Source organism: Puma concolor, chromosome E1 (assembly GCF_028749965.1).
Source record: "Puma concolor isolate L17-30 chromosome E1, mPumCon1.1.hap2, whole genome shotgun sequence".
Classification (NCBI taxonomy): Eukaryota; Metazoa; Chordata; class Mammalia; order Carnivora; family Felidae; genus Puma; species Puma concolor.
Window position 1 is genome coordinate 52,342,618 of NC_141680.1, and position 71,494 is coordinate 52,414,111.

The 71,494-nt window shown below is 47.8% G+C and overlaps 1 protein-coding gene across 2 annotated transcripts; it reads right to left on the minus strand.

The window, feature by feature from the left end:
• Positions 1–23,742: 23,742 nt before the first annotated feature.
• Positions 23,743–47,497, minus strand: LOC147574497 (uncharacterized). 2 transcript variants are annotated; one of them, XM_086687852.1, is made up of 5 exons: positions 47,268–47,497; positions 38,530–38,699; positions 28,990–29,117; positions 26,160–26,306; positions 23,743–23,991 (listed from the first exon to the last, which is right to left on the minus strand). In XM_086687852.1, the coding sequence occupies exons 1-5, from the start codon at positions 47,333–47,335 to the stop codon at positions 23,761–23,763; spliced, it is 744 nt and encodes a 247-aa protein (XP_086543978.1). In that variant the 5' UTR covers positions 47,336–47,497; the 3' UTR covers positions 23,743–23,760. The 2 variants fall into 2 exon arrangements, with proteins under 2 accessions (XP_086543978.1, XP_086543977.1); XM_086687851.1 differs by having other exon boundaries at positions 26,160–26,333.
• Between the last annotated feature and the right edge of the window lie 23,997 nt (positions 47,498–71,494).

The window sequence follows — 71,494 nt, forward strand, 5'->3', positions numbered from 1 at the left end:
CAGTTTCACTCAGGCCCTCTCATTCCTAGCCGAACGTCATGTCTGTTAGACAAGGCGGGGTCCGTTTAGGGGTCTCCCATCCATAAATAGCTGCAGCTACTATTTCGGCAGAACTTGGTGTGTGATCAAGGCTTGGCAAGGTTTTTCATTCCATCGTGACTGTCGGGCACAGGGTAGGCTTATGAGCCCCACCCTCAGGTAGCTTACAGAACAGCAGCAGAACTATAGGGTTGTTGAACAAATAGTTATAGGGTTGTTTCATTCATTTTATCCTTAATCCTACTTAGAAAATGTACAGAGTATTTTGAAATACACCAGAGAGAAAGGAAACATGAAAAGGTTCCTACTCTTGGACTAAACATTCTACTTGAAGGTATTTCTAATTTTGGGGGGGAGGGGTGCCCGGGGGGGCTCAGTCTGTTGAACTTCCGACTTTGGCCCAGGTCATGGTCTCACAGGTTGTGGGTTCGAGCCCCGCATCGGGCTCTGGACTGACAGCTCAGAGCCTGGAGCCTGCTTCGGATTCTGTATCTCCCTCTCTCTCTGCCCCTGCCCACTCGCACTCTGTCTGTCGCTCTCTCTCTCAAATATAAACATTAAAAAAAAAATGTTTCTAATTTTTTCGCCATTACAAACAGTTCTGCAGTGAACCTTTTTCTCCCCTTCTTCTTCCTACACGCATATTGGTAGTACTATTTCTGGTATTTTTGGAGGATAGAGTCTTAGAAATGGAATTTTGGATTCCAGGTATAGGAGTATTAATTAACTAATTAATAATTAATATCTATGGGTTTACAACCACATCAGCAGTGTATGAGAGCATGTTTGGTCTTGCTTTCTTACTAACGGTGGATATTGTCAACATTTTGGTAAATATTTGCTGTAATAATTTTGATCTCTGTACAGAGTTTAAATGAGGTGTAGCATACTTTCGTGTTTGCTCATAAGTTGTGTTTCTTTTCCTATAGTCTTGCTCTTACCCTCTAACTGCTTTTGTTTGTTTGCTTTCTGTTGAGATGTTGGCCCATTGCTTATTGATTTGCAGCAATTCTGCGTTCTGGATACTCTTTCTTCATCTATTGTATTTGCCGGAAATGTTTTCTTCAGGCTGTTATCAGTTTGTTTACATTTTTTTTTTTTTTACTTTTTTTTTTTAATGTTTTATTTATTTTTGAGAGAGAGAGAGACAGAGACAGAGTGCGAGTGGGGGAAGGGCAGAGAGAGAGAGGGAGACACAGAATCCGAAGCAGGCTCCAGGATCCGAGCTGTCAGCACAGAGCCCCAGGTGGGGCTCGAACCCACAAACTGTGAGAGCATGACCTGAGCCAAAGTCGATGCTTAACCGACCGAGCCACCCAGGCGCCCCTCAGTTTGTTTACTTTTAACGTTGTTTTGGTGCCGAATGAACGTTCATTTCCACCTTCTCTGCTTTATGTCTTGCTAAGGCAGATTTCCTTAGCCTTAAATCAATAAGAATATCTATCTTTTTTCCTACTGCTTTTGGAGTTTTGTGGTTTATCTTTAGGTATTTCATCCATCTGGAATTTGTTTTTGTGTATGGCATGAGGGAGGGATCGAACTTGTTTTTTCAAAATGGGAAGCCTCAACACAATTATTGAGTATTTTTTCTTTTTCCCCCCACTTTAAACATGCTACATCATATACAATATGCTCACGTATTCATGCTTCTGTTTCTGGGCTGAAAATGATTCTAATATAAAACTGTCCCCCAACCAATATTACTCAGGCAGATGCACAGTTTCCCAATATCAGAACCCAACTACTTTTCTTGCAAGGGGCAGTTCTGTCTCAGCTCTGACCATTCTTTTACCACTCAGATCTTCAGCATTTGTGGCTGATTTTCTTTCTTCCATTGCACGCCGTTCTGCGTTACTCCCGAAACATCTTCCCAGGCGAACAGACATGGTTTCCCCCAGTGAACGGTGGCAAGTCTGGTAGTTCTTTCTCTTGCATATTCCCCAAGACTATTCGGTTTTGTATGGAGCCCTGAACTTGGCCAATTCCAACAGACTTTGCCCTCGGATTATCCTTTAGCCCTTGTTCCTGTCTGCTTCCAGGAGAAATCACAGTATCCTGGATTGTTAAGAGTGGAAAGGAGTCATCTAGGTTATCGGAAGCACATACGGGTTCCTAGGTCCCACCCCTAAAACTTCTGATTTTTTTGGTTTGAGGGTTAGCCCTAGAATCTGCACATTTTTTCCATTATTTGTTTATTTTTTTTAATTCTCAAATTGTTTTTTTTTTTTTTTAATTTTTTTTTTTCAACGTTTATTTATTTTTGGGACAGAGAGAGACAGAGCATGAACGGGCGAGGGGCAGAGAGAGAGGGAGACACAGAATCGGAAACAGGCTCCAGGCTCTGAGCCATCAGCCCAGAGCCCGACGCGGGGCTCGAACTCCTGGGCCGCGAGATCGTGACCTGGCTGAAGTCGGACGCTTAACCGACTGCGCCACCCAGGCGCCCCTCTCAAATTGTTTTTATCATGTTTTTCAAATCCTTCATGGACAAGGTAGTCATTGTGGACTAGGTTTTGGCTCTTGCTGTAGGCTAGTCTCTCATTTGTAAATGGGACGGCAAGTGACAACCAGAGCTGTGAGGACACAAGCTTTGGTGTGGCAAGTGATCCTTTAGGGCCACTGTTTTGACTTTCATAACAAGAGACGCTACAAATACACTCTTGAGTCCTAGTCTCCCAAAGGCTCCTGGGACATTTACGTCAATGAAACAAGCTGGGCGTGTCCTAACCAAATGGAGCCCGCAAACCCAAGAAAAGAAAGAAAGGGAAATCCACAGGCACCAGATTGTTAAACTTCTCTCTTGAGTGTCTCGCATCCTTTCAGAATAAATGGGGATTACGCACGATCCCCCCACAGTCTCTCTCCTCTTGGGGCACCATCTGAAGCAAGATTCCAATGCTAACGTCAGTCAGTTGCCGTGGAAGCTGACCCAGAATGAACTGCTGCTTCCTTTTTCGCTATCTCTTCTGGAAATTATTAAGAGATAGATGCCAGAGGCCAAAATTTGACAAAGTGCCACGGGTTTGTTTGCTCTGGTTCTTTAGAGATGCAAATGTACAAAAGGAATTACCAACAGGATGGATGGAATCGTAATATTTTATCCTGTTATCTCTAGATCACTGAATCTTGCTTTAAAAAAAAAAAAATGGGTGCTCTGTCTTCCAGATCTTTCACTTCTGATAATTCAAGTCCAGACTCAGCAAATTAGTTCATTTATAGAGGAGTCTATCTCTCCATGCCGATGTATAGACCGTCCCTGACTTACGATGGTTCAACTTAATGATTTTTTGGCTTCACAATGGAGTAAAAGACATACACGTGCCGTAGAAACTGTCCTTCAGAGTCTGAATTTTGATCTTTTCCCAGGCTAATGATAGGTGGTCCAAAAGTGATCTCAGGTTTTTCCCTTTGGCTCTTTTATAGAGAGGTGCCGAGGATGAGTTGAATTGCGTCCTCCTCAGCCATGGAATTCAAATGTTGCAGTCCTAACTTCCTGAACCTCAGAACGTGACCTTATTCTGAAATAATAGGGTCATTGCAGGTGTAATTACTTAGGATGAGATCACACTGGAGGGGGGCCCACACACACGGAGGCCGTGTGAAGAGGAAAACAGACATCAGGGTGGTGTCCATAAGCAAAGAATGTACAAAAATTGTCAGCTGGCCACCAGAAGCTAGCAGAGAGGTAGGGAACGGATTCCCCCTCTCTGCTGGCTTTCAGAAGGAAGCAACCATGCAAACGCCTTGATCTTAATTGTTTGGCCTCCAGAACTGGGGAAGAACACATTTCTGGCGCTCTAAGCCATTTCTGGTGCTTAGTACTTTGTTCGGCAACCCCAGGAAACGAATACAGGGCTGACTCTTCCTTCTTGGAAAGAAGTTGAATTTTCAGGTGTGATTCCAGAGGAATCGGCTTTGAGGCCAGGCCATTTGGAGACAAGTGACAGAGACTGATTTACAATTTGATTTAATTAAAAGCAATCTTTTACTCAACACTTGCTCTGTCAAGTGCTGGGCCGGATCAAAGGGGCTCTAAAGGTTAAGACACAGTTCGCCTCTGCAAGGAACAATTCATCTAAGAAGGGATAGGAAAACATAAGAAAAGCAGACCTATCTACGTAAAATAGTCCTGTAATATTGGACTATAGTCCAAATGCTACTGATTGAAGCAAAAAGCCGATCAAATTATGTTGTGAAGATTAGGAAAATTTTGTTTTGTTTTTTACAAGAGGTAGTATTTGATCTAAGCCTTAAACATAGGTAAGGTCTTGACAGTTAGAAATTGTTGGGAGAAGGGGAGAAAGTAGTGGGAGAAAATTTCAAAGTTGTTTGATTTTATGTGAACCTGAATTGTAGGGATTCCAAAATAGGATGCATGGAGATATGAACAAAGTCCCATCTACTGCACAAGATTTGGAATTATTCTTATTTCCCAAATTACAAGAACAATTTGTTGTATAATTTCTAAACAGGGCTGAATGGATAGTACACAGTGTTCAAATTATTACTAAACGTCAATGCCTCTTAAAACCAATGATTCGTTTTTCCATGTTGCTACTGTTATTATTTCAAAAAAACCAATGTGTTTACGGGGATTGGAAATTCTATGAACAATTGTGGCTATTATTATGCTGTTCTTTTAACATTTACAATGATTAATAATTTAAAATCTTTATATGTTACGTAACCATATTATCTAAAGGTTCATTTTGTGTTGGTGCTAAGCCCGATACAGAAAAATGTGGCTTAAAAAAAAAAAATCAATGACTTTGCAGGAATGTTAGATGTGGTAAAATGCTCCGAAAGGTGACCGTGCAGTGGTTATAAAGGTAATTTAGAAGAATTCTTTCTGCAAAACATTAGAGCTAATGTTGAGAATAAACAAAACAAGTGGGTACACCTTGGGTTCACAGAAAACTCTATAATTGGACAAAATAATGGGGGGAAATGGGAAAAAATGATGGCTACCCGTCTGAAAGAACCATTTTGCTGGTAGCTTTAAGTATTCAGAGGACATACGCTCCGAACTTTGTATATGTTCCCACAGGATAATCACTCCTAAGATATGTGAATTGAGGAAACACGTTCCTTGCACGAAATGGGACTGCCTCTAACTGAGAACGTCTACCACGGGTGGGAGGCAGTAAAGGCGAGAAAGCTGAATGAGCTAGAGAAAAGGTGAGGGGTCTAGCTTGGTGGGAGCACGGAGGAGCAGGAACTCGGCTGGGAAAGGGTTTCGGGAGCACCCATGGACTGTCTCCATTGGAAATTCTATGAACAATTGTGGCTATTGCAGGTAAAGCAGGTGATATGGCGACCACCCAAGGTTTGGGGCACAGTTGTCCTGTGTCTGAGAAGGCTGATGCTCATCCAAGCTGAACATTAAGTAAACGCCTCACAGGAGGCATCCTGTAGAACGTTATCAGTTCCCGCACAGGGCAGACATCGCATGAGATATGTGCAGGTCCTGAGACCCAACACATGTGTGCTCATCACATTCCTCTCCCGCCAAGATACAGTAGAAATGGTTTGCCACTCCACAGAAATAGAGGTGACAGGCACTTGCTCCCAATATTCGTCGTCTCAGAATTCTAGAAAAGCGGGGAAATCTTCCCCGCAATACATTTGGCCCATATAAATGGTGACTCCCCCCCCCCCTCTTTTTTTTAGGATAGGTGGCGGGGAGAATCATACAGCCATTTCCTGAATCAAAGATCAACTTGTGAGATTAGTTTTTACTGGTGGCATAGGGGTAATTGCTTCAGTAAAACATCTGTTCCATAATTAGAAAACGAAGATTTCTTCGCCCCAACTGAGTGTAATTACTTTTGGCTACCAGAGGGAAAGTTTTAAGATCATCATCAAAATTCAGTGAGGATTGTTTTTTTTTGGGGGGGTGGGGGCGGTTAATTTTTCTTTTCTATTTTTTTTTTTCTAAAGTAGCTGGGAGTCTGTAAGGAGGTCTGTATTTATTAGAGTTTTATAGGCTGTAATAGAATAAGGCAGAACTCCCAAATCCATGTGGGCTTAAAAATATAGTTATGCAGACCCCAGTTATGCAGAAATACAGTCAATTCAAAGGAATTTCCATTTTGAAAAGAAGTGAGGGCACATCGGAGTTAGGGGCTTTTCCCAGCAAGTCCGTAAATAGCTGAAATTCTAGGGCATCATTCACCCCTTGAGTTTCAGATCTGCTTTAGTAAAAAATGGCTATTTTGGATATATCAGGTTTGCTCTGATTTGCTGTTGAGGACCACGTACTGTGGATGTAGGCTTGCTATGATTCCATCCCCCAGACCGTGTTACCGCCACATTCAATGGTCAGTTCTCTCTCTCTCTCTCCTTCTCCGTATGTCACTTCCGCCATGCTCATCACCACACAACTCGGCGTCCTGGACTCTTTGATCTTCCTACGGTTCTCCTACATCGCACCCAGTCCCTGATCTGTCTTCCTTCAGTCTCACGAGCTTCTCAGGCTCAACCTTACCCGATTTTCCGCAGTGTCCTAAATTCATCTTCTTCAGAGTTTTCACTTCCACCTTGCAAGTTTCCAAAAGTAGATTCCCTCCTGGAGCTAGTGTAACAAGTTTAAGGACATTTGTTCCTCTCCCTTTACCCTTCCAGACTCCTTATCCTTTGCAGGCCACTCTTTCTCTGACCTTGAATACTGGTCTTGCCTGTAGTTCTGCCCTACAACTCACTACATATTCCTTCCCAGGGGACCCCCTCCTTTTCCTTACATTACCATCTATTTGTGTTCATTTGTCGTCCATGTACCATAGTCTCTGAGCTCCTGATCCATGTAGCCAACGAAGCAAATATCTCATCTTAGAGGCTGTATTCATTTCCAAGGGCTTCCGTAACAAATTCCTACAGGCTGGTTGGCTAAAACCAATGGAAATTGCTAGATAACATAACGACGTTAGAATTACTTTTATTGGTAAAAGTAATAGCTTGTCAACGAGCACGAGGCTTGTTCTGAATGAGCTCTCATTGGGGAAAGGGAAGCATTCGGGTTTTGTGTATGGCCTGACATGATTTGGAGACACCTCTTACCGTGAGTGGGGTATGAAAAGCTTGCAGGGTAGTGGCCTCTTCCAGTGGGCATCTGAAGCTGGGTCAGAGAATAACCTCGTCTTCAGTCCCTGACTTTGGAATGTTTCTGGTTGCCTGAACCCAACTGAGAGTAACTGAATGCTGCTTCTGGAACGTTGTGGTAATTGTCTTGGCCAATGCTTTCTAATAAGGGTGGTGTTCATAGCTCCCAAAAGACCGAGAGCTGGGTCTTAGTTGGAGTCTATAGAACTGACTGCATATACTGTTTTGTATTTGCTTGCCAATAAGTGTTGAATAAACGTCCACGGACTGGAAGAATTTGGTCTGACATTTTCTTCCCTTGTAACCTAGCAGGAAGGTTGTTAGAGAATCTTCCCCACTCTAAACTTCAGCAGCTATCATTACCTACAAAAGGAACTTACCTGCTGAATAAGGCCCTTAGGCCAGCTCACAACATAAGTGTTTGTGAAAATAATAGACCACTCCATTCATCAACTTACGAATTCAAACAGACTTCAAACGGACAAGTATAAAGGGCTTTACTTGGACAATTTGGAGTTGTTGCACTAAAGGCAAATGTCTTTTAAGCGCCAGGAAGTATCTAGTGGAAGGTGGAGGAGGAGGAATTCAAAGATTAGCTGATGGCCACATTAAAAGCCAAGAGGGCAAGGACGTGGACGCCCACTCTGGGGAGATGGCTGTGGCTGAGGCTTGGAAGCTGGCGTCCTCTTGAATCCAGGGCAATGAGGAAAAAGGACTGGTCAGGAAAAACATGTCCCATGGCAATTATCTTTGCCCATAAGGATTTGTGACTTATTTGCTTCTCTTAAATCAAGGCCAGACAAGGGCCAGATGTGAGCGAGTTCATGACAGCCGTGACCTACCAAATAGTAGGACAGTGGGGTTAAGGACAGACTCATCCGGCCTGAGGAAACTACAGTTAAGGTTCAAGTTCTGCCTTGTCATTGTCTTCCTCTCCACATTTCCTTTGGTTTGAGACACGAGGTCAGCGTCTTGGGGGCCAAAAGGCAAGCAGCAAACGACTCCCAAGAGGAGGTTTGATTTCAGGGTGAACATCATCTCAACCAACCAAATAGTTCACTGTGTATTTTAAGCTCTGGACAGGACAGTGGTAAGAGCGAAAAGCGGATCCGTGAAGGAATATGCCCTCCACTTTCCTTCCCAACTTTCATTTTCAAAGGTTGCTAAACCGATTTCACGTGGGCTTCCCTTCACTCCAAGGCAAACTCCCTTTGGTTTTCTAAAATTGTTTTAATGTTTATTTATTTTTGAGAAGGAGAGAGAGAGAGTATGAGTCAGGGAGGGACAGAGAGAGAGGGAGACATAGAAACCAAAACAGGCTTCAGGCTCTGAGCTTTCAGCACAGAGCCTGACGTGGGGCTTGAACTCACGAGCCATGAGATCACGACCTGAGCCGAAGTCGGACGCTTCATCGATTGAGTCACCCAGGCACCCTGAAACTCCTTTATTTCTTATTCAGTTATCACAGCACACTGATCTGTTGCTTGGCATCTAGATAGATGGTGCTTGCAACCTCAGTGGGGGCACTAAGAAAGAAAGATCGGCTAGTCGAGAAGGGAAGGGGCCAGTGGCAATACGATTTTGATAAACTGAAAGGAACAGCTGGAAAACCTTCCTGAAGGCTGTGGCTCTTCCTTTTCCAGATGTTAACTTGTCTACCTTCCAAAGAAGCCCAGAGAGAATGATCCAGGTTGGAGGCAAACCAGCGAGGTGATGGAGTAGCCATGATACACGTGTGAGCCCTTCTCTGTTTCAGCTTCTGTGCCAAGGGTTGACGTCTTTATACATTGCACCATGGCTCTGGAAATCTGGAGCACATTTCCAGGCAAAGCTTCCAGGCCATGCAGGTATTTCCAGAGTCTGGAGGCCTCAGACTACCTTTTGAAAATTAATAAATTCTCTATTTCTTCATTTATTTTATTGAGGTGTAGTTGACATATAACGGGGATTTCAAGCGTACAACGTAATGTTCGATGTTTGTGTACATCGTGAAGGGATCACCACAATGTCTAGTTAACATCCATCACAGTTCCAAATTTTTTTTCTTGCGATGATGTCTTTAAAAATCTACTCTTAGCAGCTTTCAAAGATGCAGTACAGTATTATTAACTATAGCCACTCTGCTCCACATGGGATCCCCATGACTTATTTTATAACTGGAAGTTTGTACCTTTTTGCCTTCTTCTTCCATTTCTTTCTCTCCTCATCCCTTGCCTCTGGCAACCACCAATCTGTTCTCTGAAACTTCGAGCTTGGGTTTTTTGTTTTGGGGGGAGGGTTGCTGGTTTTTCAAAAATTCCACATGCAAGTGAGATCATACGGTACTTGTCTTTCTTTATGTGACATTTCCCTTAGCATTATGCCCTGAAGGTTCATTCGTGTTGTTGCAAATGGCAATATTTTGTTCTTTTTTTTTTTTTTTTTTGTGGCCGAATGGTTTTCTGTTGTGTATATATACCACATCTTTATCCATTCATCCATTGATGGGCACTCAGGTTGTTTCCATAGTTTGGCTATTGTGAATCACGCTGCAATGAACAGGGAGGTGTGAGATATCTTTCTGAATTAGTGTTTTCATTTCCTTAGATAAATACCCAGAAGAAAAAATTGGTGGGTTATACGGCAGTTCTCATATTTTTTTTATTGAAGTATAATTAACATCCAGTGTTATATTAATTTCAGGTGTACAATATAATGGTTCAATATTTTTGTACATTATTCAGTGCTCACCACAATAAGTATACTCTTAATCCCCTTTATCTCACTCACTGTTAGTTCTATTTTTAATTTTTTGAACAACCACCATACCCTTTCCCCAGTGGCTGTATCATTTTACGTTCCTGCCAAAAAGGCGCAGAGTTTCCAGTTTCTTTTTCTTTTCTTTTTTTTTTTTTTTTAAGTTCATGTATTTATTTTGAGAGAGAGAGAGACAGAGAGAGTGTGAGCGGGCTGTCAGCACAGAGCCTGATGCCGGGCTCGAACTCACCAACTGTGAGATCGTGACCCGAGCTGAAACCAAGAGTTGGACGCTTAACTGACTGAGCCACCCAGGTGCCCCAGCGTTTCCCGTTTCTTTACATCCTTGTCAACCTTTGCTATTTTCTGGGTTGGATTTTTGGTTTTCGATAGCAGCGGTACCCACGGTGTGAGGTGGAGAGTGTCTACACTTTCATGTAACTTTTGTTCTCAACTGGACAGCCTTCTGATGATATTTTTACCCACGCGAGAATGAATCAGAATATTTCTTCAATCCGCCTTTTAGCGCTTGGCTATGATGCTACTGTTCTATTGTGACGTGAAAAAGAGACAGGCAGATCCGAGCCGAAAGACACAGTCAGGTGCCTGTAGCAGGAGAAAATGGGCAAGAAGCAAGCAGGGCACATCCTCAGAGGGGCAAGGGAAGTTCAGGGCAAGTGTGGACGAGGCCCTGCTGAGCTGGTGAACGCTTCATGGTAGACTGGTCAAATTACATCCCTCGGACTCAGATAGATCCTCATTAAAGGCCTGCGCCTCAGAGACGTTCTGGCCGACCGAGGCGCATCATTACGGAGACCGGGCATGATAACAGTAATTTTAAATGAAGTTAAAAGAGCGGTCTAAATTAAAACAGGTACTCATGTTTCAACTTCTCTCAAGAAGAGTCTCTATGGGACGAAGAAAATTCACTGAAGGCCTAATGAGCAAAGCGATCTTTCGAAGGGGAACTTTACCAGCCCTGACGAGCAAGGCTTAGAGACGTGTGTAGCTCATCCCGTGGCCCTACGGGTCCGGTTGTTTTCTTCGAAGTCACTTGAGCACAGAACGATCTGCAGCGGCAGCTTGGTCCACCCTGGGACTCCATCATGTTCTGTGAGGGCTTTTCATCAAATGCTACCTGTTATTTAGTTAATAAATAAATTAACATTTATTTATTTTTTTGAGAGACAGCGTGAGCAGGGAAAGGACAGAGAGGGAGGGAATCACAGATTCCGAAGCAGGCTCCAGGCTCCGAGCCGTCAGCACAGAGCCTGACGCGCGGCTCGAGCCCACGAACCGTGAGATCATGGCCTGAGCCGAAGTCGGACGCTCAACTGACGGAGCCACCCAGGCGCCCCTGCTTCGCCGCTGTCTTGCACACACTCTGTAGCCATCAGGGTGCCAGTGGGCTCCTTGGGAGAAAGGGAGGGGTCGTTTTCTTGCCGCACTTTATTTATTTATATATATATATATTTTTTAGCGTTTATTTATTTTGAGAGAGACAGAGATAGCGCGAGTGGAGGAGGGGCAGAGAGAGAGGGAGACAGAGAATCCCAAGCAGGCTCCGCACTGTCAGCACGGAGCCCGACGTGGGGCTCGAGCTCACCAAACCTGTGAGATCATGACCGGAGCTGAAACCAAGAGTCAGACGCTTAACCAACGGAGCCACCCAGGCGCCCCTCTTGCTGCATTTTATAACACCCAACAGAGGAAACGCCCCGCAGAGGTGTGGGAGTTTGGCTGACTCGTGGTAAAAAATAAACACAGTTTCCTGTTTGCCTTTTATTTTCATTCCTAAGTGGTGAGAGGTTGCTGGCGCTTCCTGCCAGGACTCGCATTTGACGCAGGCAAAGGAGGTGTCATTTGGGGACCAACAAATATCCATACGTGCAAGCTTCCCAAAATCTTCACCTCTCACTCATTGGTGTTGTTCCTTAAAGGGTCCCCGAGTGTCTTAAATTGGCCTAAATCATTACGTTACTTGGAGGGTTGAAAGACTGACACCTCGAAGCCTTATAATTTTCTCGTGCGTCTGCTCAGTTTGAAGCAACGCCAAGTCCAGAGAATATTCAGCTGTCCGTCCATCCGTCTCCATCCACCCATCCGCCCACCCTCCGTCCCTTCTTTAGTTGCCTCTGTACTCCCAACTAATTTTATACAATCTAAGATGGATCTCCTATGGTCTTGTGGCATTTAGTAACTCCAGGTGTAGACACGACCTTTCCCAGGGAGACTGGAGGGAGTGGAGGGAGAACATCCAATACTTGAAGAATTACCTGAAAAAATTTTCATCAGCGTGTAGCCCAAAAGGCCAGGAACCCAACAGGTGTACAATATATTCGTGTTCAAACTGAATGAGAGCCGGGAACTGATCTGCCCCACCCGGCGGGGAAAGCCTTCTGAACCAAGCCCTCCTCGGGTTTCCCTGCAAGATGGCGGCAGGATGGCTCTTCGCAGACTGATGGGTGGAACTGCCTCAGTTACTCAAAACACACGGTGCTTCTTCAGGGCAATGCCTGCCAGGTGCAGGGGAGTCTGCTGACAGTCACTTTTCGTTCCTGGGGCTGGCAAACCTCCTGTCTGCCCTCTGTCACAGGCACGTTCGCCTCTGAGTCACCTTGTGCGTTCATTAGCAGTGTGGCCAGTCCCTGGTTCCAGCTGTCGTGCTAGTGCAGACCCGCACTCGATGTTCAAAGCCTGGGTACCATGTTTCATTTCCCTTCCTGCACTCCTTTGCCAGACACAGTTCACATTTGTGCCTCAGAAAAATCTTTCTTTTAAGACTTTTTAATTTTTTTAAAGTTTATTTATTTTGAGAGAGAGACAGAGAGACAGAGAACGCTAGCTGGGGATGGGCAGAGAGAGAGAGGGAGAGAGAGAATCCCAAGCCACTCCACGTTGTCAGTGCGGAGCCCGACGCGGGGCTCGGTCTCGTGGACCGGAGATCACGACCTGAGCCGAAATCAAGAGTCGGATGCTTAACCGACTGAGCCATCCGGGCGGCCCTCAGAAAAATAGGAGAAGAAAGAAAAGAAAAATCTTTCTGATGAATCAGTGGCTCTAGGGGTATTATAAGTGTAGTGCAGAGATGGTGAGTGTAAAACCAAGATAGTGGAGGGGGGCTGGAGACGAGGGACGTAATTAGTTTGAAAGATGCTTAGAAGGTTGGAATAGTAGGTGGGCGACACACACACACACACACACACGCGCGCGCACACACACGCACACACACAGATGTTAAGATTGACCCTGAGACTACCAGTTCCAACAGCTTGGCAACCTTATTAACTGATCTGGGGAATGTGGGAAGGAATAAAGACGTTGGAGGGAGTGTGATGCTTTGGGCAGGGACACGCTGAACGAGAAACACCCAGGCAATTCTGGAACCCAGGGGGAGAGGCGGGGAGGTACAAAGGGTGTCGTTTCAGGGCTATAGAACTCTCTGCACTTGACACACAGACCCACAAATGGAAGGTAAAGTGAGAAGCTTTATCTTCTTGAGCATTAGATCGGCTTGGGGTCGGGTCTCTCACGGTGACTTACTAACAGCCTGACTAACCCCCAGCTCCTGGCCTGCTGGCACGTCTGAAGGATGAAGGATATTAACATCAACCGGTAGTGTTGATATATGGACCTACTGTGCGGTGGTGATGTGCGGAGGCCCGGGAGACCCTGTGCCAACAGTAATCACCATGGTGCAGGGTTCTAAAAAGACCATACTAAGCACTCAAGTGGGCTCTCAGCAGATTGAGTTATTCCCAAAACTCTCAATTAAAAAAAAAAAAAATCCGGAAGATCATTCTGGCTCCGGAGCTAGGCGCAGGGTTTCATCATTGCTTCCCAAAGCCCCATTTCCTCACCTTCGTTATTCCTTGCGGAAGGCTGCAGATTCCCAAGGACACCGGGGCCTGAGATTCAGCTTGCGTGTTCCCTTTCCTGGTACTCCAGAAAAAAAAAAAATGTTGGAAAAAAACCCCAAAGCCTGCTGTCCACACAGCAGCCCTCAGCGATGACTGCAATTGTTCAATTACATGGCTATTCACGAAGTGAAGATTATAGGCTTCCGGAGCTGAAGGCTCTGTGGCTCAACCAGATAAAACTAAATAAAAAAGAAACATGCAAACGTTGGACGTTTTCTGAGCATATGGCCGCGGTTACTTCTCGTCAGCAAGAAATAGGGACAAAACAAAACGAAGCCCTCAGGACAAAACAAAACGAAACCCTCACGGTTTCGTTTTGTTTTGTTTTGCCTCTCAAGGATGTGGATAATCTGGGACCCAGGGGTGCTTATAAGGAGCGGCCTTGTTTGAAAGTACCCGGTATCGGGGCGCCCGGGTGGCTCAGCCGATTCGGCATCTGACTCTTGATTCCGGCTCAGGTCATGGATCTCACGGTTTGGGAGATCGGGCGCCATGCCGCCCGTGCGGAGGTGTGGAGACTGCTTGGGATTCTCTCTCTCCCTCTCTCTCTCTCTCTGCCCCTCCTCTTCGCTCGCTCTCTCTTGCGCGCGCACGTGCTTTCTCAAAATAAATAAAGACACATAGAAAAGTGAAAAGACAAGACGAGCGACAAAAGGAAATACCTGACGTTAATAAAAGGATAAAAGGGTGGGTTATTCGCCATTTTTATATGGGCCCTGTTTGGGTAGTCGCTGTTAGATCTGTGTTTGGGGCCCTGGAGTTCAGTCTTGCATACAGAGGGTGTATGGAGGTCTCCGGGCCAGTCTGGGCAAATACACACGTTCTAGCAAACAGCACCACCGTTCTCCCAGCTGCTGAAGCCAGAAGCCTGGCAGGTATTTTTGAACCCTTTCGCTCCCTCACCTGTGACATTTACTGGTACATCAGGTGTTGCCGGTGGACCCCAGACTGGGCCTCCGACCTGTGGCATTGGTCTCCTAACTAGAATCTCTTGTCTCTGAGGCTCTGACTAGGGGCATCTGTTTATTTATTTATTTTTTTAGTGTTTGTTTATTTTCGAGAGAGAGAGGGGGAGCTCGGGTAGGAGGGGTAGAGAGAGAGGGAGACAGAGGATCCAAAGGAGGCTCCGTGCTGTCAGTCGACAGCCGGATACGGGGCTTGAACTCACGAAGCATGAGATGGTGACCCGAGCTGAAGTCGGACGCTTAACCGACTGAGCCACCCGGGTGCCCGAGGGTCATCGTTTTATTTATTTATTTATTTATTTATTTTTTTTTTTTTTATTTAATTTTTTTTTTCAACGTTTATTTATTTTTGGGACAGAGAGAGACAGAGCATGAACGGGGGAGGGGCAGAGAGAGAGAGGGAGACACAGAATCGGAAACAGGCTCCAGGCTCTGAGCCATCAGCCCAGAGCCTGACGCGGGGCTCGAACTCACGGACCACGAGATCGTGACCTGGCTGAAGTCGGACGCTTAACCGACTGCGCCACCCAGGCGCCCCAAGGGTCATCGTTTTAATAGGCAAAATACCGTGGGTCTCTCGTGGTTGAAACCCTTCAGTGGGTGCCCACTGCCCTTGAGGTGCAGTCGAGCCTTGGCCGTGGCTTCTGAGGCCCCTCCTGGCACCTGGCGCCTCTTCCCCCTTGCCTGTCTCCCACACCAGCCCCAGGGGGCCCCTTCCAGTTTCTGGAAAGCGTCGTGTTCGCTCACCATTAGAACCTCATACAAGCTGTTCCCGTGCCTGGAAGATGCCTCCGCTATGGTGGACTCCTCTCGTCTCAGTTTAAATGTCACTTCTTCAGAGAAGCCTTCCCTGATTTTCCAGGTAAAGTCTAGTCCCGTAGAACTCGGCCTTTCCCGGCGGAGATCTCTCGTGCAGCATTCTTTATGGCGACGACTTGCTGCCCTGTCCTTTGCACTAGGCCCTTTTGTGTGGGGAGTCGAGACCGCATCTGTCTTGTTCCCGGGGGCCCCCCTAAGACCTGTACTGTGCCTGGTACTCCCTCAAACATGTGCCCAACGAGTGAACGTACCAGAGGTACAGACACCTGCCAGCCGACATGACATCATCTCTGTGGAAGAGGCACTCGGGCCCCTGGTCCCCAGGCAGTAGGCATTGCCCAACCCCCCCCCCCCCCCCCCAAGCCGGCTCAAGGCGGGGACAGTCAGAGGAGAGACTAAGTCGGGCCCAGCCACAGTGGTGACTGCCATGTTCTGACCTCAGAGCAAGGCGGTGGGGGTGTAGGCAATGGACTGCATGGGGCCATTGGGAGGGTAGACCAAGGACTCCGTGTGAGCGGGGACACTGTCACGCCCACTGTTAATGCCCAGGGCCTGGCATGTGAGAGCCACTCAGGAGGTCGACGCAGGGTGTCCGCTCAGATTCCTCACTCCCCGGTCGCCTGCCTCCGTCCCTTACCTGTCACGCTCAGGACCCAGACATCTGTGCAGATGTGAACCCCCAGGGCTGGGAGAGGCCCTCTTTCTGGGTTACCAGCTGTGGCCACACACCCTCCCCAGCCCGGGCAGGCCTTGTCCCACAGCTCCACAGACTTCCTCTCCTTCCTGCCACCTGGAAACCCTTGGGAGGGTTTCTGAAGGCACACATCTTTATTCTATCCAGTGACATACTGGAGGTCACAGTGACAAAGCAGATGGAGACGTTTAATGGACAATAAAAAAAAAAAAAATCACCATTTCTGGAGTCTCAAATAAAAAGCTGCCCCGAAACCGAAAGATGGAACCAATCCCATTTATTTGGGAGTTCCCAGTCCTGCTTCCTCCTCGTTAAATAGCCAGCGGCTAGAGCTTTCTCCCAGCCGGCAGTGGTGCCGGCCCAGTCCGTCCCAGTGACTCCCAGGCTCGCGGAGGGGCTGTGGGGAGGGTGGGGGCTCTGCTCCTCTGAGCAGGAGACTTTCTTCACTTTCAGGGAGAAAAGGAAGACGGCAGAGAGAAAGGCAGAGTTCCCAGGTTGGTGCGAGGGAGCGTTTGCAGACTAAGGGCCTGCTGCGTTGGATTTTGCACCCTCGGTCATATCCCTCACCCTCCCTCTTGAATTCATTACAATGTGCACATGCAAACATATGTCCACACACGCCTTCACACACATGCACACACAGTGCACGTGTACAGGCACACATACACACAGGGCACACACATGTGTACACACATGCACACACAGCATGCACACACAGAGCACATGCACATGCTCACATGCACACACAGGGCACACACATGCACACACAGTATACACCCATGCATGCATACACACACAGCGCAGAGGCACACTCGTGCATGCACACACAGCACTCAGGCACATGCACACACAGCACACATGCACAGGCACACATGCACACACACATGGATGCACACACACTGCACACATGCACACACAGAGCACATGCACATGCTCACATGCACACACAGTGTACACACCCATGCACACACAGTGAACACGTAATGCACACATGCACACACAGCGTGCACACACATGCACACACAGCACACGTGCACAGGCACACATCCACACACATGCACACAGCATACACACACTGCACACATGCACAGACAGGGCACACACAGAGCACATCTCACATGCACACACAGGGCACACACATGCACGCATGCACCCAAAGTGCAGAGGCACACTCGTGCATGCACACATAGCACTCAGGCACATACACACACAGTGAACATGCAATGCACACATGCACACACAACATGCACACACATGTACACACAGTGCACATGCACAGGCACACATGCACACACACATGCACACACAGTGTAAATACACATGCATGCATTCACACACAGTGCAGAGGCACACTCATGCATGCACACACAGCACTCAGGCACATGCACACATAGTGAACATACAATGCACACATGCACACACACATGCACACACAGTGTACACACCCATGCATGCATGCACCCAAAGTGCAGAGGCACACTCATGCATGCACACACAGCACTCAGGCACATGCACACACAGTGAACACGCAATGCACACATGCACACACAGTGTAAATACGCACACATGCACACACAGTGCAGAGGCGCACTCGTGCAGGCACACACAACACTCAGGCACATGCACACACAGTGAACATGCAATGCACACATGCACACACAGCATGCACACTCGGTATACATGCACACACGCACACAGCGCATGCACACATAGGGCACACGCACATACAAGCATGCACATATGCACAGTGCACATGCATACACACATGCGTGCACACCTGCACACGAGTCTGGATGTGAGACTTAGAATCAAGCCTTGGAGAAGATATGGAAAAAACAGACAACTACCACTGTGTCCTCATCACGTGCCAGACACTTCCTACACATGGCTGCAGTGAGAGGCTCACCCAGATCTCCCCTTGTCACCCGAGAAAGGCCGAGGGCACGTTGGTCATGAGCTGAGTCGCCGGGTGTCTGAATGGCTGATTCAAGTAACAAGGCAAAAACGAGAGTGAAGTGTTTCCTCACTGCGATGGCGTAAGCAGGGGTCCCAAACTGGAGCCAACGCTGACCCCCCCAGTTCCGTTCTCCCCCACGGAACAGCAGGCGGTGAGTGTCTCACTGCTGAGGGAACCCCAATAAAAGGCCCCAGCATTTTTGCAGACTCTGAGGTCAGAGGGGGAACGGAGAAGAAGACTGGGGATGGAAAAGTACTGGGGGCCGAGTGGGGGTGGGGAAATGTCACGGTTTCACTCCTGGTTCTGCCGGCAGGGGCTCTGAGGAAGAGCTTGTCTACCCAAGGAAGGCCTGGAGTAAAGAGACCCAGGAATGAAGGCGCCAGGCCAGGGACCAAATATGAGAAAAGCACGGGGCCCCAGGGACCTGAGTCTGACTGCAACTCCCCGTCTGTGATCAGGCCTCAAAAACCCCACAAAGGTTTCTAACCAGGAGCCAGACGGCTCAACATCACACGCATCTTGCCCAAGGTCATGGTCTTGAGTGGCAGAGCCTGTCCTTGAACCAGCCTTAAGCTTCTAACCGTGCAGGGAGCTTTCTACCTATTCCCCCGCATTCCTTCAGCTCCTCCACTCACGGAATCGCACACTCCCCGAACCCCAGCGTCTGCCTTGCAAGGTTTTTGCCCGCGGAACCTGCCTGCCCCCCTCGGCTGCCGGGGGGTTGGTGCCCTCGCTTTTACATCTGAGCCCCAGAAGGCAGCAGCCAAAATTGAAAGACGTTGTTATCTACAAGCAGTGACAGATGAATCCATTAGCATTTGTCAGAAAGGCATGGGTTGCTTTATCAAGAGAGCTAAGAAAGGAGCGAAGAACAAATAAACCGCAGGGCAGAATGGGGCGAGAATGTGTGTGCTGGTTCTGAACAAGTGTGGAATATAAATCACGGCTCATCAGGGCTGCTGTGCAAAGGGCAAGCCGGGAGAGCGTGTCCAGGCTGTAGAGGGTGTTCCTCAAACGCCTGTGCGAGAGGAGGCAGGTAGGTGCTGGCACGGTTATCATTTCTTGCAACTTCAGTTTTCCCATCATTAATGACAGTGGACTATTATGGTGGAACAATGGTGTAGATTAAATGAGGTTAGGTCCGCAAAAGCTTTTAACACGGGTGCCTGGAACAAAGTGGTTACTCAGGAGATGCTGGTTGATGCAACCATTATTCCTTCTAGGAATCTTGCCTTGCTCAAATCCCATAGTGGAAGAAAGCTTTGTCTATGCAGATCTTGCTTTGTGTGTTAATGGGTTCCTGCCAAGTTGTCTATAAATCAGATTTATTGTCAGTTACGAATTAAATTGAAGAGCTTTAAAGTTCTTCCTTTAAAGCTTGGGCGCGTGGTCGAAGGGTTGGAAAGCCCCTCTGTGGGTCTCAAGCTTTCTTTGGTTCCCATTGTAACGGTACGGAGCTTTTTCTCTGCTTCGGTCTGGGCGAAAGGCTGCATCTTGTTTAAAAGAAAACATGCCCAGGGTGGGTAGAACATATGTTAGACGCTCAATGGCACCCATACGGAGCTTGCCCTCTCGTATGAAATCTTCTCCCCGAATGAAGCAGCAGGTGGGAGGGAGCGGCTCATGGTTTGAATAAAAGGAGAAAAAGATAGAAGTTTAAACACATAACCTGCCAGGTTGTGCACAAGATGTGCTGGATGGTTTCTTAACACGGGTGGCCAATCAGCCCGCGGGCCGGTGGAGCAGTGATGGGGGCAGCATTAGACAGCTGTCTACCATGGATCCTTCTAGAAAGGGAACTGGGTAAGTTCTTGACTTCCTTTGCTGGTGACTTCATCTCCCAGAAGGTAGAGGAAACCACACGGGGGTCTTCTACTTGGGACTTAAACCAGTAAGGAAGAACTGGCTGGGAATATAAGGGAGAGGCCAGCTTTGGGGGAGAATGAACACCAGCTAAGCAGGGTAGCACGATGGGTAGGGCGTAGATTCTGGAGCATCATCTCCTGGGTCCAGATTCTGCTTCTACTAACCAACCATGTTCTTTTACCCTGCCTCGACTCTGGTTTTCCCTCTTTGTAAGGCGAGGATCATACTAGTGCCTACTTCATAGTGTGGTCGCGGAAAGTGGATATATTGATACACTTAGTACATAGTACTCAATAAATTTTAGCGGTTAGTGTTATTGTTACTTGAGTTCATGTTTGTGATGGAAAATCTAGATGGACATAATCATAGACTCAAGACTTGAAGGCAATTTTAAAAACCTGAGATCAGCGACGTAGATACTTGAGCCAGAAATTATAAAGGGGAACCTGGCTTAAGACAGATCAGCAAGCTTTTCCTGTAAAGGGCCAGATGGTAAATATTTTCTGCTTTGTGGGTCACGGGGCCCCTTTGCAACTAGTCAACTCTACTATTGATTTAGCACAAAAACAGCAGCAGATAATACATAAACAAAAGGGCACATCTGTGTCCAAGAAAACGTTATTTATAAAAACAGGAGGCAGGGCAGATTTGGCCAGAGAACTCTGCATTCCTGAGTCCTTGGCTTATGCAAAATGGGAAACACCGAAATATAAAAGTCTGCCTGTGTAATGTTAAATGTTGTAAGATTAAAGACAAGCAGACAATCAGCCAACATACCTGCAAAGGGAACTGTTTACCCCACGTTGAAAGAGGACATGGTTGCAGATGACATATCCGAAAAGGGTTAGTATCCAAAGTATATAAAGAACTTCTACAACTCAGCACCCCCGAAACAAATAATCCGATATTTAAAAACAGGCAGAAGAAATGAACAGACATTTCTCTACGGAAGACATCCAGATGGACGGCAGATACATGAAAAGATGCTCAACACCTCTCATCGTCAGGGAAATGCAACTCAAAACTACCCTGTGATGTTGCCTCACACCTGTCAGAATGGCTAAAATCGAAAACACAAGAAACAACAAGTGTTGGCGAGGATGCAGAGAAAGAGGAACGCTCGTGCGCTGTTGGTGGGAATGCAAACTGGCGCAGCCACTCTGGAAAAGAGTATGGAAGAAAAATACAAAAATACTACGTCAAAGGGATACATGCACCCCTGGGTTTATGGCAGCATTTTGTGCAATAGCCAAATTATAGGAGCAACCCAAGTGTCCATCCATGGATGAATGGATAAAAGGATATACGTATGATGGAACATTATTCAGCCATAAAAAAAAGAATGAAATCTTGCCATTTTTAACTACACGGATGGATCTAGAAAGTATAATGCTTAGCAAAGTAAGTCAGAGGAAGACAAACACCATATGATTTCACTCCTATGTGGAATTTAAGAAGCAGAAAAAATGAGCAAAGGAAACAAAAAGAGAGAGACAAACCAAGAAACAGACTCTTAGCTATAGAGAATAAACTGGTGGTTATCAGAGGGGAGGCGTGTGGAGAGATGGACGAAACAAGTGATGGGGATGAAGGAGGGCACTTGTGACAAGCACGGGGCCACGTACGTGACTGTTGAATCACTATATTGTACACCCGGAACTAATACAACACTGTGTGTTAACAATGCTGGAATTTAACATTAAATTAAATTAAATTAAGAAAAGAAATCCTGAGGGAAAAAAAAAAGAGAGGACCTGTGCCCCAAAGAAGAGGAATTATATCTTCTGCATATCACACAGTTCAGAAATATATGAAGGGGGCGCCCGGGTGGCTCAGTCGGTTAAGCGTCCGACCTTGGCTCAGGTCATGATCTCACAGTTCGTACGTTCAAGCTCCACATTGGGCTTGTTGCTGTCGGTGCAGAACCCACTTCGGATCCTCCTCCCCTCTCTTTGTCCCTTCCCCACTTGCATACAGTCTCTCTCTCTAAAAAAAAACAAACAAACAAACAAAAAAAAAAACAGAGAGAGAAACATTTAAAGAAAATTGAGCCCTCCAGATATTTGTGAATAGGGCTGTAATAAAGCCCATGCAATGGCTTCGGTAACCATGGCAACATGGGAAGGGATCTGGAAGTGGTCCAGGTGGCCCTTCCAAGAGATGTCAGGCAACGGGGGCAAAAGAGAACCCAGTCAAAACCATGGGAAAGAGATCTAGACCCAAAGGAAACCCGGCAATACCAATAATGGCGAGAGACTGAAAAACGACCTAAATGTTCCCGGATACAAACACCGCTTATCTCGAAACAATGTGATTCAGGTCACTGTTGTTTTTTCTTTTTTAAAAAAATATTTTTTAAAGTTTATTTATTCATTTCAAGAGAGAAAGAGTGAGAGGAAGAAGGAGCAGAGAGAGAGAGAGAGAATCTCAAGCAGGCTCTGCACTGTCAGCACAGAGCCCAATGAGGGGCTCGAACTCACAAACTGTAAGATCACGACCTGAGGGGAAACCGAGAGTCGGTCGCTTAACCGACTCAGCCACCCACGTGCCCTGTTATTTTCTCGATTGTACTTTGAGTAGTTTTTATTATAAGCAGACATTACTTTCACTTTTTAACTTTTTAAGTCTGTTTATATATCTTGAAGCAGAGAGAGAGAGAGAGAGAGAGTGCAGGAGGGGAAGAGAGAGAAGGAGACAGAGAGAATCCCAAGCAGGCTCCGCACTGTCAGCACAGAGCCTGCCGCAGGGCCCGAACTTGCCAACTGTGAGATCTTGACCCGAGCAGAGATCAAAAGTCTGGGGCTCAACCGACTGAGCCACCCAGCCCCTCCAAGCACACATTACTTTTAAAATCAAAGGAAAGTGAAAGCTACTTAAGGTGGGGGAAGCTTCTTAGAGGAGCAACCTTAGGGTGGATGCTTACAAATTACATGACAGGTTTCCACTCAGCACAAATAGAAGTTTCTCACTGTAATGGTCTGATCTGCAAACCAATGAGTGTGCACTGTGGCCGACATTGATTGCTTCCCTGTCGGCCATCTTACCTTCCATTTCTGACGGTAGAACTTGCGTCCTAGTAAACACCCGATACTTCCTTACCAGCATCCCTTGTGGTTATGACATGGGTAAGCCACACCATCCTGGCCAAGGAGAATTGCTGAAAAATACGCTAAGTGGCTCCCAGGAGAGGTTGTGCGTGTGTATGTGTACACGTTTGCATGCATTTGTCGCATGAGGAGAAACGTCAGCCTTCCAGGGTTTGATGTGGTCATGTGTGGATGTGGTGTTTGGTGCAGCAGCAACCATTTTCTCACCATGAGGAGCGAACCCCCAAGGTTGCCATCCAACACTCTGTGATGGTAGACCAGGAGGACAGAAAGGGAGGGGTCCTTGATTCACTGAACTCTAACCATCCCTTCTCTGCATCTTTAGACGTCTGGAGAATCATGTGCCTACTAAGGATTCATTTCTAGTTCAGTATCACGGCTCCTAACGGTTTCATCCTCTCTAAAATATTCCCACAGAGGCCTGTTGGTGGCATTCCTCAAATTATCTAAATGTTAAGTCAGGCCTGAGAACGTCTCCGCGTTCCTGAGTCGCTGGGCTCTAAGTGTCTCAATGCAAAGCCTTGCAGCAAGGGGCCAGATCGCAGTTTTAAAATTTTTATTATTTCGTGTCATTAGATTTTGTTGCTTTAACTATTGGGGGGAACAAAGGCATTTTAATGTGACTCGCTGCCTTCTCTTTCGCGGGGTTGTTGTCGTCCTTTCTGGCGCCCGGCTCCGTGGAGGACAGGGATAGAACGTGGCGGTTCCCATCCGCGGGGCGTGGAATGGCCATTCTCTGCACGTGCGGATTCGTGGGCAGGTCTCGGGGAAATGACAGTGTTCGCATCTCCTAGGTGGCAGAGAATAAAGGCAATGAAATAGAGTGTGGGGGTGGGGAGCCCTGGCTCCAGTGCACGGGTTCGTATCCCGGCTCTGCCCTGACCGCTGACGGCCTTGGGCAAGTTGCTTACCACATCTCAGCTTTTCTTGCTTCGTGGGTATCGTGAGGGTGATGTTCACATGGTAGAGGTCATGAAGGTTAAGGATTGGAGGTAAGGTCTTTAGTGACGAGGGAGCGTGAGGGTCAAATACAGGCTGCCCCCCACACGCCCCGCAAGTGGAATATGTGCGATATTCCTTGGACACACTCTCAGCTACCCAAGAACAAAGGAAAGGCGTTTAAGTGCTTGCCATGGTGATGTGGGAAACTAAGGCAAGAAACACTTAAATTCCCTTACTCCCTGCAGCCCGTTGACAAGTCCTTGAAACCTGCAAAGTGACCTCCCTCTAGGAGCTCAACTGCGTGGATAATGGCACTTCGCTGGGGGCAAAAGAGAACCTTAGCTTAACGTTAGCCCAACCTTGAGGACCCTGTAACTCTATTTCCTTTATCTCAACTGCCCCCAGATACACGCTGGCAACCAGACTCCAGGCTTATGGCCCCCTGATCTACATCTGAAGGGTCTCATGGCTGAGGTTGTATTAAACGGTGGCGTTTCCCTAGCAACAGCTAGCCCCTCAAGGTCCTGGCAAGGTTTCTTCCAAAATCCCTTAGGGACTTCCTCTATCCCTGACCCCCTGCCAACCTGAGGGTATATAACGAGTTACCCGTCGGGACCCCAGGGCAGCTCTTCCTACCCCTGTGCTTTAATAAAATCACCTTTTTGCACCAAAGACGTCTTCAAGACTTCTTTCTTGGCCATTGGCTCCAGACCCCATGAAACCCCCCATCACCCAAAACGCCATCGTTTAGCACCGCACCTGGTGCGCGATGTGGGCTCAACACATTGGTGCTGCTGTTCCCAATTCACGCCAGCGAGCTTCTGGTTTAATGGGTTTGGGGCAAAAAACTGGGCGTTAGCATGGCTAATCACCCAGGTGATTCTGAAGCTCAGAAAAGGTTGAGAGCTACGGGGGAGAAGAAAGGTCCAGAGCTGGGGTGTAAGGCGCACTCCTGAGCTGTGCTGGGCTACAGGTGGCCTTGCCATACTGGCTCCCTCCAGACACAAGGCTGACGTGAACAAGGTTGGGAAGGAGTGCCCCAGAAAGGTGGTGAACAGAGAATTTGTTAAGGAAGGAAATGCCAAGGCCCCACCCAAACCCTCTGAATGGAAATCACTGTAAGCCTGGAAGTCTGCATTTTTTTTATTAAAAAAAATTTTTTTAATGTTTACTTATTTTTGAGAGACAGAGAGAGACACAGCATGAGCGGGGAAGGGGCACAGAGAGAGGGAGGCGCAGAATCCGGAGCAGGCTGCAGGCTCCAGGCTCCGAGCCAACGGCACAGAGCCCCACGTGGGGCTCGAACCCACAAACTGTGAGGTCATGACCCGAGCCGGAGTTGGATGCTCAACCGACTGAGCCACCCGGGTGCCCCTGGAAGTCTGCATTTTAATCAGGCTTCCCACGTGATTCATATGCACACTCAAATTTTAGGATCATAAGAAGCTATGTCTAGAAAGTATCACAAAGACAGCACGGTAATGATTTTAAGGAAATGCATTCGGGGATGGTCCCACTCAAATTGACTGGAGTCCGGAGGGTCAGAGGTGAGGAAGGGGAACGGGAGCCAGAACCTTCTTCCTTTATCACAGAAACTTCCCTTTCCCAGAGCCCTCTCTCTCCTCTTATTTCAGAACACCACACCTGCAACCACTTGCCTTCAGAACTTGCCCAAACCTCAGGTTACCGACCTTTAGGTAGGCTACAGTTCATCTCTTGTGGTAGATAGGATCACTGTTCTCGGTTCTTTACTCCCTCCTACCCTGCGAACTTGCGATCAACAGAAGAGGAACGAGCCGCTTTCTCTGCAGGCCAGCAGGTAAGAAACATAGACGGTGGCCGTGGTAAAAGCCGGCAAATTTTGGAGTAGTTTGTTACGCGGCATTTTTGCGGCCGCCGCTGACTAACGCATTTCTTAAAAAAGACAAAGAATTGGGGGTTGTCGCCGTTCTCCCTAAAAGACTTAAAAAGCAAAAACAAAAAACGAAAAGCTTTTCCAAGGAGAAGGGGGCTCACCGTGGTGGCGAGGGCCTGGAAGGGGCTGAAGATCTTCCCAAGCTGGTAGCGCTTGTGCACGTTGACGTCCCCAAAGCGGCTGCGGCGCTCCTTCTGACCGGCCAGTCTCTTCTCTGCCTTCGTGTCCACAGAGTGCCAGAAGGGGCCCTTCGGGGGCACACAGGCCACAGGCACCTGCAGTGAGGGGCCGAGGTAACGTGTGGTTACCAAGCACCCTGGGCTCGCGCCGAGACAAAGAATACTTTTTAAAACAGGCAGCTCTTGTCCATGCCTCTCGCTTATCAGTTGGACTTCCATTTACCTTTCTTGATTTTCCGTGGCCTCGGGAGGCAGATAAAAGGGCCCTCCCTTCCCTTTGTTGCTGGGAGTCTGGCACGTTCAAGTGAGGTCGGGGCACTGAGCTCTCCTTAGGAGCTTGCCACTCACTGCAGGACCTTGACTCCCCACCCACCTGGAAGGCCATGACTTTACAGGGTCCCTTTCCAGCCTCGAAGGGGCCTGGTGGCTATGAGATCGGAGAGTCAAGCTGGCTACGGGTTGAAGGCCATCCTTCCTGGAGGGAACAGGCAGGAGGCAGAGTGTGGTGTGGGCCGGAGGGTGCTGTCTCGTGATGCTAATCTCGCTTCTGTCAGAAACCGAGGCGCAAAGGAGCCCTGTCTGCATTCCGCTGGGAGAGACACCGCCATGGGTGCACGGTGGGTTTCCCAAGGCTGAGTTCCCTTCCGTGCGCCCTCTGCCCGGACCCAGCCCTCTCTCGGGGGCTGCCCTGCTGGGTGCCCACAGCTGTGGCCGTGCCAGCCCTGCCTTCTGGCCGCCGTGATGCCCACTCTCACTCGGTGTCCTGGGTTCCCCCCCTCCCCCCTCCCCCCCTCCCCCCATTCCCTCTCCTGCCCTCCCTCGTCGGCCTGACCACCGAGCGTCACATTCCACCTGCATGTCCGTTTCTCCGAGGAGCGGGTACCTCCTCAGCCTAGATTCTGATCGCAGGCCCCCCCCCCCCCCGCCAGGCACGCCCTGCCCTCCCTGTTTGCAGAGGAGGCTCAGCAAAGTTTTAGATGGGGTGGCCAGTGAAGGCCTTGCTGAGGTGAGGCTTGAACAAAGACACCTGAGGTGAGGGAGGAACAGAGCAGTCTAGGCAGCGGGCATAGCAAGTGCAAAGGCCCTGTGGCAGGACTGTGGCCACCATTGTGGGAGGGGCCACAAGGAGGCTCAGGTAGCTGAAGTGGAGTGGCAGGGGGACTCTATCTGCATCACGATTTCTTTCACACCCCCCAGAGGCAGGGACGTGGTCGGCCGCATGGCAGCAGATGGGTTCCGGCCGCGGATGGCCGAGGGTGCCCTCCTTTCTGGCCGACAACACCTGCGAGGGTGGGGGTTGCCGAGGAGTGGGCGGCTGGACAGGCCGCAGGAACCTCATCCCAATTAGGGGCTTCGGCCATTTCCTGCCTCCCACACAGCAGGAAACAAAGATGTGTGTTGTTTTATTTCTTCCAGCCCTGACCGTAAGGAGCCAGAGGAACGCGGCGATAGCAGCTCTGGAGGCGGGCGGAGGAGCTGACAGACAGCAGCGGCCTCTAGGGATTCCGGAAATCAAAAGTCCCGCTTCCTGCATGGGGAAACTGAGACCCCCGCCGCGTGAGAGGACTTTCCTGAGGGCCTTCCGTTACCTTCTTGAGCATAAAGTCACTGCGTAGCTTCGGGGGGGGGGGGGGTGACTCTGCTCCAAGGGAGTCCACCTTGAAGGACGATGGCCTGAAACCCCTGGAGCTTAGAAGGAGCCGGGCCACCCCGAGTCCTCGGGACTGGGCCAGAACCTCCGGACGGCAGAGTGCATCTCCTCTGCGCGATGCGAGGCCTCCAGCCCGGCCTCTTCGAGCTCTTCTCCTGTCCCTGACTTGTCACGTTGCTTTCCTTTGGGAGAGCCAGCACCACCGGCCTCATCATCACGTCTATAATACAGTGGGCGTGTGCCTCCTTTTCCGCCTGGGTGTCTGTCCCCCCCCCCCTTCCTGTCCTGCCTTCCCACCCACCCCCACTTACCCCCATCCACCTCTCAGGGCCCCGATTTTGGCTGCCGGTGCAGTGCACCTCCACCAGAGCTAAGTCCTAACCCCTCGGCTGCGGTAAAGGCCTCCTCTGGGCTTTCCATATACAGAGCCCAAGGGTCTGTGTCCCCCACTTGACTTCCTGTGAGTGTCTCTCCCCTCGACCATGTCCCGGCTAGGCACTGAGATCCGTGAGAACAGGGCCTCTGTTTCATCCGTCCGCACGGATGGTCCATCTACATGACGACGTGTCCTGCAGTAAGCATGCGACAGAAGTTTGTCACGTGAGCAAGCAGTTACCTTTGGGAGAAGGCGATTCCCGGGTTTTGAGACAACAGGGTAGGTGAACCCCAAACCTCTCAAACACGTCTCACTCACAGAGCAAAACAAACCCGTTAACCACAAGGTAAGGTGTTGAAGACTCACATCTTCCACGGTGGGGGTGTGGTACAAATTCGGGGCCGGGAGGAGGAACAGAGGTGCCCTGGGGTGGAAAAGACCACTCGGAGCATTGGAAAACTGTCCGATTGGGAGGGTTGCTTGTTTTGTCTCTTTGGGGAACCCTGATGAGGTCATGAGACGTTATGACCTGTGTTTCTCTCCCTGCACTGGTCTTGCATGGTGGCAGAGGTGAGGGGGGGTGGGAGGGAGACGGCAGGGCACAGAAACCACTTCCTCCTGTCTTCGTCAGGACCTTGTTGGCTCAACCCACCCCTGCGTGGGGCATTCTCTCACTTCCCAGGGTGCAAAGGCTAAGGAAAAGGGGGGACCCTTGGAAGACTCACGTCAGGTATTCGTAAGCTCTTTGCCATCAGAGGAGTCAAGTCCCAGCTTCGCCCCACAGCTTTGGTGGTGCTCAGACTCGAGATTAACGGTGGATAAACGGGTCCCAGCGGGATCGGCAGCTTCCAGTCTGTTCCAAGGAGGAGAGGAGAGAAATGTCGTGCTGTAGGATCCGTGCGCGGTGCTGGCCCCTTCCCCGCCTCCACCAGGGTTAATGTCTCTGTGTTTGACCCCGACCCATAGATTAACAAGGGACGTTCTCGCCGCAGAGAAGGAAGCAGACCCTCAACCCAGGAGCCAAGAATGAAAGTGCTCTTGTTTTGGGAGACTCATCGAACCTATACGATACTCTGATTTGCTTTCTGGAATGTGATCGGCATGGTGGGCAATTCTCTGTGCTTCGTGCATCCTTGGCAAGTTGTTTTGCGGCTGCCACATGAGTCGAGTTAATTACTGCCGTGGGGGTTTAACTGAGTAGAGAAGAGCATCCTGGGCTCCCAAGATGGTCATATAATTAGGTTAATTAAAGACTGAATTATGTGACCCTCTCACTTTTTTGTATTTGTGCAGAATTATTTTTTACATACTAGTGTAGAAGTCGGCAAACTTTCTCTGGAAGGGCCAGAGAGTAATTATGTTAGGCTTTGAGGTCCATGTGATCTCTGTTGAAACGACACAACATGGCTGTTGCTGCACTAAAGTAGCCAGGGGCGCCTGGGTGGCTCTGTCGGTTAAGCGTCTGACTCTTGGTTTCGGCTCAGGTCATGATTCGTGAGTTTGAGTCCCGCATGGGGCTCTGCACTGACAGTGTGAAACTTGCTTGGGATTCTCTCTCTCTCTCCCTGCCGCTCAAAATAAAGAAGTAAACTTAAAAAAAAAAGTAGCCATAGGTAACAAGTTAACAAGTAGGTGTGGCTGTAGCTCAATAAAACTTTATTGATGGGCAACAAACTTACCTTTCAGATCATTTTCATGCATCACAAAATATTATGCCTCTGATTTCTTTTTTGCAACCATTTCAAAATGGCAAAACCATCGTTAGTTTGCAATTCACACGAGACAGATGGCAGGACAAATTTGGCCTAATAGGCTGTCGTTTGCCAACCCTTCCATTAGTGGATGCCTCAATACACTCTCTCTTGCAAGGAGACAATTTCCTAAGGCAAGCACTGATTTCCAAAATAGAAATGAGTGTTCTGGAGTTTTCTCAGCGATTTCAAAATCCCGATGCAAGATAGACATCTGGCCCCGTGACCAAGCCTTCAGCAAACCGAGCCTGGGCTGGCTGGCCTAACTCAGTGACAAAATCTAGGGTTCCCAGGGTCTTCAACATCATCCAGTTCATACTCTAGCCCTTATGTGTGGGCTCCCAAGTCCTAGAGTAAGCGATCTCATCATCCTGACTCTTAATCACTAATTTTCGCACTGGCAGTTTTGAGGCACCGGGAAGGCAATTCGGCCTCCATCTAACCTCACTTCCTGATGTTGGACGGAGATGTTTATTCCCCCCCACGCATGCGCCAGAGGCATAAATAATGGCCGGACTCCATCTCTAGGTTGCTGAGCCAGCCATGGTCTTAGGGTCATTTCCCTTTCTCTAGATTTTAGGAGCTGAGGTTGTGGACAGCCAGGGTGGGAGGCTTGGGTCTGGGTGGTATCTTCTCGTGTGGTTCCTGAAAGCTTTTAGCAGCAGCCCAGGATGGTCTCACTCTTCCAACAGAATTTAAAAATAGAGAAGGAAGCAAGCTTGACATAGCCATTTCCCCAGGATGCCAGAGTAGGTATAAAGAAATAACTCCGAATGATTTTTTCTGGGGTCCGCCATGATACTTAATCCTTTTTTTTTTTTTAAATTTTTTTTCAACGTTTATTTATTTATTTGGGACAGAGAGAGACAGAGCATGAACGGGGGAGGGGCAGAGAGAGAGGGAGACACAGAATCGGAAACAGGCTCCAGGCTCCGAGCCATCAGCCCAGAGCCCGACGCGGGGCTTGAACTCCCGGACCGCGAGATCGTGACCTGGCTGAAGTCGGATGCTTAACCGACTGCGCCACCCAGGCGCCCCGATACTTAATCCTTAAGACCACAGCAAGGTGTGATATTTGAACACCTTTCATGGTGGAAGGAGGCTGGGGGGCAGGCGGTTAGCCTAGCCCAGCCCAGGGTCTCGCACATAGTAAGCTTTCAATGAGTGTTTATAAGGGGGAAGGGGTTTTGAAGGCCATGGATGCCAGCTCACCTCCCTCTCAGGTCTCTGTAGGAGCGTATGTTATTCTGGTTGGGGGGGGGGGGGTAGGGAATGTTCCCCTGTAGACCCAGGCAAACCACAGCCAGTCCCGATTTTCCAACCCCAGGCTGCCACGGGCTCAGTGTTATCTCAAGCGAGGAATCCAGCTTCCCTGGGCTTTGCCAAAGCCTCCCCAGTCCTTAAGTGTCTGCTTTCTGCCGCATTGGCAATCAGTCCTGCTGGAAGCAGGGACTGCTTAGCAGGTAGAAGGAGCCAGCCCCGACCCGACCCGGCTCGGGATGCGTTCCCGGGGTTCTGGAGCACCGCCCCTTTGTACGGGAGAGAAACCCTGGAGGGTTAGAAGTGATGGGAAAAGAGGAAGCTGGGGCTTCAGGTCGCTCTTCTTTTCTTATGGAATAATTATGCCATTTTGGCAGTTTTTACCTTCCTCTCCTTGATGATAATTACTTGGGGGTGGGGGTGGGAAAGAATGGCTGCCAGGGGGGTGGAAGGGAAGTCAGAACGAGGCTGCTGTCTGCAGGGATCAAACCCTGGAGAGAGATACGCATAGTCTTAGAAGACTGAGAAGGCTTTTAAAAGGATTATTTACAACAGAAAATCCACCTCCAGGCCCTCGATCCAGAAAGCACTTCTCGTCTGGTACAAGAAGGGCGTGTTTGCCTCTTGGCGTTAGACTCTGAGCTCCGGAAGGCAGACTTTGGTCTTTGAAGTCCCAGCACCCCGCCTGAATCTGGGCATGTAGTAGGTGCTCCGTATATGCAGGCGACAGAGCCAATAAGCACTGAACGAGCATGAGGAAGACAAGCTGAGCACCTTTCTTGGCTACGTGGGCAACTTATTCTGTGCTCATCGCGACCCCAGATAGTCCCCACCCAGGGGTGGGCTGTCCGCTAAAAGGAACAGCAGCCGGGACCTGGGAGAGCCCCTTGGAAAGGTGTGAAATGTGTTGAATTTCAATGTTTGCTACAAGGAAATGGGAAAATGCTTTATCGCTGCTCACATGTCTGGTTGTCTTGTCCTCGGCGGTTTCTCTTTAAGGGGAATTTGGCTTTCAGACCCTGGGAAGCTATCAGACTTGGGCTCCCGCCGAAGTTCTCATTCCTGGCGGTGTGTTGGGGTGTCCTGGGGGGCTTTAAAAAATTCCAAAGCAAGGGTGCACCCCAGGCCAAATGCATCTGCGTTTTGGCAGGTGGGACCCCAGAAAAAGCCATCTAGGGGAGTCAGTCGTGTGCAGTCCAGGCTGAGAACTACTGAGGGACCAAACCAGTGTGGGGGGGGGGGCGTTCTTAAGGGTAGAAATAATAATCCTTATGGATTATGGTATTCTATTGAAGTCAGCACTTTTTATCTTTGACAGTGGCTTCAATAAGTGAGCAAAACCCCTGAGTCTCTGTATCCAAAAGTCATTTAGTTGGATTTGAAAGCTTTTTTGCTGTTTGCCAGCTTTTGAACGGGGTTGGGGGGTGAGGGGAATATTAGAGAAACGCCATGATTGTTTTTTCTTTTTTTTTTGGACCAAGGTCTACGTTAGTGTTTTCTGAATCCACAGCTCCTAGCGTGCGGCCTGCCGTGTAATAGACACTCAGAAATGCTACGTGTAATAGATACTCAGAAATGCTAGGGTAATTATAGCAGCTGCGGCTTATAGGATGCTTCCTGTTACATTCGCCATCTCATTACATCTTCAAAGCAACCATATAAGATAGGTCATATTCGTGTCTTCAATTTATAGGGTGTGATAGGCAGACTTCTAAGATGGCCCGAGATTCGGCCGCCTATTATGTATGCCCTGTAGAGTCCCCTCCCCTAGAGTGTGCGCAGGACCTGTGAATATGAAGAGACACAGTTCATCATTACGTCCCATTGTGGCCAAGATGGAGGGATCTTTGCAGATGGAATTAGGCCCCCAATCAGTGGAGTAGATATGAATGAAAAAGGAATTTCTCTTGGGTGGGCCAGGCCTAATCAGGTGAGCCCTTTAAAAGAAGTTCCGGGGACTTGAGACTCAAGTCACGCTGACCGTACAGAAGCCAGCCACCCTGATTTCTAAAGCTGCAAGTAAATGGGCTCAGGCGACGGGCCTCCGATAAGACCCCACGCAGAGGACCCAGCTAAGCTGGGCATTGTTTTAAGCTGCTAAATTTGTGGTAATTTGTTACACGGCACCAGAAAACTTATACACCAGTGAAGGAATAATAGTGCAGAGAAGTCATAGGACTTGGCCAAGGTCACAGGTTAGGAACGGTGGAGCCTCCAGGGGAACCCCGCCATTTCTGACCCCTGGCTGCTTACCCGTGACATTGCCATCAGCTTGCGAAATAAGGTTCATCTGCAGGAACTCACTGATTTTCTGTGAACTATAAATGGGACAAAACCTAGGCGGACACCGAGGCCTGCTGCTTTGTGAAATAAAGTGCAGTCAGAAGTGACAGGGATTTGCCTGTGCCACATAGGGTTTTTGCACATGGTAGGGATCAGGGCCACAGGCACGGAAAGGGTGTCTTTTCAGACTCGCACTCCAAGCCATCCCCACAAGTAGACACATTTGTAAGTCATGCGCAGGAGAAGGGATGATGAAAACTCTGTTAATCAGGACCGGGAGCACAAAAGCCAGTTTACCGAACATCAAAGAGACCTCAAGAAAAAAACAAAAGACATGGCCGTGGTCACATGGTGATGCCCATCTGTTTTGCTCCCGTTGAGAGGGTGCAGACCTGCTTTTCTGAGCTTAGACCATCATGATTATTAGAGTTTCCCTTCTTTAAAGAAAAGCTAGTCTTTACTTCTAGTAGTAATGCACATTTGAATCCAGCTTTTCCAGTGTGTGTGTGTGTGTGTGTGTGTGTGTGTGTGTGTGTGTGTAAAAGTCTGTTGGTGGAGAAGGGGTGTCTTGGAAAGTTACTGTGTTGGTCCAGTCAGCCAGAATGTATCTTTCTCTCTTCTCTTCACTAACATGTCCTCTTTCTGCCTGGCTTGTGACTGTGATGCACAGAGGCGAGCAGCCATGTTGTGAACATGAGGATAAGGAGACGTAGATTATAAAAGGCTTGGGTCTCTGATGTCATCATGGAGTTCCCTACGGTCCCGCACTGCCTTCCTCTGGACATCTTGTCATATGGGGGAAACACACTCCTCTCTCTGTTGGTGGAATTTTTTCTTTTTACCCCTTCAGGGCAAGTGCAATTCTGTTTGACATAAAAATCTAAAAAATAAAGCAAACTCCCCAAGCATTTGAAAAACACTTGGCCAGCTGTCCAGTGTCAACACATGCAAGGAATAATTCAACATTTTTATTATAATTTAAGAATCCTTTTCTGGAGTTGTAATCGGTGAGGGAGGGGGGACTCTGGGATGCCTCCTTTTCTTCATTACTGAGTCATGGGAAGAATGCACAATGGATAATGGTGTGGGATGGGGAATAGGGTGGTTGAAATAGAATTCAACCACAATAACGAATCACTCATGGGACCTGATGTGTTTAATTTGGTCCAAGGCACAGAGGACCCGAGAAGAAGTTGCTCTTTGTCTTTGAGTAACCCTTCACGGAGCATCTGTTTGGGGTCTAAAACGTACATTCAGGTTTGGGGTGAGATAGATGGGCCAAAGCCACTGAATATGCCAGTGAGGCTGTCACCTGCATCAACAGGGACAGGGTCTAGAACAGGAAGGGGACAGACCCACTTTTCCCTTCCTGGTCCGATCACAGCCACGTCACTGAATTTGGCTCAGGAGCACCCAGACTGCAGCTCATTCACAGAATGATGATGACGATGGTGCAAGAATTAAAACCCTAAAACTCTGTCGTTTGGGGCGTGGCCGAAGGAGGTGGGAGTACTTTGACTGAAGAACCCAATGGCAGGGACGCCTGGGTGGCTCAGTCGGTTAAGCGTCCGACTTCAGCTCAGGTCACGATCTCGCGGTCCATGAGTTCGAGCCCCGCGTTGGGCTCTGGGCTGACGGCTCAGAGCCTGGAGCCTGCTTCCGATTCTGTGTCTCCCTCTCTCTCTGCCCCTCCCCCGTTCATGATCTGTCTCTCTCTGTCTCAAAAATAAATAAACGTTAAAAAAAAAAATTAAAAAAAAAAAAAGAACCCAATGGCAGAACACGGCAGTAATCTTCACCTCTCTAAAAGACTGCCCGGCCAAAGAGTGATCAAACCCATCTCCCCTCCTCCCCACCCCGGCTCCAACGGCTGGACTTGGGACGAGCGATGGAAGCTTCCAGAAGGCAGTTCTGGATTTGGATTTGCTTACAACGCTGACAGTCACAGCTGCCAACGACGGTCACGTCGCTGCTGGCATTTCGGACCGAACTGTTCCTTGCGGGGCTGCTGGGCCGGGGTCCCCGCATTCACGCGTTGGCTCCTCTGCTCAGTGACGTCACTGACGAATTAAGAAGGAGTTCCTTAGTGTCTATTATGTGTCAGGCTCTTAGCAGTCAGACTACAACCTGGAAGGCCTCTCCACCTTGGTGCTTCTTGGGTGCTGTGAGCACCAAATCTCCCCAGATCTGCCCCACCTCCCCTGAGCGGAGGCGGGTCGTGGGCTAGGGCTGTGGTTCGGATTTCATACAACACATGGCATTCCGACTGGGGAGTGGCTGCAGATTCTTGGGATTCAGTCACCCCAGCTACTCTCTGCCCTGAGATTCCAAAAATTGCTGTGCAAACCACACATTTCCAAGGGAGCCCATTTCGCCCGTTTCTTAAACATTTATGAATCTCCCTCTCTCTCTTTGTCCCTCCCCCTCCCCCTCTGCCTCGCCCACGCATGCACACACACACACACACACACACACACTCCACTGTTGATCTTTATAGCCCACACCTATGGGTGTTTCCTGCCAGGATCCCTCGCCTGGCAGGCCTCCTGTGGCTTTAGGACTACTGTGAAGCAGCGGAAGGTGGCCTCTCAGTCCCAGCTGGGCACTCCTCAAGCAAGCGGGGCCATTCGGTTCAGGCCCCTTTTACTTCTTAAGGCGTCAGGCTTGTGCGATGTAGCGAGGGCAAATTGGCGGCTGTGCAGGACTGTCTGACGCTGGTGAAAGCATCTGTTGGAAAACTTGCTTTGTAATTTCCCGAGCCTTTTGGGGTCAGAAGTGGGTACAAACCCCCAGCCCGATTACTTTCAAGTGGGAAGAAAATCAGAAACAGAAGGGCTCACGTGGGGGCAGCCTGTGGAATCCGAACCTCAGGCTCCCGGGATAAATGTTTCCGAAGCTTCCAGAAGCACTCCTTTCTTAGGGAGCCAAAAAGCACTGGCATTCTCCCGAGGGAACCGATTTGGCCCAGACTGGACCGTAAGTGGGTGGGAGCGCGGCTCGATTCGCCCTCTGCCAACGCTGCTCTGTGAGGCTTGGAGACGAGCTGGAGCGCAGAACGAGGCCCCTTAATGCACTCGCTGCATTAGTGTCTTTGATTATCTCTATCGGTTTTATTCACCGCGGTATTTTCAGCACTGGAACAGAGCCCGCCTCAGAGCGGGAGCTCAACAAAGATTCGGGGAGCGAAAGAACGAATCCATTTTTGTCTCCCGTACACTCCCTAAAGTTCTTGTCACTTAGCTGACTTGGGATAAATGGCTGCTGTGTGAGACAGTAAAGTCCAAAAGCAAAGGGGGCTCTGAGCCCTCAACAGACCCGGAAAGGAACAGAAATTGGGAAGGTGGGGAGTGTTCGGGAATGTGGAGGTGTCTGGAAAAGCCCTGGGCTTCTGTGCATGCCCTCAGCGAGCTCAGAGATGGGAGGAGGCCAGGGGCTTCTCCCACACGCCTTTGAACTTGACAATTTATTCTCAGCTGGGCCTGCAATGAAGATTTTCAATTTGTTTGGCTTCCAGGCTGAGGCCTTTATCCCAAAATAAAGGGTCTCCTCTCTCTCTCCTACTTTTGCTATATCTCTTCTCTTTCCTTACCCTACAATTCTCCTTAATTGCTAGTTTCAGTCCTGGGGAGTAAGACCAACCTTTGCAAAAAAAAAAAAAAAAAAAAAAAAAGAAAGAAAGAAAAAGTAAAAATTTCCTTTCCAAGCTCTCTCTTATCTGGCTCAGCCATCACAGCTTTTCATTGGCCCCGAATGGGACTAAAACCAAGAAGACTTTTAGGGAAGCAAAACTATGATTTTCAAAAAAAAAAAAAAAAAAAAAAAGAGCCATGTCCGCATAACTAGAACCTTTTCTGATTCCGCGTGGATAGGTCTCTGGAGGTAATTAGGAGAATTTATGTATCCCCTTCCAGCAACTGTAATTTGTCACTCTGTTGAGCTCGTGGAGTGAGTGATAGCTCCGTGTTAATGATCAGAAAAGGTCGCATCTTCCACTTAGATGATGATGAGGCTTAAAGATAACTTTTCACCTTAAAAACACCCCCTTGCTTTTCTGTCCCCTGTCAGTGAGGCACGCTTAGCAGAAATGCCACGTAGATGCATTTGCAAGAGGTTTGACTTCTTTAGCTCCAGAGAGCGTCGTGAGGAAAGATGACCCACCCCTGTGCCTTCCCCAGCTCCCTGGGCGCAGACAGTGCGGGCGGCTCTGTCTGTTTGACTCAAGGTTGGTAAATTAGAGCTGAAGAGCCACAGGCAAGGACAAATCACTCCTTGGGTAATAGGTAGGTGAGGCAGGGGAGAAGGGACAGAGAGAGGGGGAAGACAGAGAATTTGCCAAAGGAGAAAACAAAGGAGGCATGCTTCCTACTGGCGTAGCTGCTGTTCCGTGCGTGGATCAGCACCGTGGCCACTGCCTCCTGCTCTGAAGACGCCTACCACTGACACTAGGTGATTCGTTCCTCATACGACCGCAGTGGCCAGCGTCCGGGGCTCAGGACTGTGCTTTGCTGGGCTTAGAAGCAGCCCAACTCGGCAGAAGTAAAGGCGGTGGTCGAATGGGAAAAGGGTTGCGGTCCCTTGGCCAGAGCAAAGGCCATCCTTGGCCATCCCCCGGGGATGCTGTGCTCTGTGTTTCCTCCCAAGTAGCATAGCGGACCCTGTCGCAGAGAAGATGAGGTTGACCCTGGGACCCACAACACGGGATGCGGCCACCCAGCTGATAGGCACACACGGCCTTTAATTCCAATCGCTGCAACCCCTTCGGCTCCAGATAACACCTAAGTGTGCCAATTAGAGCCTTCGAGCCAGAAGTTCGGTCCTATTCGTGACAGCAGCTCTGCAGACTCTCTGTTTCCTACCCCAGCAGCCCTACCCTTGCGTGAGAGGCCCCGGCTCCAGGACCCCGCCGTATAAACCTGAAGGGTGTCTGCAAAATGCACGGGGACCGGGTCGGTAGCCCCGGGCCAGCCTTACCCTTGGCGTCTTTCCGCGGTTCTGTTTTGCCGAGAGGCGGGCCTTCCCTGGTAGCCTCGTCATCGGCTGTGTCCTTAGCGATCTGGACACCTTCCCCCCTCGGCCGCGTCTGCCCATCAGGCAAGGGCTGGTGTGCAGGCAGGTCCTCCTCCTTCCTCTCGTGGGGGACTCTAAGCGTAAAAAAAAAGAGAAAAACCCACCATCAGGTGTGAGGTTCTGGGTGACGCAGCCCCCAGATGGGTGGCCGAGCGTGTGGTTGTCAGAGGAAGTGGCTGAACCCGAACTTCCGACGTGATGAAAACTCATTTAATCCGGGAAGAAAAGAAATTGACTCTGTCGGCTTATCGTTGCGTATTTGCTTTAGAGCAGTAATGAGGGTAGGGTGGGAATACCCCCCAAGCAGTGGAACGATCGGAGAACAGCTGCTTCCAGGGATGCCGATGAAGAATTATACACACACACATACACACACACACACGTGTATTACAAAGAAAACGGTTCTTACAAGGATGAGACATGGGAGGTTGGGAAACATCCAGAACATCTGGTATTTTTTTAATATCAAGCAATATTCTTTTTTTTTAATTAAAAAAAATGCTTATTTATTTTTGAGACAGAGAGACAGAGTGCGAGCAGGGGAAGGGGCAGAGGGAGAGGGAGACGCAGAATCCGAAGCAGGCTCCAGGCTCCCAGCTGTCGGCGCAGAGCCCGACGCGGGGCGCGAACTTACAAACCGGGAGATCGTGACCTGAGCCGAAATCAGACACTCAACCGACTGAGCCACCCAGGTGCCCCGATATTCTTTTTTGTGATAATTTTAGAAATTTGAGTATAGCTGACACACAACGTGACCTTGGTTTCAGAAGTACAACGTAGTGATTCGACTTCTCTATACCACAATTGTAGCTACCTTCTGTCACCATAGCAATTTCCTCTTTAGGGGGTACAATGAATATGCTGCACATCAAACTGCGTTTTCTGTTTCTTTCCCCCACCCCCGCTTCCCATGATATCAATTTTTTGTATTTGGGGAAATCGGAAACAGTTGTTGATTTTCAAGCATCCTAATGCCCCCCACTGGACAAGACCCACAAGGTCCTTCCTGATCTGACCCTGTTCCCTTCTCCATTTTCTGTTTCACCCCCTGCCCCCCCCCCCCTCCACCACCACCACCCCCAACCTCCCACCCAGTGCACTTTCACCAGGTGAGCCATCCCAGTGCCCTGGAGATGCTTCTGGCTCTCGGGCCTCTGCGATGGGCTTGTCTCTCCTCCTCTGTCTGGAATGTAACACTTCCCCTCCTTCCTTTCCTCGTGCTCCCCTCCTCCCAGGGAACGCCTACTCATGACTTCCTCCATGGGGCTGTCCGTGACACCCCCCCCCCCACCAGTTCTCACCCTTAGATGTAGACCTGCCCTCCCTCTGGTCCCTGGCATCTTTGAAGTATCTCCATGTTAATAATGACCAGTTGCGCAATAAATGGTCTGTTTTCATACCTACTTCCGCTGTTCAATTTCATGTTCTATGAGGTCATAGACTCTACCTTGCACACGGACGGCTCCCCAGCACGTAGTGCAGATCTAGCAAGAGGCAGATCCTCAGTGTCTGTTGGATGGGTGCCTGGATGGATGGAGGGTGGGTAGGTGACAAAGCACTGGGTAAAGGTAGAGAAGGACAAAAGACAGTAGACCCAAAATATGAGTCGTGTGGAAGGGAACGTCGGGGCGGGAGGGGCGTGTATAATCAAGCTCAGATCCGCAGTGACGACCAGGGTCAGAGTTAGGAGCAGAAAGTCAAGGGCGGTGCTTCTGTACCCATGAGGGTCCCAGCTGAGCCTCGTCAGGAATGTGCCCCTCCAGGAAAGGCTCGGAAAGCAGAGCACGATTTTTGCTTTGGTGTGCTGTGGTTAGCGCTACGTGGCAGCATCTCGGGTGGGTTTCATTTTTTTCCCCGAAAGCCAAAATAATTTAATCTGAAAGCCAGCCTGCTGGAGGTGATAATTAGAAGACAAGGGTTACAGAAATAGAAATAACAGCGTCTACACTTGGAGCCTCATGTTAGCGCCTGTCATTGAGCTAGCCTCGCTGATACTGGACAGAAACCTAAACATTTTTCCGTGCCATCCACGTTTTAAAAAGGTGCGTCATTTTTCCTTCGGGAGTCTCAACTTGGCTCCTGGCATTGTAGCTCCTGAGGCTTCCAATCGCTGAGGACGGTTCCCTTGCTGCTCTCCAAAGATCTAAGCTGTTCGTCTGCTGCCTAGTTGCAAATAGCTGGGCAGTTTTGCAGGAAAACCAAATTCTTAAGCTGAAAAGAACATCTGCTCTGTGTCTGATCACTAGAGATACCTCCAGCTTTTCTAGCAAGTTGTAACATGTGTACTGACAACCCTCAGGCATATTTTGGCACATTAAGGAAATCTACACTCAATAAATATGTTATTAGACGTGTCTCCAGTGCCCTATTCAAGGACCCTCACGTGCTTCACTCACTCTGAGATGCTTGTTTATAAAGTTGTAGCTGTGCCCTTACCAGGTAGCTATGCAAACGAGAGCGGGCCCACAGGACGCAATTAAGCCTTGTCTTGTCCTCGGTGACTGCGGGGGGGAGCTGGGGATGTCCTCCATAACAGCACTTTCTGGCACTTAAAAAACATGCTCACAAAATGTCGAAGAGAAGAGAATACTTTTTAAAGGGCCCCACGTCAAGGAACCAGTGACCAGATCTCCATCTGTTTCATATCAAATGTGTTTATTATCTTTGCATCTCATTCCACAGCTCTGCGTAGTCGGTTAGCAAATATCTTTTGGGATCTTAACTTATGCTTAAGAACATGTTTTTATAAGTGTAACTGGATGTTTGCTCTCACACAGAGACGGTGGTATCTCTTTCTTCACTTTGACTTTGTGCTTTATTGAAACTGTGGGAGAGTGCCCGTGGGCTCCGTTCATTCAACACTCAGGGTTTTTTTTTTGTTGTTTGTTTGTTTTTTGGGTCCCCCCCCCCCAACGATGTCCCAAACTCTACCTTAGAAGTTGAGGGGAAACAAGATAGTAAGTAAATATATAAGTGAAGTAATTGTGGGTTGTGAAAGGTGCCAGAAGGCAAATAAATGAGGGAGCCAGTAACTGTCAAGGACAACCCTTTGGACTGGGTGGTCCGAAAAAGGCTCTTTGGGCAAAAGAATTAGGAGCTGAGACCTGAAGGGAAGAACAAGCTGTTCAAAGAGAAATTAGGCGATGGGCACCCAGGCAGAGGAAATGGTGACTGTAAAGGCTTTGAAACAGTCCAGGACTTGGCCTATTTGAGGAAGAGAAAGCAAGCCAGCATGGCTGGAGAGGCCAGAGAGAGGGAAAGTGGCATGAAATGCAGCTGGAGAGAGGCCAGAGTCGGTCAGGCAAAGCCCCGTGGGAAACGTTCAGGGTTTCAGATTTTATTCCAGCAGCAACCAGAAAGCCAGGAGACAATGCCATGCGTGGATTTGCATTTCGTGAGGATTAGGCTGGCTAATCTGTGCAGAAGAGTGGGGAGAGAGGGGACGGGGAGGGGTGAGGCTGGCAGGGAGATGGCTGCATCAGCTGAGGTGAGAGGTGTGTCGTGGGAGGTGGGGAGAGGAGGGCGGGATGGAGAGGTTTGGGGGGTGGGCTTGACAAGCCCCCCCTGGCTGGAGGGAACAAGGGACAGGAAGACTCAGAGACCCGCTGGTGATCTGACCCGAGCGACAGGGGGGTGCCAGTGTTACTTACAGGGAAGGGGCGGTCTCAGGGGAGAAATGGCTGCTTTGTGGAAAGGTGGGGACTGGAAATCCATTGTGAATGTACGAACTGGGAGACCTGTCTCTCAGCTCTGGGTAGAAATGAAGAAGCCTCTTGGCAGTAAATCTCTCGAAACGACAAAGTTTGGGGCGCCTGAGCCTGGGTGGCTCAGTTGGTTGAGCGTCCGACTCCTGGTTTCAGCTCACGTCATGATCTCATCGTGTGTGGGTTTGAGCCCCGGGTCAGGCTCTGCGCTGACAGCACGGAACCTGCTCGGGATTCTCGCTCTCTCCCTCTCTCTGCCCCTCCCCTGCTTGCGCTCTCTCTCTCTCTCAAAAATAAATAAATAACAACAACAACAAAAGAAAGGGTAAGGTTTATCATTTATCGTTGTAACTTTAGAAGTAATGAGACATTTGGAAGAATGGGCAGTGGAGCTCGAGACAACTCAAGCTGGGGAGATGAGCGATGGCTCCAGAGTTGACAATAAATCCAGCGAGTGGCAGAGTGCACGGAAATACGCAACCAGGAATCTTCTCCCCCGCAACTTCTCGTTGGATCAGACTTCATTTCTGTGCTGGACTAAAACCGCTAGGTGAGGAGCGGGTGAGGGGAGAACAAGAGCTGCTTGTGCTGAGAAGGGTGCTGGAAACATCCGGAAAGGAGGATGAGAATCATGACGTAGACAGAAAGAAGTACTCGGAGCTTGAAAGGCACGCCTGGGGGATGATACAATCGACGTATTTTAATAGTGTCCTTTGAGTTTCAGTGAGTGGAACTCCTTTTTAAAAAAGGTTTATTGGGGCGCCTGGGTGGCGCAGTCGGTTGAGCCTCCGACTTCAGCCAGGTCACGATCTCGCGGTCCGTGAGTTCGAGCCCCGCGTCGGGCTCTGGGCTGATGGCTCAGAGCCTGGAGCCTGTTTCCGATTCTGTGTCTCCCTCTCTCTCTGCCCCTCCCCCGTTCATGCTCTGTCTCTCTCTGTCCCAAAAATAAATAAACGTTGAAAAAAAAAAAAAAAAAAGGTTTATTTATTTATTTTGATAGAGAGTGAGTGCGAGCAGGGGGAGGGGCAGAGAGAGAGAGGGAGAGAGAGAATCCCAAGCAGGCTCTGCACGGTCCTTGCAGAGCCTGATGCGAGGCTTGAACTCACGAACCCCGGGAGATCGTGACCTGAGCTGAAATCAAGAGCTGGATGCTTAACCGACTGAGGGGACCCGGAACCCATTTTTTAATACGGCAACCCTACAAATGATTTTCTCTGAAAATCACGGATGAGAAAACATGAACCAAGGCATCTGTTAACATTTCTTCAGCTGCGTCTCTGTGTTCCCATTAGTTTTCAGCAGATTCTGTTTGTTTTTCCACCAGCCTGCCTGTTTCCGAGTACACGCAGTCCCACTCTTTACTTGGCTTATCTCCTTTTCTGTTTGCTTATCTCCTTTTCTTTTCCGGATGGTGCTTTTAAGAAGCACAACACTTGGATCATGGGGGAGCAGCCTGCAGTGCAAAAATGCATCATCTGGGAGTTCTCACTGGCACCCGACTTGCAAGGATCGATTGTCCCTCTGGGTTTCTGGTTTGCGTATCTACAGTCTCAGAGCTGTGCAAGGGGAAAGTCTTTCACTTTGGATAGAAGAAGCCGAAGTTCTGGAGTTTGAGAGGCCTGAGTTGGTCCCTTAGTTCTGTTGCTTTCTATTTTGTGACTTCCGGCTTGTGACCTAATGGGTCCCAACCCAATGTTTTCACCTGTAAAACGGGTGCTGATATATGCAAGTTGCAGGGTTGTGGAGTTTAGGCGGCATGACTTAGGTGAACTGAGGTGAAGTTCTTATCGTGGTATGTGCTTCATGCTGGCAACCCCAAGCAGCCCATCGTATCGTTATTGCTAAACTTCCAACAAAATGGTCGTCGGTGTGATGGAAAACAAACACTGTGGGTGGCCTGTAAAAGCTGTTGACAGGCATTACAGTGGGAGCGGAGGGTGCTGGGGTGCTGGGTGGGGTTTCTCTGTCACCGTCCAACAAAGTCTGAAAACTGGAAGCCTTGTAGTGTGTTGAACTCATCCGTCGGTGAAATTGGCTAACAAATTGGAACTGAACAATTCAACTTAAAAAAGGGAGACAGGGGCTCAGTTGGGTGAAGCGTCCGACTTCAGCTCAGGTCATGATCTCGTGGTTCATGAGCCCCCTATCAGGCTCCGTGCTGACAGCTTAGACCCTGGAGCCTGCTTTCATTCTGTCTCTTCCTCTCTCTGCCCCTCTCCCGCTCAAACTCTCTCTCTCTCTCTCAAAAATAGATAAACATTAGAAAACAAAAACAAAAATGAGAAATTTTCCCATGCAACGTGGATCACAAGCAGCTCTTGAGACATCAGAGCTGGTGACGTGGGATCCCCACCATTCCAGACGGTGACTGTCAGCTGTGACTTGGAAGCAGCTGATGCTATGATAGGGGGCGCCCTTTTCAGTTCCCAATTGTGCCTTCTCAGCTTTCGGCCCCTCTTAGACAGACTGGTCTTAGATCTTATATGGACTCTTGATTAGCTTGTATAACCTTGGACAAATTCTTTCACTCTTCTAGCCTCAATTTTTCCCACCTGTAAAATGGAGACGGTAATAATGCTTACCCCAGAAGGTCCTTTTTTTTTTTTTTTTTTTTAAGTTTATTTATTTATTGAGAGAGAGAGAGAATCCCAAGCAGGCTCCCCACTGTCAGTGCAGAGCACGATGCAGGGCTCGAGCTCATGAGATGTGAGCTCATGACCTGAGCCGAAATCAAGAGTGGGATGCTCAGCAGACTGAGCCACCCAGGTGCCCACCAGAAGGTTCTTTTGAGTAGTACATCCCATCAGCAAAAAGTCTTTCCACAGTGCTTGGCATACAGAAAGCACTCAGGGCTAGCTATTGTTGTCATCAGAACGCTTTGAGAATTTGTGGGCTTCTAATGGAAACACGCTCTTTGACGGACACTGACGGAAGTTAAACCGTGGGTAAGACAGACTTATGTCACAGGGACATAGTATTTTTGAAAGATGCCACGGAGATTTCCTTTTGCATATACTCTTGTACTTTATTTGTCCCCACTCTCCTTTCAAGGATAAGCTTTGTGGGTAGATATCCTCTGTTATCTCCACCCTCTACTCCTCCCCATCCTGGAGCTGACTGACTGGGTTGTATCAATGGACTCTCTCGCCTCTGGGGTCTAGGTAGGTTTGGCCAATGGGATGCTCCAGTTGGGGATCCAAAGAAGGAAGATAAAGATCCTGGTATGTATTCCTCTGGCTGGCTCCTTCCCTAAGGGTTTCGCTTGACCTGCTAGGACCCTACCGGAAAGTAACTGCTTCTTTCTCCACACTTTCTCCTTCAGGATGTCATAGGCCTTCCCTCAGGTCATCAGGCCTTGGGTCTAGGTAATGACTACACTGTTCCCTTATACCTCTCCCATACCTTTGCAACACCACTTTGATTTATTCTATGAGGTAAGTCACTGGTTGACGTAGCTTCTGCTGTCTCGGAGAAAATTAGAATCCTTACAGCAGAAAGCGAAGAAAATGGAGTCATTTCTAGCGTTCTGATTTCAAGATGGCACTTTGCATCCACGGCAATGGAGAAATCAGGCTTTGTGAAGAAAGAAAAGAGTTTTCTGCATTTCTCGGGGTCTCCTTTAACATGGAAAGAGTGAGGCTAGATCAAAAGAAAGCCAAAGTGCGGAATGGCAGAGGAAAAGATTTATGGGCGATTTCCACCAGACAGGAAGAGGAAGTAGAAAATGTTGCTACAAGAGACAGGAGGGCAGTTCCGAGACGGTAGAACCTGGGTGTGGTCCACAGCTTGGTCACTGAGAAGCGGCTGCCTCTTCCCCTCAAGCTTCCCCTTTCCCCAACCCACCAGGCATAAGCAAAATTGGGGTGATGAGGTGTTAGGAACCCTCACAGAAAACCACAGATGGTTTGAGGGGCACTCAGCACATCTCGGCTCACCCCCTGCCCTGTGCTTTCCTGCTGTGCCTACCATGGTCCGCAGGTGGTAATACAGCCAGCGTAGACGGGTCCCGGAGGCCCAGAGTTTCTGTCTGCCCTGCTGAGAGGACGCCAAGGAGTAAGAGTAGCTGTGTCCTGCCACCAGCCTGTGGTCAGAGCAAGGAAGAGAGAGGCGACAAAGCACCCGGACCTGGGGATCTGAGGGACCCCCAGGGACCCGAAGTGTCAGCAGCAGATGTCAGCTGGACACCCACAAAGGACAGTGAGATCTGCTACACATATGGGAACACCAGCCCAGGACGTCCAGGGACGAGACCAGCTGGTAGCTGAGAACACCAAGGACCCGACCGAAAGGGTGTGTCGGCTTCCCTCTGCACCCAGATACCATGTTGGAGGGAGGAGGAGGGGCCAGTGGCCCCTGGAGAGAAGGAAGAAACTGCCTTTGAAGTGGCAGAGTATTTCCCCAAATGAGGCTGAGTTTACTTCAAAGTGAAAGGGTTCAAACAGGAGTAGAACAAGTTACTCTCGACTGACAAACTTGTTTTCTCTCTGCCATCGAGGAGGAACGGGAGCTCCAGAGGAAGAGAGTGGGGATGACCCACAATGAGCTTCATTTTATCACGCCTCCGAATGTGTCGTGTACATTTTGATGCCCCGTCCTTGACTTCCTCAGAAGACTGACCCTTTACATGGGACCTTGGTGTCAGAGGTGCTGAGTCACGTGAGGGATGGTGAATGCATTTAATCTACTACAATTGACTTTTCCTTATTAAGTCATCTCAATATAATAACATTCAAGGAAAATAATACAGAGAAATATCCATATCCCCTCTACCTTATGGTGAAGACGTTCACTTTTTTTTTTTTTTAATGGCTTCTTTATCCATGTTGTTAAAATATTGGCTAACAGATTGACCGAACCCCGCGTATAAGAGAGCCAGTGCTGTTGACAGCCAGAACTTGTCCCCGGTGACGTAAAGGAAGAGAGAGGTGAGCTGGTTACCTGACATTGTCATATGGCGTCAAGCTTTTGCTTACTTGGGAGACCTTCCAACTAGTGAAGTGGGGCATTCTTAGGATGGTGTCCAGATTCAGCAGTGTTGATAGAATTTCACACTTGATTTCCTGCTCCTTAGCCTTTGCCCTTGTACAAAATCCCAGGACTCATGGGCATCCCTCTCCATCCTTTCTCTGGCATCCTAGACCCTGATTCTGGGGCTCTGGCCTCCTTTGGAATGTTGACATTATGATGTTCATGTTAGAAGGTTGTGGGTGGAGTCCCCAAGCCTGTTTAAACAGGCTTCCGTCCTACAGAAGGGATTTTAGCTCTGCTTACCTCTGCCTGTTTTCTCCCTTTTGTGTTCTAATGCACATGCCATTTTAAGGAGGCGTTTTACTTGGGTCGGGGAGTGCGTTGTGAAGCAAAATACATCCCCCTGTTCTTATGGGTATCTCCCTGATTGGGAAGCAGGTGCTGTTCTAAACAATTGCCTATTCATGTACCTCCATGGGCTTGGAACTCTAAAGAGGCACAGATCTGCCCACGTCCATGAGCAGGGGAGACGCCTATTTATTTCAGCAAGATGGCGGACCAGGGTTGATCTGGACGTGATATTATGGATTGGGAAGCTTGTTTGTGAGAGGTGAAAGCAGCTGATATTTTGAGATGTCCTTTGGTTGTCTGCGTAAATACTCCCAAGGGTGTCTTCTCAGCAATCCCCACGGTTGGCAGAAAAGCCTCGGGTGATGACAGCTTTGGGGTCACTTGAGAAGTATTCAACACAGGATGATGCATCTGTGGGCTTTTCAACCATGAAGGAAAGGGGGCTTCTTGGATGAATCCCAGGGAATAAAATGGAGGAAATACCAAATCAAATCTAGACACAAGATCTGTGGACAAATGGGTGCAATAAAGAAACTGCTTAAGACTTTATAGTTTTTGCCACTGACACCCAGGCTTTTTGGTTCCCGACGCCTACCGTATCAGTGTTCCTGGCATTGACAGATGTGAAATCACAGCAACTGAATAAAATGGGAAAAACCAGACCATGACAAATCAGCTTGGCATTATTTCTAACTTCTGTCGGGATTTCCTCTTCGACCCATGAAGAATTGAGAATCACTAAGTTTCCAAACATACAAGGGTAGTCCTAACTGATGTTTTTTGTTTTGGTGGGGTGGGGGCTGGGGGTTGTAGGTAGGGCAGAATTGAGTTCTTATCTTCTTGTCTTGTGGTCAGACGATAGGGTCCATATGCTTTATCAATGCTTTGATATTATTTGAGATGCCCTTTATGGCCTAGCATGTGCTCAGTTTTTGGAAGTATTCCCTGTAAATTTGAAAGGAACGCAGATTATCTAGGAGTTGAGATAAAGTTCTAAACATGTGGATTTTATAATCTTACTCATGCTATTCAAATATCCAACATCATTATCAATCTTTTGATCACGTGGTCAATCACGTTGTAACAGACGAATGTTAAAATCATACTTTAGGAAATTCAATTTTTCCTAAGTCTATTATGATATCACTTTTACTTTACTTTACTTTTACTTCATATGAAATCACGCTTTCGTACATCCATCAAATATTGACAGTTTCATATGGCTCAACCTAATATTTTGAGGCTACGTTGCTGACGTTTGCTGTCTCTGGTTTCTTATATTTTTCTAATTTATTATGTGCTAACCTTCCTTGTCCTTACGTAACATCCTTTAAAGTTTCTTCCACCTGACATTTATATGGTAAGAACATCTTTATTTCGATCAGAACTTTTCTAGTGCAATCCATGTATCTGTATACTGATGAAGTTCTATTTGGATTAATGTTTGCCATGTTCTTTTTTCTATTTATTATACTTTTTCTTTGCTCTCTGCCCCTGCCCCTGCCTTGTTTTTGACATTTTAGTTAAGAAAATTTTCTTCAATCTGATTATTCCCTGCCTCTAAGTCTTTGGAATTCTAGGTCTATATATTCTACTTCTATAGTAGTCTTACCAACAGACTCAACTCTGATGACTTCATTTTTTTCCAGGGAAACCCTTGGACTCCCGGGTGTGTCCAGGAGTCGAAATATCCCACACATGGATAAACACACCAGTTTCTCCAGAAACCAGGATGCTTTTATTTGGTCACTTGTCAGCTACACACATATATTGGTGGAAAGGAACATAAAACGTCCCTGAGTTTAGTGGAGATCCAAGACCACTGAGGTCCGTCTCCTCTGGTGATGGAATTTAATAAACTGAGCTCTTTCTCTCTTTTTTTTTTTTTTTGAACGTTTATTTATTTTTGGGACAGAGAGAGATAGAGCATGAACGGGGGAGGGGCAGAGAGAGAGGGAGACACAGAATCGGAAACAGGCTCCAGGCTCTGAGCCATCGGCCCAGAGTCTGACGTGGGGCTCGAACTCACGGACCGCGAGATCGTGACCTGGCTGAAGTCGGACGCTTAACCGACTGTGCCACCCAGGCGCCCCTCTGTCTTTCTCTTATACTCTCATCCGTGGCTCTTGCCTGGTCTCTCTTTCCTGTCCCCAAAACTCTGTGCCAGGAAAGACTAGAACTTGTGTGCGGAATTGCTACGATGTAGCGGTTAAGAGTGTGGCTCTGGAGAGCCCGGGGTGGCACAGTTGGGTAAATGTCCCACTCTTGATCTCAGCTCAGGTCCTGATCTCACAGTTCCTGAGTTCGAGCTCCGCATCGAGTTCTGTGGCGATGGCCTGGGGGCCGCTTGGGATTCTGTCTCTCCTTCTCTCTGCCCCTCCCCTGCTTGTGTGCCCCTCCCCTGTCTCTCTTTCTCTCTCTCAAAACAAACTTAAACAAAAATTAAAAAAAAAAGAACGTGGCTCTCTTGCTTGATGGCGTGGAGCTAATACTCTCCATCTGAATGGCTCTGGGGAAGTGACTTAACCTTTCTGTGCCTTGAGTTCTCATCTACAAAAGAGGGATCATAATGCTTCCTGTTTTGTGCCCCTGTGAAGTTTCAATAAGCTCAAGGCGCTGAAGGAGGTAGAAAAACACGAGTAAGATGTTCAGTAAATATGAACTGACATCCCCGGATCAAAATCTCCGTTTTCTTTAATTTGAAAGGATGACAAGTTGAAAGACGCTCGTCATAGGTGATTGAGTAACAAGAGGTCACAAAACAATAAGTGTAATGTAATTTCATGTTGTAAAAATAGTATCTATATTTACACATGCAAAGGAGATACATAGAATTTCCTAGATTATGGGTTATTTATATCTTCCTTTGTGCTTTCTAATTTCTCTAAAATGAACATATATTCTGTGTAACAAACTACACTTTAAACACGGCTTGAGTACGCCTGTTTATATTTTGCTCTGTGCAGTGTTTAAATTAGTGAGTTACAACACAGAGACTGTATACACGCGAGAAGACCACCCTTTGATGCGGTCATTTTGATAGGGTTCAGGTTGTGGGGAGACAGCCAAATTAGATGGGTAGTCTCAGAGAGCTTTAGAAATTGGAGGGGCGCCTGGGTGGCTCCTCTGGTTAAGCGTCTGACTTCGGCTCAGGTCCTGATCTCGAGGTGCGTGAGTTCGAGCCCCGCGTCGGGCTCTGGGTGGACAGCTCGGGGCCTGGAGCCCGCCTCGGATTCTGTGTCTCCCCCTGTCTCAGGCCCTCCCCATCCTCATGCTCTGTCTCTCTCTCTGTGTCTCTCAATAATAAATAACCATTAGAAATTGGAAACTGAGGCGCAGAAACTGAAGCAATTAGCCCTGGTTGTGGGAACGGAAAGGTCACGCGCTGCAGCTTGAGACGTGAGTCATGAGGTGCCGTGCAGGTGAGTGAGTGACTACAGAAGCTGGCCCCAAAACAAGGGCCGTGAGGCAGTGCAGCAAAAACAAGGTCACACACGGCCCCGCCGAGGGGGGGAACAGAGAGAAGTTGCCCGAGTTCCTGATGGCTCCCCAGGCTTCAGTACCCGCGCCCCGGGGATGGGGGTCATGTTTCACAGATGGCAAGCAATGCCCGTGGGTGGACACCCTCAAATCCTTTCCCCACTTTGTGAGCTAGCTGGAGTGAGTTTCTGTTTCTTGCCACCAGATGCCCCAGGAGTTTCCGCTGGCTGCTTACCAGGGAGCACCTGCACCCATCATGCAGCCATTATGCATCCACCCAAGCACCCATTATGATCAGCCACTCCTCCGATGTACCCGGTTGTTGATAGTTGAAGGTTTTCGCCCCGTTTTCCAGTCGCAGAGTGAGGGACAAGGGCCTCACCGGGTTAGCTCTAGGGCAGCTCTGGCTTCCGGCAGTTACCAAATAACCACTGGCCTCAACCCATCACCATAATCACAGCATCTGAAGACACTAGAGCATCTCATCAGGAAGCTCAGCCTTTCAGAAAGATGCAAAGTCAGGACATGACCCTCTGTGACAGGGCGCGAAGGCTCCAAACAGTGAAATAATGAGACCAGGCCTGGTCCGTGTCATTTTACTTCATCTCCAACTGTCCGCATCAGGCTGTTGAAACAACCCAAGAAACCTAAGCCTACTGCACCGGGTGGTGGTGACTCCCTCCGATGTCGCTTAAAACCCTGGGGTTAGAAGATATATTTTTTTTTTTCTAAATACAGAGGAGGAAGTTTTCAGTTAATGATAGAACTGGACCTAGAATTTTGGTGTCTTAATTCCAAATTCACCATTTCAGCTACGCATAGGAAGGCCACCCACGTCCCCTTCCCTCCCGCACCCCCAGGGCGCCCTTGTGCCTTGAGGCCATGCTTATCTGGCACCATATTTCTTTCTCTCCCCAAAGATGCTCCATCCGTGGAGAGGTTCCAAACTGGAGCTTTGTGGGACTCCAGCCTTCTTCAGGGAGGAACAGGCAGAAGATGCTGGAGGAGACACCGCTTTCCCACGGACACCGTGTGCTAAGAGACTACGGAAGGACCCCCTGACAAGAGGTTTACAGAGCAGCCGTTGCTCAACTGGGGAAGCAGCTACAAGTGCAGGGTCTACAAGAGTGCACACATCCGTCCCAAGAGATGATGCCCTCTGCCCGTGGGCTGGTCCTACAAGCGTAAGTTGGGGATCATTGGTTCTTACCTTGGTAGAGAAATGGATTCTGATTTAAACACAAAGCATTAGGCACGACACAACTTCATGTAATTCACAAACTCAAGAGTCATAATTATGTGGATGGAGAAAGGCTGATGTTTGCCTCCATCCTCTTTATTTTGAAAAAGAGAGAGAACAGGGGCACCTGGGGCTCAGTCAGGTAAGCGTCCGACTCTTGATTTTGGTTCAGGTCATGATCTCAAGGTTTGTGAGACAGAGCCCCACGTCGGGCTCTGTGATGACAGTGCAAAGCCTCCTTGGGATTCTCTCTCTCCCTCTCTCTCTGCCCCTCCCCTACTCACATTCTCTCCCTCTTTCTCTCAAAATAAATAAATAAACAAACAAACAAAAAAAGAGAGAGAGAGAGATTGGGCCCCTGGGTGGCTCAGTCGGTTAAGCATCCAACTCTAGATTTTGGCACATGTCAGGATCTCATGGTTGGTGATTTCGAGCCCCACATTGGGCTCTGTGCTGACAGTATGGAACCTGCATGGGATTCTCTCTCTCTCTCTCTCTCTCTCTTTTTCTGTCTGTCTTCCCCCACTCATGCTCTCTCTCTCTTTCTCAAAATAATAAATGAATAAGTAAATAAATATTAAAAAAAGAGAATAAAGAGAATGAGAGACGCTTAAACGAAAACAGTAAATTTTTCTTCTACTTAAAAAATAGCTCCTTGTATAAGATGATCAATATGAAGATTCAATATTATTACTCCCTATGCATTAAAACGGGTTTCCCAAGTAGTACTGCTTGAAAGAAACTATTAGCTCCAATGGAAATGACTTCACCTATGTAGAGAAAAGAATCCTCACGAATTTCTTAGCTCGTATACTTCTCTAGATGCCTAGATAAGCTCATTCATGTGTTTAGTCATTCAACCAAAGCATATTGAATGTGAGCGTTGCAGCGGGCTTTGCACCAAGTCCAAAATAGTGGGGTTTCTTTCATTATGTAATAGAACAAGTCTGGGACGTCTCCGTGTGATAGGGCAACGGAGAACCAGACAAGTAGACCATCTGGGGAAAGAATAAAAACACCCAGGGATCCCGGCGAATGTCTTCATCCTGAAAAGGTTTGGGGAGATCTGGAAGTATCACAGGCAACTGCTGAGTGATTTTTCTTCTAACTGATCTTATCCAGAAGGGAAAAGGGGAACCTACCTTTAATGGGCGTCTGCGTGAAACAGTCACGGTATTGGATCACACACACACACACGCATGCACACTTCCATATGTGCAGATATTGATAACACGCATACATACCAGATGATACACAGTATGCATGGGTGTATCCATAATATAATATTTTGAAAAATGTAATAATTGAAAGTGTAATTAATTACATAGTTATTTAAAACGCACTTATTGCGAAAACTTGTGATGTAAGTATGACTTGCCTGTTTGAATAATGAGGAGTTGGAGATCAGAGTCACTGGTGTAAAGTCGTACATAAGAGGAGGAATGAGGATTTGTGCCAAAGTCTACTGAATTCCAGAATCCACTATTTTTTCCATGTATGTTGATATCCAGAGAATAAGTCAATTAGAAACCTTAAAACTCAAATTTTATTTTAATAGATGCCATCATTTCCTAGGCATGTGACCTTGAGAGGATGCCTTAAGCTCTCTGGTCTTCATCTGACCATTTGTAAGATGCGATCAAAACAATCTCATGGACGAATGGGAAAAGAAGATGTGGTATACAGACACCATGGAATATTACTCGGCGACCAAAAAGAATAAAGTCTTGCCATTTGCAACAACGTGGGTGGAACTAGAGTGTATTATGCTAAGCAAAATAAGTCAATCAGAGAAAGATAAATATCATATGATATCCACTCATATGTGGAACGTAAGAAACAAAACAGATAAACATCAGGGGACTAGAAGGAAAAACAAAATGAGATAAAAACAGAGAGAGGCAAACCATAAGAGACTCTTAAGTACAGAGAATAAACTGAGAGTCGCTGGAGCGGAGATGGGTTGGGGGGAGGGTTAAATGGGTGATGCATTAAGGAGGACACTTGTTGGGATGAGCACTGGGTGTCATATGTAAGTGATGAATCACTAAATTCTGCTCCTGAAACCAATAATAGTACACTATATGTTAACTAAGTTGAATCCAAATTAAAAAAACAAAATGGTTGCTGAAAAATTCAATGAAATAAGTCAAAGTATTCAGTCAAGTGTAGAAAGCAATACACAAAATGGCGTTGTAACAGTACGGTGCAAAGGAAAGGACCCGCCATCGTATTTTTATGGTTGTGCAAGAACACCAAAGGCAATTACCTAAATGTAGCCAGTGGGGTAAACAAGATCAAAAAGAACGACAAAACGTTTTTTTATCGCAACTTAAAGAAAATACAAATGAGAAAGGTTTTTTTGTTTGTTTGTTTGTTTAGAATAGTGGCATGTTGATAACTGTCGAAGCTGAGTGCTTGGGTACAAGGGATTCTTACTACTTTTATGGATAAAATTTCCATTTTAGCAAAAGTATAACAAATACTTTCTTGCTTGACTATTCAAGAGTGGATAGGTTGGTGGATTCGGTGGCCAGAATGCCTGGTTTGGAATCTTGTCTCTGACACTAACTGGCTGTGTGACCTCAAGCATGTTACTTGACCACTCTGTGCCTCGATGGCCTCATCTATAGAATGAGGCTAGTATAGTACCTACATCATAGGCTTGTACAGAGAATTAACTAAGTTGATATTTGTTAAGTACTTAGTAAATTATGTGTAAGTACTTGGTAACATAAAAATCTTCTGGGTTCGGAATAACAGGGAAAGTGAGGCTCAGGTCAAGCAACCTACTCAGAGTCCCAGACTTAGGAAGGGTCTGCGCTTGGGTTTGATTCTGGGTCGGTCTGACTCCAAAAGCTTGGCTTCATGTGCCGCGCTGTCTCCCAGCAGGGACCTACTGTAATTCATCCAGGTCCGAATTTGGTAAATGATACTGTATTTACCCTGGTATTGAAGGGTGTGTCCGAGGTCTGGAAGGTTGCTGGGCAAGTCTGTTTGCACTAGGGGACCCCCTAGACTTTCTGGAAGGGCTTTGAAGGAGGTCAGAATTCCAAGGTGCTAGTCGAGTCCACTTCACTCTGCACAGATCCCATAAAAGCTACTCACGTCCATGATGCTTCCCCTGTTCCGGGCATTGTTCTAAGTGTTTTATGCATCGTGCATTGGGAGCGCAGATATTTATCTGGATTCCCTCAGATGGCCCATGAGCCCATCCTACACGTATGAAAAAGTGCTGATCTCACATGATGTCTGAAGGACAAATGAACACGGAAGAGGGTTACAGTTTGCCCTTGTTCCTTAAGGAAGACGTTTTAAAAGCTTAGCTGCTTTGATACAGAGGGAAGTACTCATAAAAAGAAGAACGAGGGCACATATATTATCCAAGGATCTTTCATCCTTTTGGTTTAACCAAAGTACATTTCCAGGGTTCAAAGCTCAATGGCCAAATGCCACATGCTATGACATTTTTTAAAAAGTTTATTTATTTTGAGAGAGAGAGAGAGAGAGTGAGTGTACAAGCAGAGGAGGAGCAGAGAGAGAGGGAGAGAGAGGATCCCAAGCAGGCTTTGCACTGGCAGCCCACAGCCCAACATGGGGCTCAAACCCATGAACTCAGAGAGCATGACCTGAGCTGAAACCAAGAGCAGGACGCTCGAGTGACCGAACCACCCAGGCGCCCCAGCCACACCGTGACGTTTTGATGAACGCGGTGGACTTGTGTGGAAGCCTTGATTTGGATTTTACGACCCTCTCCAATCTGGTGGCCCGTCCCTTGTGACCACGGGGAGGGTAAAAAATCCGAGCATCAGCACCGTGCTTCACATGCATACATCCCTTCCTTCACAAAAGAGACCCTTGGGCATTTTCCCATGTGATCTCCTCCACAATTCTGTGTGGGATCTATAGTAACCTCCCTTCCAAACATGGAGAAACTGAAGTCAGGGAGCCGACGGGAGCTCATGACATGACATGAGTCAGGGAGCTCATGTTATCGCTGCATAACTGATTAGTGGTGAGTCCAAGATAGGAGCCCAGGTCCTCTGTGCCATTGGGGACACTTGCATTCTATCCTACTGTTGCTGATAAAACATTAACAAGCCTCTGCTAGAAAACTTTGCTGACTTTATCACAGAATACCATGGGGTGGGGGTTTATAAACAATTATTTCTTTCTGGAGGCTAGGAAGTCCAAGATCAAGGCATTGGCAGATTCGGTGACTAGTGAGGGACACTTTTCGGGTCCTAGCTGGTTGTCTTTTTGCTGTATCCTCACACAACAGAGGGGGCAAAGGAGACCCGTGTGGTCTTTTTTTTTTTTTTTTGCAAAGCACTAATCCCTTTCACGAGGGCTCAACCCTCATGTCCTCACCGCCTCCCAAAGGACCCCACCTCCTAATACCGTCACCTGGGGCATTAGGATCTCCTATATAAATCGGGGGAGGGAAGCACAGTCTACAGCACTGATGGTCATAGAAACAGCCACAGCATGATTTTGAAACCATGAACTCACAAGGCAGTGCCCCCTAAAAGTTTAATTCACGAACTTATTTTAGAAACAAGAATCCTAGATCCTTAGGGGATTATACATAGCTTTTGCAAAGCTGCTCAGGGGTATGGTTTAAGAACAGATTTTTCCAGGTTTTGGGGCCACGCCGAAACACTGCCAAGCTGTATCATCTGAGAATTCTTGGGCTAGTCAAATATACGAGGGAGAGCCTGCTGATTTTTCAAGTCCGTTAAGATGACATTGCAAGAAGAAGTTAATAAGCATCTTTCATATACAGTGACATTTTGTGAGATTTATGTAAAAATAGTGACTATAAATGATTACAGGGAAGACAGCTTATTAGCGGAAAGGTTCCTTTTTTCACATAATCACCAATGATTGTAACTTGGGGGGAAGCCAGTGTGGCATCTCCTAACCTTCCTTTGTCATTGAGCATCTCTCTCTGGGGGGGGCACCCACCGACTTTGTGAGGTAGCGAACGGCCAACTGGGTGTCCATGTTACACACGACGATTTCTTCCTAGCAAGGAGCTCAAGAGGTGGACAGTCATCCACAGCTAAGATATATTCGGCGTTGGATTTTCTTTCCTTCCAAGAACAGCAGGCAGCTACGAGAATGTTCTGGAAAGAACCATAGAGGGAGGGAGCCCGGGGTGGATTGCCGGAGAGGATAGGCGACTCTCACGTGGTAGGCTGGTGGATATTGACAGCCCCATGCTCCTGAGGGAGGTCTAACAAGTCTAGAGCCTGGCTCTGATCCCCAGCCTTTGCCAACAGTGAGAATGTCGCTTCGAGGTCCGCTCCAGACTGTGCTCTGGGGCTTTCTTCTCCGGGTACTAATAACTAGGTGAGGGAGAGACACAACAACCAGTGTCTTCTCTCCCAGTGATCTTGTGGTTCATTTCTCCCACCTAACCCATTCATTCCTCCCCCTCAACATACTCTTAGAATTACTGTATTTTTCTCTGCATGTTTATGCTGATTACATATTTGTTGGTCTTGTCTCCTATACACCCTCTTTAGAGGGTGGGGATGGGCCCCTTCTCCACTATCCATTATCTGGGGTGTTCTCCTTGCAGGACTTGGTGCCCGGAGGGGGTGCGGTAAATGCGTGTTTACCAGCTGCTCAATTCCACACCCCCCCACCCCGTGCCCTGGCTCCTGCCCTGGGAGCTGGTCTCCCCAAACCTTCGATGGAGTCTGGTCAAGGTAGTCCGGGTCAATGCCATTCACAGGTAATACGTTTCTCCTATGGCTGAAGCACGGGGAGAGGCTCTTGAAGAAAGTAGGACATAATCGGTGCCTTGCAGAGCCTTTGCAGCCAGAGAATTAGTGCAACAGTTTGAAGCCTTGCTCTTAACACACTCTGGTGGGTCCGATTAGTCGTGAAAGGTGTACCAGTGATTTGTTGCTAATGAGAAAGTACTGAGTGGGGAGCGTTTATTTTTAAAAGTAAATTTGAGTGGATCCAGGCTTATTGTTATAATAACCCTTCATCCTTTTTCCCGCCTTATTTATGAGTGTGAAACTTTGGAGTGTGAAACTTGTTTGTTTTTTTTTTTCCCTGAGGCACATGCCTCACATGCGACCAGCTGACCAGCTCTGACCCCACGCATGGAAGCTTATCTGAATGCAAGTCATTAGGGTAACGTTGTCACAGATACCGTCTAATTATTGGGAGAGGGAGGGAATTCTGATGGGGAAGGAAAGGGAGTGGGTGAAGTGTGGTAAGACAGATCCAAGTTGGGTCTTATAAGGCAGCCACAATTTGGGCAGATAGCTCTGGGGTGCAGGGGTCGCCCAGCGGTAAGATTTAGGCATGGTTGCCAAAGAGGGAAGTCTTGAAAGTGTTCGGGGTCCTATAAGTGGTCCAGCAGGGAAGATGGAGAGAAGGGTCTAGACTAAGTTGGCGAAAATCTTGAAGGGTTACCAATGGAAGACGGAGGTGTTTATGCTGTATGTAGTGGAGTATCGTCCACGTTTTTCAAATCTGACACTTTAACATGTCTATTTCTGTGTGCCGGGCACATAGGCTAGTTCTTAAAGCATCCTGGAAGGGTTTAGACATAATCTGCATAGTGGTTAAGAGTCCTGGCTCTAGAGCCAGTTAATCTGGGTTCCAAAACTGGCTCTGTCACTTATTAACTGTAGACCTGGTTCACCGTGCCTCAGTTTCTTCATCCGTAAAATGGGGATAAGAAACGTGTCTCTTTCACGGATTTGTTACTAAGCACTAAATGGATTAAAATGTAAGTGCTAAATATTGAGTGGGTTAAAATATGACTTAGCCCGGAATAAGCACTCAGAACCTGCCAGCTGCCCATAGGATTATTGTTATTATTACCTTCGCTGAGTAACTAGGTGGGTGTTCTCTGGTTATTTCCTGATGACCTGGGTGAAAATGGGACACATCTTAACGAATCAACCATATTTCTTGAGTGATCATTGTGATCCCTGTGTTATGTCCCCCTGTGCTCTGAGGGATATAGAGAAGGGAGCGCTTCACACAACCCTCAAGAACGTTCCAATCCAATGAGGGAAAAAAAAAAAAAAGACCAAGCATGGAAACGCTGATCAACAGCAAAGCAAAGCTGTGCCAGTGTTCTAGATAGCACAACCCTGTGCCAAACGGAGTATGTGGTGGCACGCTTCTCCAAGGGTTTGGAGGGGAGGTGATGGCATGTAGGTTGGAGTGTATTGGGCCATCTGAAAGGATTGAGCAACAATTTGACCAGGGGACTTTAGCTTGGGTAGGAATTAGGTATCTGGGGAATAGGAGGGGGTGCGTCTGACACCTTTCTGGGTGTTTATTTGCCGCTTTCACACTGTTTCAGTTATGCATTGGTTGGTGGGTTAAGGTGTTCTCTAAATTTTCTCAAGCTCCACGTGTCTATACTTCTTTATCTTTCGGGCATTTTCCCAGTCCCCACTGTGGGGCTCTGTATGCTTGTGCACTCAAGAAATGATCCTTCTGATCCTTCTCCACTTTTATAAATTGTAAATATGTCCATCGGGTTTATCTCTTAGAGGTCAATTAACTTGCATATACACGGGTGCCTGGGTGGCTCAGTTGGTTGAGTGTCCGACTTTGGCTCAGGTCACGATCTCCCTGTTTGTGAGTTCAATCCCCGCATCAGGCTCGCTGCTGTCAGCACGGAGCCTGCTTTGGATCCTTTGTCCCACTTTCCCTCTGCGCCTCTTTCTCTCTCTTTCTCTCTCAAAAATAAAAATAGGCATTCAAAAAATCTGCACATACAGATCTTTGCATATGTTCTGGTTTTGAGAAACACTTTCTGTTCATCGGTCAGTGGCCACTGGTGAGCAAATCCCCATTCACTCTGCCATCTGCTTTTTTTTAAAAAAAAATGCCTGAAAAGCTTTGGAAAAGAAACTCCACTGACTTGGCCAAAAGAGGGGGAGGAACGGGGGAACGGAGCCAAGAAGGGGATGCCACTCGCTCGGTTTTCTCAATAGCAGAGAACAGGAAGCCAAATATAAGAGAAACGGAGCTGAGGAATACTTGAAATGAAATGTGATCGTCAACAAAACGTTACATTCAATCTTTGCTATTTGTTGCTCGTCAATGTTCTTATTTGTACTCGTTCTAATTTCCTCTGAAGGGGACGAACGACACGGAGGGAGGGACTGTCCAGCATGTGAGACAGGTGGCCTTAAGCGTGTGTAAATGTCTGCTAGGAGCCTAGGCCAGTAGAAGCAGGGGGAGCAGAGTACAGACAAGGACAGAGAGGGTCTTCAAGATGGCAGCCGACAGCAATGGGAAGGAAGCATATGCAGAAGATTCCATGAGCAAGCATCTCTGGGGATTCATTCCACAGTGCTGAGTGTTTCAGTGACCAAAGGCCCCCGGCAGAGAAAAAACATTAAGATATTTGGGAGAGGGGCGCCTGGGTGGCTCAGTCGGTTACGCATCTGACTCTTGATCTCAGTTCAGGTCATGACCTCATGGTTCATGAATCTGAGCCCCGAGTCCGTGTCTGTGCTGAATGCAGAGCATGGTTGGAATTCTCTCTCTCCCTCTCTCTCTCTCTCTCTCTCTCTCCCCCTCCCTCCTTTCTGTCTCTAAAAATAAATAAACACACAAAAAAAGATATTTTTGGGAAATAGAAGTTAGTGGTTCAAGAATCAGGGGAATGAGTGGGAGAGAACTTTGAATAAAGCAGATTGCCCTCCATAATTTGGGTGGGCCTCATCTAATCAGTTGAAGGCCTGAACAGAACCAAAGGCTGACCTTCCCGGAGCAAGAGGGAACTCTGCCAGCAGATGGACTTTGGACTTCATCTGCAACCTTGGCTCTTCCCGGTTCACCAGCAGACTGCTTTAGGACTTGAACTGGACTCTCCAAGCCTCCACAAGTCTGTAAGCCAATTCTTTAAAATAAATCAGTCTCTGGGCACCTGGGCAGCTCAGTTGGTTAAGTGTCTGACTCTTGATTTCCAACTCAGATCATGATCTCACGGTTCATGATTTCGAGTCCTTTATTGGGCTCTGCACTGACAGCACAGGGCCTGCTTGGGATTCTCTCTCCCTCTCTCCCTGCCCCTCCCCTGCTCACACTTTCTCTCTTTCTCTCAAAATAAATAAATAAACTTTAAAATGTATACACACATACTCCTTAGGACCCAGGGCAGGGCTTTCGTAAGCCTAAAACTTGAATCACTGCCTTCTGGTCGGTGTGAAGTTTCTAATGGAACCTTACAGGAGACCTCACAGAGGCTCAAGTAACCGGGCTCACTGCCTCACTGGGCTGTGCTGTACAAAACGCAGCTGGCCTTCAAGGCTGAGAAAACACAGCCTCGGGTCCTTGCCAGCTTGGGCTGGCTGGAATCGGGGCGACCCGATCCTTCTGAGCCCTTACGTTTCAGTGGAAGGAGAGGTGATGATTCTTTCCATCGCAGGTGCCTGGAGGTTCAGCTGGGGAGTCCATTATCCTATCCACAGCCTGCCCAAGAGGTTCTCTGCTTTCCTGTTCCTTCTCAGCATTTCCTGGCAGCAGACCCCCCCTTAGTCCAGCCCATCTGGGTTTATACCGGGGACCTGGACAGTGCAGGGGGCAAGGAAGTGAATTCAGGGCCTGTGACATAGGAGAGGGGCTAGTGGATTGAGGAACGGCACGACTCTCCCCTATTAATCCCACCCCCTGCTTAGGACGGAGAAGTAGAAGGTCTACAATCAGGAGGCAATTTTCTCACGATTCCTTTTCTGTCTTTTGGCAGCTTGAGTGGCAGGACTGTAAAACCAGAGCAAGGTTTTCCAGTTGCTTTGGGCAACAGAGTGAGTCCCCACTGTCACATGCCTGAATTCTCCACTTCTCGAAATTACGGTCAGCTGCTCGACAGCCAGAAGCTAAGAAAGGTGGGGGGAGCGTAAAAACCCACCACCCAGCTGGCTTCAGGCTCCTTTGAACGTTGGAAAAAGAAAGGAGGAAGGGAAGCATAGTTTCTTCTTCTTCTTCTTCTTCTTCTTCTTCTTCTTCTTCTGTGGTTTTCTTTCAAGGGAATCGGTGATGTAACTGTCGATAAATGCGAACGATCTTTTAAATATTCAGCACACCCAAAGTTATACACCCCAAGGAGTGTTTACACATATCGAGCCCTATCGATGTAGCCATCTTGACCACATGCGTGTTCTAAATCTTTGCTGCAGTGTTGGTCTCTTCTGCAGGCGAGTCCTTGCCCTCAGAAGCCCAGGCTTTCATCCCAGAGGAAGCAGATTAAAATGAATCGTATTGCGTACATCAATAACCGTAAATGGGCTACACATCAAGATTTAAAAAAATATGGCTGGATTACAGAGTAAAACCCAACTATAAGCTGAGAAAAGAGATATGTTTAAAACAAAGTGACTCATAGAGATTGACCGTAAAGAATGGGAGAAGGCATGCCAGGCAAATAGAAGTTGAAAGAAAATGTGAATCTTCTCTTAGTGTCAGACAATATTAAAGCCAAGGCAAAGAGCATTAAAGGAAACAAAGAAGGGTACGTTACATTTTTAAAGAGAACCACATTTATGATGTAACAAATATGTTCCACGGTCCATGGGGCCAGGAAGATTCTTTTTCTTTCTGTTTTCCTTTTTCATCCAGTACATTGGTGAGAAAAAAATAGTGTTTATTTTTTTTTGAAGATTTTATTTATTTATTTATTTTTTATTTTTTATTTTTTAACGTTTATTTATTATTTTTGGGACAGAGAGAGACAGAGCATGAACGGGGGAGGGGCAGAGAGAGAGGGAGACACAGAATCGGAAACAGGCTCCAGGCTCTGAGCCATCAGCCCAGAGCCCGACGCGGGGCTCGAACTCACGGACCGCGAGATCGTGACCTGGGTGAAGTCGGACGCTTAACCGACTGCGCCACCCAGGCGCCCCTGAAGATTTTATTTTTAAGTGATCTCTACATCCAACGTGGGGCTTGAACTCACAGCCCCAAGATCAAGTGTCACATGCTCTACCTACCAGCTGAGCCAGCCAGCACCCCCCACCCCCGCAACCAAATTAGTGCTTATTGAAATATTTTAAAAATCAGGTGATTTCAAATTAAAGAACACTCCTTATTTCCGGTTTCTCTTGTAAAATCAGAAAATCCAGCAATACTGGGTCTGAATGTTTACGTCACATCTGTTAGCCAGGCAGGAGTTGGCAAGCTATATCCTGAAGACCAAGTCCAGCCCACCCCTCAAAGAAATCCACACCAAAGACATTTATGCCAAGACACATAATATAAGGCCAGTATAGGAAAATCAATTATATTTCCATGTAGTACCAACAGATAATTAGAAAATACATTTTTTCAAGATAATATTTTTATGTTAGCATCAAAAACGTAAAAAAAATAGGAATGTGTCTAACCAAGATGTTAATATCTTTACATAGAAAACTACAAAAACTCTGTTGTATTAGTTTCCTAGGGCTCGCATTACAGATGACCAAAAACCGGGTGGCCTAGAACACATTATGCTTGTTAAGAAACAAAATGTAGTCCCCTGCATGCAGACTCTTTCAGCCTGGGTTCCATGAAAGCATTAATCCCTACAGAAAATGCTTTCAGTACAGATTTACGACCATGCTAGATGCAAAGGAGAAAAGTTAATTCATCACCTCCAGTAGATGCTTCCGGGTATCAGGGCTTAATTCCCTGCGGGATACCTGGTTGAGAAGGGTTATACGGTGGGAAGTCGAGAAGAGGGTGGACATCCTACCCCATCCCCCAGCCTGGCCTTTGACCCGACCAGCATGACAGTAATTTATTTCCAGGTACTAGTGAGTGAGTTCTCAACACCCAAGAAAGATTCGTGCCATAAGGCATAGTTGTGTACTTAAGAGACTCTTTTTGTCTCTCTTCTTTCTCCTAAGAGACTCTTTGAGACGTTGGCTCTGCTTGGATTTCCTTTTCTCCATCCGATAGCACTCACTTCTGCCACGGGATAATGTTTTCTATTTAGGAATCACAATTGAAGAAGTGTTAAGCCACTTAGGCTTCCAGGAACTGTTGTTCGAAAACTTCAGATGAAGGCGAAGCTACAAAGAGAATCACAAGTGGGCTAAGTGTTTGCAGAGTAGATGTCGGTAGCAGATTGCTCGCGTCTGGGCATTTATGGACTTATGCAAGGATGAATAGTCCCTTTTCGTTCACCCCACTCTTCCTTAGTCCCATTGCTTAGGTCAGTAACGGACGATGTAATTGGGGAGCAGCCTAGAGACTAAATCTACTCTTACCATATGTTCTGCATGGCTCTAAAACACTAAGAGGTTTTAATCACAGTATAACCTAGTGGTAACTGGTTATATGAGACCCACGCAGTGGGGTCTTGGTATAGATTGGCTCTGTGATGAACGCGAGCAGACCAACACAGTACAAGAGACCAGAAGAAGGAAGCCAGGCTGCTGGGCACACGGAAGGAGGGTCTCCTTTCTCTGGAGGGTGACCCAGTGAGATATAAGATTCCTTCAGTATTAATAGTCTGTAGGTATGCATGACAGAGAATGTCCTAGATCTTCATCACCTAAAAAAAGAAGATAAGCCGTCATTTCCATGGAGTTCTGGACTGTGTTAACGTTAAAGCATCCCACAAATGTCAGTCAGTGTTATGCAGATTGGGTACCTACCCATCTGTGTTCCTCTGCTAATGCCTAGTGAAGATCCTAACTCACTTCTAAGAGGCTTATGTACCCACAAGGCTCTGGACATTAAATATATAATAGTGGGTTGGCTGTGATTCATTCCCATGACGATCCTTTTAATTTGTCGGCCAAGATCTATGTGTGGAACGGGGATAATGTTTCAGAAAGAGCCTTATGCTGATGCAGGCTCGGCATGAAGGAAGGCAGGTGCTTGTTTCTGGCAGTTGTAGGAGGCATGAATCCAGAATGGATTTGCATCTTATCTTTGTGCGTATCATTTAATATTTATTGAGACCTTCCTAGGTTCTGGGGAATATGAAAACAAATATAAGCTGAGCCCCGGCTTCTCGCCGGCCAGTCAGTGTTAAGGCTCTATTTCTAAGTCACATCTACGATTTTTCTTTTCTTTTTCTCTTGTTAAAAGATTTTATATTCAAGTAATCTCTGTGCCCAACGTGGGGCTCGAACCTACAACCCCGAGATCAAGAGTTGCACACTCCACTGGCTAAGCCAGCCAGGCGCCCTTAAATGCCGGGTTTTTACACTGTAGAACCTTGACTGTGAATTTCTATTTTCAGGAGAAAAGAGAAGGCAGAGTCTCTTCTGCGACACACCCTCATTTGTTCTCTGTATCATCTTCATTTGCATGTAGGACATACAACTCAAGCGTGCTTCACTCTGGAGCCCTGGAAGTGATCTTCAGGAGATGATCAGATGATCTTCAGAGGGTGTAGCTTGAGTGGGGGTGTATGGGAGTGTTAACAACGGTAATAGGAGTGTCTCTTTTGGAGTCAGCAGGACGCCGAGGGCTCTGATTGCTGAGACCTCCCAGACAAGCCAAGAGGGCCACACCAGGAAGGTAGTCTAAGTCAATTTGGGAGGAACAGAAGGTTTCTGATCTTTTCTATTCTGCCTCTGTCTCGAACCCCTGACCCTCCTGTGTTCTGGCAGAAGATTGTACCAGCCTGAGAGGTGAGACCAAGAACCACTGTAAACCCACTTAGACCATAATTTACTTTCAGAATCGGTTGATGACATCAGTCCATGCTTCAGGAATTGTGAGGGAAGGTGTCTCAACCAGAAAACCCCTAAAGGCGCTAAGATCGTACTGATTCAACCAGCCCATAACACCCTTGTGTTGAAGGGCAATCGAAGAAGTGTTGGAATTATATTTTTTTCCTTTTCCTCTTCAGGGTTTTAAAGACTGGACTTACCCAGATAGAGTTTTGTTGTGTTTTTTTCTTCTGTTTTTTTTTTTTTTTTTTAATGTTTTTTGGTTTTGTTTTTAGAAATGGAGAGAGACCAAAAACTTACTATGTGACCTTGTATAAATTGCTTAATCCCACTAAGCTTTTGTAAAGTTTTCTCAGTTTTGAGGACAATAATGGTAGCTTCCCGAAGAGTTTTTGAAAGGGTTTTATGAGAAAGTCTACGTAAGGCCTAGAACGTAGCAAAAATGTGAACGGGGTGTCTGCGTGGCTCAGTCAGTTCAGCGTCTGACTTTGGCTCAGGTCATGATTTCAGTCTGTGGGCTCGAGCCCCACGTCAGGCTCTGTGCTGACAGCTCGGAGCCTGGAGCCTGCTTCGGATTCTCTGTCTCCCTTTCTCTCTCTGCCCCTCCCCTGCTCGCACTCTGTTTCTTTCTCTCTCAAAAATAAGTAAACATTGAGAGAAAGTTTTTAAAAAAGTGATCAATGTTGAACTCTTATGAGGGTTTCTTTTCAAAGAGAATCTTTATCAATTGATTGTGATTCTTTGATCCTGCACCCTTCACCCTGTTTAAAACATCTTATTGACTAGATTTCAATTTCAAACCTTTAATCTCCTTTAAGGGCAGTTGAGTATAAAACATGGTTACAAGGGCACCTGGGTGGCTCAGTCCGTTGAGCAACCGACTTCGGCTCAGGTCACGATCTCATGGTTCGTGGGTTTGAGCCCCACGTGGGGCTCTGTGCTGACAGCTCAGAGCCTGGAGCCTGCTTCGGATTCTTTATCTCCTTCTCTCTCTCTGCCCCTCCCCCACTCATTCTCTCTCTCTCTCTCTCTCTCTCTCTCTCTCTCAAAACATAAACACTAAAAGAAAAAAAAAACCATGGTTAGAAAACTAAACTAGGATCTCTTCTGCACGAGCGCCATGTTCCGATAAACCAATCCAAACTGGACTGCTCCCCAATCAGGATGATGAGCCAAGAGCTTGGGAATCCTGGCAGGAGATCTGTCCCTGGGTTGCTGCCGGTGGTATAAATAGCTGTGAATCTCCAGGTGATTTGCTAAGGGACCACACCCTCGAGGAGGAAGGTGCGGGGTTTCTCTGCTAAGGGAAAGTAATCCAAAGAGGACATCGTACTCTCTCTTCACTGTGGGGAGAGCGCCAGGCGTGTTCCATGGACAGCAAGAGCCCGTGAAAGCAAGGCTCACCCTTTGCGTCCTTGGAATGGCTGCAGAATCTGCCCAGGAGCTTTACAGATGGCGATTCCCAGAAGGTCTCTGCAATGTCCTCGGGGAGTGGCTGTCGGGTGACTGATGAGGTAGGATTCCACAGCTGGACGGAGCCATCGTCCCCTCCCAGGGAAGCTCAGAGACTTGCACGTGACCCCTCGGAGAGGGAGCGGTGACTGGAAGATAAGCAAATAGACAACAGGCACTAGAAGAATGATTCTCTCCCACTGGCCTTTCAAAGATACTTGCGATGGATCTCAATCTCATCCTCTTAACACAGCGTTTGGAGTTTTTCTTTTTTGGTCAATGCCTACGATTATTATGAATGCTGGGAGACTGGCAGAGAACAAATGATCTTCTGGGATGCACGGTGTTGAGAATGGCTTCATGGCAGAGAATGGACGTGGGGTGACAACTCAGAAGTTGGCCGTGGGTTTTTTTTTTTCTGTCCTGGTTGGGGGTGGGGGCGAGAAGACGATGAGACGATGAATAGTAAATGCTATTTTTATTGAGAGCTTACTATCTGCTGGGTATTTCCCGACGTGTATTGGATGCATTATCTCAGTTAATCCTCACGACAAGTTACAGACAAGGGCTATGATTACTCCCATTTTGTGGATGAGGAAAACAAAATTTAAGGAGGTCAAGTAAATTGTTCCTGGTCACAGAGCTGGCATATGGTAGAATGGGATCTTGAACAGGGTCTGGTCCTGGAGGCTGTACTCTTAAGCACTAAGCTAAAATAATGTGACTTTCAACCTGACGTAGAGAAATATTGGCTGAAGCATGTTTCTTCAGGGACAGCACCTGCGTCTTTGAAGAACGTCCTTGACTCTGAGTACCTGGCTGTTGGGCTGCACTTGATAACTGATAAATGTTTATCAGCGGAACTGCCTGAATCATTGAGTTCCATATGACAGCTTCTGAAAGCTAGACCTGCATTCTTGCAAACCAACAGAAATCATGAACCTCTCTCAAGATGGGGATCCGATTCAATTAAAAAACATGATTTATTTATTTCTGGCAAGATGTTGAAGTTAGAAGCACTGCCCTTCTCTCCATCCATTTGCCATAAATCATTAACTTGTTTGAGCGCGGTGCCTGATGTGAATGTGGATGGTGTTGTGTGACTGCGGCTTAAAAATATGTGTGCAAACATGGAAGTGTTCTCCACAAGATTTGACGCAACTATGTAAGGAGAAAGGATTGCTAGCTGCCGATGCAACGTCAAGGGAATCTGTTTAATGTGGGTTGTCATATTCGGGCAGTTATCGAGCCCAGAAGTGGATTGGGACAGAACTCTGACCTTTATCTATAATTGTGCAAACATCAGAGGGTCCTGATCAAGAGGAAAGCGTGTTTCTCCCAGGGGTGTGCTGGTCAACGTCTAACGGAGAGCTCTCTTGAAAGTGAAAACAGCCCTGGCTGGTCGCATTGGCCAGTTTGTGTGATGTAATAGTCTGTGATAGATTTTAATTCCACTGTAGATGGAACTGAAAAGAGAGATATACAATCGTCTCTCTTGAGATGATTTCAATGGGCTCCAACATATCGCTTATTCCTCTAGAACCTCCACCCTGGTCCATGTGGGAGTCCCCACTCACCATCTTGCGTACAGACGGCTGCGGGGCTGGTCCCATGATTGTGGCTCTTGTCTACTGAACATTCCAACTTTACAGGCCAGATGCTTAGCATTAGGCTCCCGATTCACAGGCTTGTGATGTTTTGCCGTGGACAGGGAAGCAGCTGGAAAGTCCGTGAGAGCCCAGACGGCCCAACAAAGACTTTTCAGATAAACTGTCACGGGGATGGTGGGAGCAGACTATGCTCAGTCCCCCTGGTCGTCTCCCCACCGTAAGAATGAACAGCTCATTGTGCACTGAAGGTGGGGGAAGGAGCCACGTCCACCATCAGATGCAGGCTGAGTCGGGAGGGCGACGGGTTGCCTAGATGAACTCTATGGGCAGCGTCTGTCCTCTCCCATCCTTGAATCCCCAGAATCCTTGGCCTAGAAGGTTCAGTTTAGTTTAGTAAACCATTAGGCGCTCGACCCGCCAGGGTGAATGACTCCTAGACCTTGTGCCGAGGAGCAGGGCATCACGACTCTGTGCCACACGCACCGGTGAATGGAGATCTATCTATCCCTGGTGCTAAGGGCTCAGAGAGGAGCTTACCTAGGAGCTGTCTAGAGTGGTAGTCAGGGAGGGCTTCCCGGAAGAGGCAGGCCAAAGTGAACTCTTTAAGAGATGAGTTTCTTCCTCCATAGCTCAGCTGGATAGAACTCAAGTCATTCAAGTTAATTGGATTCTCACCTCTTAAAATCTTCACAAAGGAGTCTCTTTCATCTGCTTTGGACCCCGAGCTTCAGGAAGGAAGAAGTATTTGGGTAGGATCATCTCTAGACGCAGATTCTAATCGTCCTGTGGATATAATGGGTTTTTGTTGGGGGGTGGGGTAGAGTTGGGGAATTTATTCATTGTTAAAGGAATATATCTGATCAAAAGAAATCAAGTTTCTACCAGAAAAGGGGCTGAGGGCTGATCCCATGAGGTCCCCCGGCCTTTCGGGCTTAACAGGTGTAATTGTTTGAAGAACTAAGAGTATTATCGTCATATGAATGTTGTCTCCACGAGCCCCGAAGCGAAGACAGGTCTTCTCAAGGCTCGTGGAGAAGCCAGAACGAAACGTCCGGCATGGGACGGCCATGCTGCCCAGCAGATGTATCCCTCTAAGTCAGCATGTTTTTCTGAGATGAACCGGGAGACTTCCACAGAGTTTGCAAACTCACACACACGCATGGCTGTGAGGTGTCTGGCTACCAAACCACGTCCACGTAAGCACGTGCCCCGTCCCAGCTCCTAGGACTAGGAAGATTAGCGGGGACAGTGTCACAAGCCTGGATCTGGTACAAAGCTGCCCACTCTTTTGGACAAATCAAAGGGATGAAGGGTGTGTTCTTAGGGAGAGTTAGACTTTTATCACTGCAGAAAAAAGGATGACTTCCCCGGGGTTGTGGCTTTGGTTTGGGATGACACGAAGAACTGAGCAGTTTGTTTGTTTATTTATCTATTTGTTTATTATTTATTTATCTTTAATGTTTATTTATACTTTTGAGAGAGATAGACAGAGCATGAGCAGAAGAGGGGCAGAGAGAGAGAGAGAGAGGAAGACACAGAGTCCGAAGCAGGCTCTAGGCTCTGAGCTGTCAGCACAGAGCCCGATGTGGGGCTCAAACTCCCGAGCTGCGAGATCATGACCTGAGCCGAAGTCAGATGCTCAATGGACTGAGCCACCCAGGCGTCCCAGAACTGAGCCGTTTTTTAGGAATCACCTTGTTCTCAATTTGTCTTTCAACTTGTCTCGCAAGAGACTGAAGGTGGCCTAAATACACAGCCCAAAGACTAGGAAAGGGAGGTCCCCAGTGATGCCAACAGAATGGCCTTGAGTAGAGATGCCTGTGCTGTTTGAAAGGATGGGATAGGTCCATCGGAAGTAGGAGAGAGTACTGTTTAATCGACCCTATTCCATAATCTCAGTCTTGGAAAACTGCCACCGGCCTTGGCTTTTGTCAACCATCGAGATGCCCTAGGAGACCCCAAAAATTCAACCAACTCTGAGAAAACAAGTTCTGTGAACTTTAGAACGCCTCTCACTGCCCTACACTCCCAGCTCTATGCTGCAAAGAGATGATAATTGTTTTCAGCATTTCCAAAAGGCCATTCCAGGGAATATTATTCCAGCAATTATGGAAGGGCACCGCGAAAAGAAAAGTCACCTATGTTCATGCAAGTGTGGAAAATACATAGTTAAATAGAGTGAAGCAGTTTATTTTCTACAGGCTTTTTCAGGGCTTCTCAAAATCTGCTATCCTGAATTGTGCATCTCTAAGAGGGAGACCGTGTGTATATTTTAAAAGTCAGGCTCTAAGGCAAAAGGTAGGCGATGCTTCCATTTTGGGGTTATATCAGTAACACAACATCATTGGCACATTGTTTCAAACTGCACAAACACAGGCATGGATTTGTGTACTTAGGTGACTG

Excerpts from the sequence above, each read along its gene's own strand:
- LOC147574497 (XM_086687851.1), bottom strand. The coding sequence starts at position 47,335 with ATGCCCCACTTCACTAGTTGGAAGGTCTCCCAAGTAAGCAAAAGCTTG. Across the intron at positions 38,700-47,267 it reads ACGCCATATGACAATGTCAG|AGTCCCCCACGAGAGGAAGG; the intron begins GTAACCAGCTCA and ends TTTTACGCTTAG. Across the intron at positions 29,118-38,529 it reads ACCGCGGAAAGACGCCAAGG|ACTGGAAGCTGCCGATCCCG; the intron begins GTAAGGCTGGCC and ends TCCTTGGAACAG.